The 72,089-nt window shown below is 34.2% G+C and overlaps 3 protein-coding genes across 5 annotated transcripts; 1 reads left to right on the forward strand and 2 right to left on the reverse strand.

The window, feature by feature from the left end:
• Nucleotides 1–3,268: 3,268 nt before the first annotated feature.
• On the forward strand, nt 3,269–12,909 carry LOC141713005 (uncharacterized). The gene is made up of 3 exons (XM_074516192.1): nt 3,269–3,484; nt 3,593–4,243; nt 12,319–12,909. The coding sequence occupies exons 1-3, from the start codon at nt 3,269–3,271 to the stop codon at nt 12,907–12,909; spliced, it is 1,458 nt and encodes a 485-aa protein (XP_074372293.1).
• Nucleotides 12,910–22,182: 9,273 nt separating this feature from the next.
• LOC141672866 (homeobox-leucine zipper protein ATHB-23-like) lies at nt 22,183–24,396 on the reverse strand. Of its 2 annotated transcripts, XM_074479563.1 has the most exons (4): nt 24,164–24,394; nt 23,937–24,055; nt 23,396–23,817; nt 22,183–22,868 (listed from the first exon to the last, which is right to left on the reverse strand). In XM_074479563.1, exons 2-4 carry the CDS (start codon nt 24,049–24,051, stop codon nt 22,518–22,520), a joined length of 888 nt encoding a protein of 295 aa, XP_074335664.1. In that variant the 5' UTR covers nt 24,052–24,055; nt 24,164–24,394; the 3' UTR covers nt 22,183–22,517. The 2 variants fall into 2 exon arrangements, with proteins under 2 accessions (XP_074335664.1, XP_074335659.1); XM_074479558.1 differs by having other exon boundaries at nt 23,937–24,396.
• Nucleotides 24,397–26,826: 2,430 nt separating this feature from the next.
• Nucleotides 26,827–34,953, reverse strand: LOC141672883 (sucrose transport protein SUC3). 2 transcript variants are annotated; one of them, XM_074479572.1, is made up of 14 exons: nt 34,330–34,953; nt 30,834–30,899; nt 30,409–30,507; nt 30,258–30,322; nt 30,092–30,176; nt 29,963–29,996; nt 29,758–29,857; nt 29,444–29,519; nt 28,907–29,266; nt 28,609–28,752; nt 28,191–28,424; nt 27,990–28,053; nt 27,843–27,886; nt 26,827–27,390 (listed from the first exon to the last, which is right to left on the reverse strand). In XM_074479572.1, the coding sequence occupies exons 1-14, from the start codon at nt 34,594–34,596 to the stop codon at nt 27,223–27,225; spliced, it is 1,806 nt and encodes a 601-aa protein (XP_074335673.1). In that variant the 5' UTR covers nt 34,597–34,953; the 3' UTR covers nt 26,827–27,222. The 2 variants fall into 2 exon arrangements, with proteins under 2 accessions (XP_074335673.1, XP_074335680.1); XM_074479579.1 differs by lacking the exon at nt 34,330–34,953 and having other exon boundaries at nt 30,805–30,873.
• Nucleotides 34,954–72,089: the final 37,136 nt, after the last annotated feature.

Consider the following 72,089-nt stretch of genomic DNA (forward strand, 5'->3'; position numbering starts at 1 on the left):
CCCGTGCAAAGCACGAGTCGAGATCAAAATATCAATATTAAATAATGATTATAAAAATTTATTTTAATTTTTTATTAAAATAAATAATAAATAAAATTGTACGATTATTGCAATTTTTCTTTTTAAATTACATGTAATTTTCATTAACTCAAATCTTATTAGAAAAACAAACTCAACTCTGTTCAAAAAAACATAACTAATATTTTACATCGAAATTTCAGTCGCAACACGATTGATGGATAAAATTTATGATTATACCCCCTGAGTCAGAGCCTGTCATACGTGAACCAAGGTAAACCGCATTTAAGCGACATGCTCTGACTCAGTCAAGAGCCATAATCATAAATTCTCCTCCCGTGTGATTCGTACCTGTGACCAAGAGGATAATTATCCTCTCTTTAACCAACTGAGCCAACCCTTGCGGGTTACGGTTTCGTTTATATAAAAACAATATAAGTATGTGGTTGTAAAATCCGTAATTTTTATTTTTAATTTATTTATTAGATATTAGATATTAATTCGTTTAGATAAATATATTAAATCAGAATATTTCGAAAACTTTTTGTGCAAGTTATTTGAGTTGGAAAAATATTTGTTATTCGTGGAAAAAAGTGTTAGAATAAATTAGAAAATCGGAATCAATTTAATTTAGGTAATTGTGTGTGTTAGATATTTTATTTATGGAATTTACTTGGAGAGGTAGTAAATTATTTGAAGGAAATTTTATTATTTCCTAGTTGAAATTAGATTTTTATGGGTATATATAAAGACCCTTTTGTGAATAATAAAAAGTCGCGCAGGGTTAATCGTTTCGCTCAGAGGTACGTTTTATTCCACTACTTTGATATTTATGTATTCGAGTCTGTACGCATGCTTTCTTCTAGGAATTCGTTTTTTTATATAAATTGTTATGTATGTGCCAGAATGTGATGTTAATATATATATCGGTATATGCGCGTGATAGGGTATAAGCAACCTGGTTAGGGCCCAACCTGGATCTAAGGGGCATCAGGCTCAAATGATGGACCACGACCCCCCTCACCCAGTGCGATCAAGTGGAGAGACCCAGGCTCAGGGCCAACCACTCAAGTGGCTAGGTACGTTTTATTCCACTACTTTGATATTTATGTATTCGAGTCTGTACGCATGCTTTCTTCTGGGAATTCATTTTTTTATATGAATTGTTATGTATGTGCCAGAATGTGATGTTAATATATATATCGGTATATGTGCGTGACAGGGTATAAGCAACCTGGTTAGGGCCCAACCTGGATCTAAGGGGTATCAGGCTCAAATCATGGACCACGACCCCCCTCACCCAGTGCGATCAAGTGGAGAGACCCAGGCTCAGGGCCAACCACTCAAGTGGCTAGGTACGTTTTATTCCACTACTTTGATATTTATGTATTCGAGTCTGTACGCATGCTTTACTCTGAGAATTCATTTTTTTATATGAATTGTTATGTATGTGCCAGAATGTGATGTTAATATATATATATATCGGTATATGCGCGTGATAGGGTATAAGCAACCTGGTTAGGGCCCAACCTGGATTTAAGGGGTATCAGGCTCAAATGATGGACCAAGACCCCCCTCACCCAGTGCGATCAAGTGGAGAGACCCAGGTTCAGGGCCAACCACTCAAGTCGCTAGGATCTGGATCATCTCCCAGCCAGGATCCAACCCACGACCCGGATCACCTTCTAACCAAGGTCCAGCACATGACCCGGATCAACTGTCTACCAGGGTCCAGCCCATGACCTGGATCACCTTCCTACCTGGATCCATCCCAGAACCATGATCACCCTGAGGGGGGTCCCATCAAGCAAATACATGTTTTGCAACCCGCCAAGGGTACGGGGGCACGTGACGATGACATCTATCAACAACCAGCATATCAGACAAACACGGCGTGTGTCAGATGCCGTTAGGACACCCTAAAGGTGGTCCTTCCCTGGACACGTGTATGCAATCCACACAAGCCAGGCGCCCTCTACCTCCAAGAACCAACGGCCCAGATCTAGAGGTACCAACCCCTAAACCCTACCTTGGGGCTATATATACCCCCAAAGGTGAAGGGTTTAGGGGTTAAGAAAACACTTTCATTATACACTCTCATACATTCAGCCTATACACACACACACAACCACCTTAGTCTCTATATCTTCATCTTCACCAACCAGCTTCTTATTCTTACACCGGGGGCACCGCGGGGACAAAACCCCCCTCCGGTGTTGTTTTGCAGGCTCCCAACAGCAGCTACACCTCATTAACACCCAGAAGGTCCAGGAACGGCATCGGACGGAGCCTCCCTGCTCACCGGAGTTATCATTTGGCGCTAGAAGGAGGGGCGCTCTATCCTTGGGTCTCGGTGCCCCTGGATTCACTTTTATCAGCAAACTCTTAAGAGAGTCCACATATTAAAACCTGTAAGAACACAAGCAACCATACCCTCTCTTGAATATGAATGTTGTTCATTTTAGCCACGTTTGTGTGAGCTCATTGCGTTAGGCCACGTTTGTGTGAGCCCGTCCTCGTTTGTTAGTTTTTATTATTTGGGGTTTGATAATCTTGATAGTTTTAAAGCCTGGGGTTTGATAGTTTTGATAGTTTTAAAACCCACATCTGCTTTAGTTTGCATATTGTCTTTGTGTTCTAGAGCCTGCTGTTCTAGTTCAGTAGTATTGTTAGTAAAACCCAGAAAGTTTGTTTAGTATTATACTAGAAATTTTTTGTAATCTTAAAAAAAGCAACCTTAGATCCACATTTTTAGCCTCAAATCTTGGTCAGTTGTTTGTACAATTGTGGTAATGGCAAGAGCAGGAAAAGGTACGGTTGGTAAGCCCTCCGCCAATACCCAGGTCCAGGATCAGGACCACTCTCAGGCTCGTGAACCTGGGGGAGACCGAGAGACCCTCCAGGAGCAACCGTTGACGTAACATACCCCGGTCTTGGAAAGGATAGTAACACCCTGGATGCTAGAAACGTCATAGAGCTCAATCAGTACAAGTATACCAATGTTCCAGTTGCAGAGGAGCATATGGCCAACTTAACAAGCCATGAACTGGCTGAAGCAATCAGGCTCTACAGAGATGAACAAGCCCGAGCTCAGATAGAATATGAGCAAGATGATGAGCAAGAAGAGTTTGGGGATTCTTAGCAATCTAGGAGATCTGTCTTCGACCGAATCGGAACTAAGGCAAAAAAGAATCAAAAAGAGCCTAATAGGAAGGAGACATAAGCTACCAGGAAGAAAAAGTTGGAAGAGATGAGGGAACATATAAGAAGAGAAGAAGAGGCAAAGCTTGAGCTAAAGATTCAGAAGAGGATGCAACTGGAAGAGGAGAGGCTCTTAGTCAAGACAAAAGGCAAAAGGACTCGGAGGGACCCTACCCCCGAGGTCATTTCTGATGACGAAGAGGAGGGGCAGAAGGATCTGAATGACATGATTTATGAGCTCCAACAAAAAATGGAAAAAGATTCCGTATTGGAGATTGGGGAGACCATTACACCCTTCAGTCACTCCCTAGAAGCCATCCCTCGACAGAAAAATCTCAAACATTACAACTTTGACTCTTTTGATGGATTGGAGGATCCGGAAGAGCGCCTCAATTACTTCGAACAGATAGCCCAGATATATTACTACAATGACCTAACAAAGTCCAGATTCTTCGCCTCGACCCTCAAAAGGGGGAGCTCAAAGATGGTTCAGCAGGATCCCGTCACGAAGCATTCACTCCTGAAAAGAATTCAGGGGGCCTTCCTTAGAAGATTCAGAGCCAATAAGACACATGAAATGCACATGTATCACCTGGAAACAATCCGCCAATATGATAACGAAGCACTCTCAACTTATATGCGGAGATTCCAGGAAGCAATCGATAAAGTTTCGAATCTTGATGAGAGGGAGGCTCTAAGCATATTTCGGAGAAACCTGGATCCGGAACACAATGAGAGGTACATTGTAGAGTTGATAAACAAAGAGCCACAAAGCTTAGCCGCTGCCTACTCTATGGAAGCCAGGTTCATAAAAGAAACAGACGTTCTCCAGGCGATGAGAATGACTCAGAATGGAGGATCCAGGAACAAAACTTCTGTTGACCGACCGAAAGGGGGTTACCATCAGGAGAAGAAGTTCAAGCAAAGCCAACAAGCCCAGCAGACCAATGTTGTGCAAAATACTCCAATATTTCAAAGACTGGGTCCTAAGACAGAATCTAAAAGCGATTCCGGTCCACCTAGTGTTGGATTTTTAACGCAGCGGGGGCATGGCAAAAACACTTTTACACATATAAAATCCAAATAAAAGCATATAAATTGTGAATAAAAATTCGAGGGATCGAATCTAACCTTTTAAAATAATTCGGAGACAACGATCAGAGATCCATAGCAGTTGCTCCTCAAGTGTAAAGCACTCCACCGGTATCCACCAAGAAAACGATGTTAAGGAGGAGGAAGGAGGTGGAGAGAATTGGGTTTTCCAAACTTTTTGGATTTTCGGGTTTCGAGGTTGGAATAAAATTAGGGTCTATAATAGTGTATTTATAGGCAAAATTTTCAGCTGAAATTTTCCCATAAATATTATTATTATTATTATCCCATTTATTATTCTCATTAATAATTAAAACACCTTTTAATCATTAATCCTTTTTCTAAACACTTTAGAAATAATTCTCTCTCTTGATTTAATTTCCAAAAATTAAATCCTTTAATTAATAATATTAAGAATTTTCTTAATTAATTTATAATCAATTAAATCTCATTTAATCAATTATTAAATTTGCCAATTAATTATTTATTTCATAAATAAATAATTATTAGCCATTATTAATTAATTCCTCCACCATTAAATCATTCTCTTTTTATGGTGTGACCCTGTAGGTTAAATATTAAGCCGGTAGTAGAAATAAATAATAATAAAACTATTTTATCATTATTTATATAAATTCTCTAATTTATTAAATATGATTAATTAATTAATCACATTTATTCTACATCGTGAGTGATGCTTCTCAACATATCGCGACTATCCGGATAATATGAATTCACTGCTTAGAATACCAAGAACCTGTCAGTGAATAGTTACCGTACAATAAACTCCTTCTACCCTACAATGTTCCGATTAAATACAAGGCATGGATCTCGTGTCAAGCCTATCTAATTCAATCACTTGCTTACCATTTACTATGCGTAGTTCTATGCAAATTAGAAACTCCTTTCTAATTTCATTCACTCTGGCCAGAGATTCCTGAACTAGCATAAGTGGATCAGCCTTGAACATTCGCTTCCTTCACTGGAAGGGGTAGATCCTTTATTGATCATACACTATCTTCGTGTACAAATTCCTATACCCAGAAGAGCCCTAATAATTGTCCCTGGAGACTAAGAACTAAACCAAAGCATAGTTCAGTGTACACAAGATGGCTATGATGACCTCAAGTCTAAGGATACTTGTACAACTATCACTATGCGAACAATTGCTGACACGTGAGTGAACTCCATCAGTTGTTCAGCTGTGCGAGTCATGTTCAGTGAACTTATTCTATAATAAGCACCTACATACTAGCTATAGTGTCACCACACAAATGTCTATGAGAATAGACATCCTTCATAATGAAGCAAGCATAGTATGTACCGATCTTTACGGATTATTAATTACCAGTTAGTAATCCTATGACCAGGAACTATTTAAGTTTAGAGTTATCATCTTTTTAGGTTTCACTATTATGATCTCATCATAATCCATAAAAAGCTTTACTCTAAACTATGGTATATCTTATTTAAACACTTAAATAGATAAAGCCCGTAATAAAAACAAAACAAGTCTTTTATTAATATCAATGAAATCAAAACAGATTACATAAAAGTTATTCCTAAATCCATATACATGATTGGACTTAGGACATATTTCTTTCAATCTCCAACTTGTACTAAAGCCAATCACTCTGGTATCTAATACCCATCTTGTCTTTATGACGATCAAAGTGACTTTCATAAAGTAGCTTTGTGAGTGGGTCTGCTATGTTGTTATGTGTGTCAACTCTAATTCAATACAATACAAGAAATATTACCGCGCTCCCACTAACCCTTCTATAGACGCATGGTTCATCTGCGTTTTTGATAAAATCAAACTCTTTGATTGTCTCATCAAAACAAATGTTCCATCTTCGAGAAGCTTGTTTTAAACCACATATGGTTCGCAGTAGCTTACACACTAGGTTTTCATTTCCCTTGGAAAGAAAACCATCTGGCTATATGCCATATCACATAGTCGTAGTAAGCAGCAATCGCAAGCAAAATCCGAACTGATTTTAACAGGGCTACAGGTAAAAGGTTTCATCAAAGTCAATCCATTGCCTTTGTTTGAATCCTTTTCCCAAAAGCCTGGCCTTAAAGGTCTCCACCTGGCCATCTGCTATAATCTATCTTTTGTATACCATATACATAGATTCCATTCTGGATTTCATGGCACTATGCCATTTCTCTGAGTCAACACTACTCATAGCCTCATTATAGGTCACAGGGTTGTCATCATCAATGATCGACAACTCATTGTCATTCTCAATGACAAGGCCATAATACCTCTCAGGTTGGCGACACACTCTCCCTGACCTATGAATGGGCTGTTCCATAAAAGGTTGTTCAGTCAGAACAGGTGTTTCCACTTGATCCGTAGTAGTTTGTGCTTCTTGAACTTCATCAAGTTCAAATTTTGCTCCCACTGTTTCCTTCAAGGATAAACTCTTTTCCAAGATGGTAGCATGTCTGGATACAAACACCCGATGATCGGTGTAAAAGTAATACCCTAAAGTCTCTTTAGGATATCCCACAAAACTACATTTTACGGATCGATATTCCAGCTTATCTGGGTCAACTTACTTGACATAAGCTGGACATCCCCAAATCTTAACGTGTTTAAGACTCGGTTTCCTTTCTTTCCATATCTCATACGAAGTTTGAGGAACAGATTTTGGAAGGCACCATATTCAGTAAATATGCTGAGGTTTCCAATGCATAACCCCATAGGAATACTGGAAGATTTGCATAGCTCATCATGGACCGAACTATGTCTAACAAAGTTCGATTTCTCCTTTCAGATACCAATCTGGAGGAGTCCACTGAAAGACTATACCATTTACTTTGTAATAATCTAGAAACACTCCATTAAAGTATTCACCACCTCGATCTGATCGAAGAGTTATAATACTATGTTTGGTTGTTTCTCCACTTCATACTTATATTCTTTGAACTTTTCAAAGGCCTCAGACTTGTGTTTCATCAAACACATATCCGAATCCAGATCTATCATCAATGAAAGTAATGAAGTATGAAAATCCACCCATGGCTTGCGTAGACATTGGTCCACATACATCTGTATGTACCATTCCTAGCAAATTTACAGCCCTCTCTCTATGTCTACTAAATGGAGACTGCAGTGCCACAATGAAGTGAGATTTTCATCATCCCTTTTCTTTTATTAGTTTGTTCAATCTGAAGTAAATTATGTCACATATATACAGACCATTATTTAAAGCACCACGTCCATAAAGAATATTATCTCTAAGAATAGAACATTTATTATTCTCAATAATAAATGAAAATCCAGCCAAGTCTAACATGTGAATAATATTCCTCACAATCGAGGGAACAAAATAACAATTATTTCAAACAATAGTCTTGCCCGTAGGCCTATCTAAATGAAATGATTCCACATCTATAGCAACAACTCTTGCTCCATTTCCCATCAGTAGAATCACCTCCTCTTCCTCAAGAGTCCTACTTCTCCTTGGTCCCTGCAACAAATTGCAGATTTGAGAACCACAGGCGGTATCTAATACCCAAGTAGAAATTTGATTTAATGACATATTCACTTCTATCATGAACATACCTGAATCAGAAACGGTAGTCTCACTACCCTTCTTCTTCTTCAATTCTGCAAGGTAAACCTTGCAGTTCCTCTTCCAGTTCCCCACCTTGTTTCAGTGAAAGCAAACAACTTTGTTCTTGGGGTCTTCAGCTTTTGGTGGAACCGGCTTTTTCTCACCTACTTTCTTCTTCTTGGAAGAGTTCCTCTTCCTTTTCTTAGGATTGGAACCTTCACCAATTAGAAGAACAGAACTCTTCTTAGGGGGAAAATTCGATTCCGCAGTCTTCAACATGTTGTGGAGTTCAGGCAGGCTGACATCCAACTTATTCATGTGAAAGTTCACAACAAACTGCGAGAACGAACTCGGAAGCGATTGCAAGACCAAGTCTTGGCTCAGCTCCCCATCCATGGCAAAACCAAGTTGTCCAAGACGTTCAATCAAATTGATCATCTCAAGTACATGGTCATTCACAGATGATCCCTCAGACATCCTACAACCGAACAGCTCATTCGATATCTCATATCGAGCTATCCTCCCTGCTACATCATACAACTCTTGTAGATGCATGAGGATAGTGTGAGCATCCATATGCTCATGTTGCTTCTGTAGCTCAATGTTCATGGAAGCTAGCATGATGCATTGAGCAACATTTGCATCATCTATCCACTTACGATACACAACATGTTTATCATTATGTGCATCACTAGCAGGTTCAGTAGGCTTAGGTGAGTCAATCACATATTCCAGCTTCTCAATCCTGAGAACAATTCTCAAGTTTCGAAGCCAGTCAGCATAATTAGGACCAGTCAATTTGTGAGCATCTAGTATGCTCCTGAGTGATAGTGCAGAAGACATAATGTATATTGTAAATCTGTAAATGATAAACACATAACAACACTTAGCAAATATTCGATTTCATTTTAAAACATTATATGAATCGGGTCTTTATTCATAAGTGGCTCCCACTAGTTTATCTAATTTATTCAACCCCCTACGTGAAAAATTAAGCATTCATAATGCTAGTGGGAATAGGGATCCTACATTCCATTACACGACCCCGGCTGTAGCACGAACCGCCATGTAATGTTCAATAGGCAGACAACTCTTGTCAATTACATCTCATGTTATTCCCTAATCAAACTTTAGCCTCTTGAATAATTGAGTCTCGGCTGTAGCACGACAAACTCAATATTCTAAGTCAAGTCTAACCCAACATTCCGTACAGTTGAATCAGTCCCCAAAGGCCCACGGCTGTAGCACGTACCGACCTTTAGATTCTTATTCAAAGTACACATCTCTATGTAATAGACAAGTATTTCTTATTTCGAAATCAAAGCCCTCGGCTGTAGCACGAACCGACAATGATTCAAAAATAAGAACTACTTTTCTATCATTTTGGAAGGCTACGACCGACACAAGCCCGTTGTATCATTGGCCAATTACTACTTGATATTATTTAATTTTAGAGGGATTTTATTATGTTACAATCATAATCATATTATAAAGAGATTCTTCCTTTTAAATTAAATATTTCAAATCAATAATCAATAATCAGATGATTCCCAGATCGGGTGGAGCATTGTCAAGAGGCGTCACTTAATAATCCTTTCTTACAGATAGAAATCTGTTGTTGACAGAATCATCCTTTCTCTCATATCAAAAATTCATATTCAATTACGTGTTTCATAAACACAAGAATCTCATGATTGTATTCATAATATTATTATTAAGGTTATGAAACAATTTCACTATACTAGGTTGTCTAACAAACGCCTTATGTTTATTTAAGTTCACCTAAATCTATCATCGCATGATAAACTAAGCATATATCACATATATCAACATGAATAAACATCAAGGTAGGCATGTTACATCATCTAGCACATTAGTCTAAGCATTATACATCTCTATGTATCACATGAAGCATTTAAAATCAATTAAAACAATCAAAAACAGCTTTAAAACACTTCATGGAAATATAAATAGTTCAAAACTTTTATATAAACTAAAATTGATCACTCCATTAGATCCGTCTCGAAAAACGAACCCAACGGTATATTGCACGCCTAAAATGGAGTTACGAAACTCCCAGAAAATCAATTTTAAAATCAACAGACGGGCTGTAACGCATTACAGGAACGCGTTACAAGCCCTGTAACGCATTCCGGTGATGCGTTACAGCCTTTTAAGCCATTTAAAAGGTGTAACGCATTCCGTGAATGCGTTACAGGTGTGTAACGCATTCCCGGAATGCGTTACACCCCTATTTTTTTTTCAGCAGCCGACAGAATTCTTTCTCGGAAACCGCGCCGCACCTGACATCTGACCTGTGCTTTTCTTTCTCCGTGCAATTCACAACAGCAGCAGATAACAGAATATACAGCATATACAGATATATACATACATACAATTCATATATATATATATATGTGATTTATTTAATTACGAATTTAATTGATACAACTTCAAAAATTCATAATAAAAAATCTATACATCATAAAATTATGAAAAAATACCCAGACGATCTACAACACTTGTAGAACCCAGATCAACATTCAAAATTATTCTGAGAAACGATTTCTCATCAGGCAAAATTAATCCATGATATAACTTGTAAAAATCATAATTAATTCATACAAGCACATAAAATTCTGAAATTTTTACCAAAGATCTATATGCATACAACCTATGCTCTGATGCCATTGTTGGATTTTTAACACAGCGGGGGCATGGCAAAAACACTTTTACACATATAAAATCCAAATAAAAGCATATAAATCGTGAATAAAAATTCGAGGGATCGAATCTAACCTTTTAAAATAATTCGGAGACAACGATCAGAAATCCATAGCAGTTGCTCCTCAAGTGTGAAGCACTCCACCGGTATCCACCAAGAAAACGATGTTAAGGAGGAGGAAGGAGGTGGAGAGAATTGGGTTTTCCAAACTTTTTGGGTTTTCGGGTTTCGAGGTTGGAATAAAATTAGGGTCTATAATAGTGTATTTATAGGCAAAATTTTCAGCTGAAATTTTCCCATAAATATTATTATTATTATCCCATTTACTATTCTCATTAATAATTAAAACACCTTTTAATCATTAATCCTTTTTCTAAACACTTTAGAAATAATTCTCTCTCTTGATTTAATTTCCAAAAATTAAATCCTTTAATTAATAATATTAAGAACTTTTCTTAATTAATTTATAATCAATTAAATCTCATTTAATCAATTATTAAATTTGCCAATTAATTATTTATTTCATAAATAAATAATTATTAGCCATTATTAATTAATTCCTCCACCATTAAATTATTCTCTTTTTATGGTGTGACCCTGTAGGTTCAATATTAAGCCGGTAGTAGAAATAAATAATAATAAAACTATTTTATCATTATTTATATAAATTCTCTAATTTATTAAATATGATTAATTAATTAATCACATTTATTCTACATCGTGAGTGATGCTTCTCAACATATCGCGACTATCCGGATAATATGAATTCACTGCTTAGAATACCAAGAACCTGTCAGTGAATAGTTACCGTACAATAAACTCCTTCTACCCTACAATGTTCTGATTAAATACAAGGCATGGATCTCGTGTCAAGCCTATCTAATTCAATCACTTGCTTACCATTTACTATGCGTAGTTCTATGCAAATTAGAAACTCCTTTCTAATTTCATTCATTCTGGCCAGAGATTCCTGAACTAGCATAAGTGTATCAGCCTTGAACATTCGCTTCCTTCACTGGAAGGGGTAGATCCTTTATTGATCATACACTATCTTCGTGTACAAATTCCTATACCCAGAAGAGCCCTAATAATTGTCCCTGAAGACTAAGAACTAAACCAAAGCATAGTTCAGTGTACACAAGATGACTATGATGACCTCAAGTCTAAGGATACTTGTACAACTATCACTATGCGAACAACTGCTGACACGTGAGTGAACTCCATCAGTTGTTCAGCTGTGCGAGTCATGTTCAGTGAACTTATTCTATAATAAGCACCTACATACTAGCTATAGTGTCACCACACAAATGTCTATGAGAACAGACATCCTTCATAATGAAGCAATCATAGTATGTACCGATCTTTGCGGATTATTAATTACCAGTTAGTAATCCTATGACCGGGAACTATTTAAGTTTAGAGTTATCATCTTTTTAGGTCTCACTATTATGATCTCATCATAATCCATAAAAAACTTTACTCTAAACTATGGTATATCTTATTTAAACACTTAAATAGATAAAGCCCGTAATAAAAACAAAACAAGTCTTTTATTAATATCAATGAAATCAAAATAGATTACATAAAAGTTATTCCTAAATCCTTATACATGATTGGACTTAGGACATATTCCTTTCACCTAGGCAAGCCAGAGAGCCTAGGCAAGAGCCAGACTAGACACCACTGAACAGGACCTGGGAAGAAATACTGAAGGAGATCAAGGGAAAACCATTCTATTACCCGCCGAAGCCCATGCAGACTCCCCCAGAGAGTAGGCCTTACAACAGGCAATGCGACTATCATAAAACCCATGGGCACAAAACTGAAAATTGTCTCTCCCTCAAATACTTCATTGAAGATCAAGTCAAGAAGGGTAACCTAAATCAGTACATCTGCCGGGAGACAAATCAAAAAGAAGAGAGACAAAGGAAAGGAAAGAATGTAGTGAATGCGGTCCTAGGGGGGTCACACTCTCCCCCCAAGAGCCCAGGCTCAGGAGATGAAGTATTCTCCATCCAATCCTACCCGGAGATGGTGATCTCATTCAGCAGCAAGGATTACGAAGGGGTCAGCCTGAATTACAATGAAACTTTGGTAGTAACACTTGATATCTTTGATAATGAAGTAATGAGAATGCTGATATACAATGGCTCTTCCGTGAACATACTCTTCAAGCATACTGTGGACCGGATGAAGCTAGGGAGCGTGCGCTCCAATGAATGCCGAGAGCACCCTCTCTATGGGTTTGGAAATAACTTGGTCCCGATCCAGGGAACCTTATACTTGCCAGTGATATTTGGATAAGCCCCGAACCAATTCACCCATGTGATAAAATTCTACGTGATCAACACTCCTTCATCCTACAACGGCATAATCGGGTGCTCAGCTCTGACTAAAATCCAAGCAATCACCTCTATATCACACTTGAAAATAAAATTCCCAACCCCAACCGGGGTAGGAGAAGTTAAGGGAGATTATGAGGTCGCTGAAAGATGCTATAGCCAAGCTCTGGTCATGGCTGAAACTCATCAAGACAACAAGAGGAAGGTCGTAGTCCTTTGCAAATAGCAAAGCATTAAGAAACATCGCCCTCACTCAAGGGATGATGCGAGAAAAGAAGTCCAGATCATAGAATCCCTCCCAGATCCAAAAGTAACCAAGCCAAGTTTGAAAGAGCAAAAAAGCAACCAAATCACAGCAGAGATTGAATTGAGCTCAGGCCTCGACCAAGGAAATCCTACTGTGCAAGCAACCAACCCGGAAATTTTGCAAGCAACCAAATCCATAGCAATGCACAGCTTGGACGTCAACCCCGAGAGAAAACCAGTTAAGCAAAAGAGAAGAAATTTTGCCCCAGAAAGGCAGAAAGCAATAGATGAAGAAATTGAGAAACTACTGAAAGCTAAGATCATATGCGAGATCAAGTACCCGGAATGGTTGGAAAATGTTGTTATGGTGAAAAAAGTAAACGGGAAATGGAGAATGTGTGTCGATTACATTGACCTGAATAGTACATGCTCTAAAGATCCTGATCCATTTCCAAATATTGATCAATTGATCGACGCCACATCCGGCCACATAATTCTGAGCTTTATGGACGTCTACTCGGGGTACAACCAGATTAAAATGAATCTGAAAGATATCTTGAAGACAGCCTTCATCACCCACAGGGCGGTTTATGCCTATGTAATGCTGTCTTTCAGATTGACTAATGCGGGAACAACCTACCAGAGAGCAATGAACAAAATCTTCAAAGATCAAATTGGAAGGAACATGGAATCCTATGTTGATGACATGATTGCAAAGTCAACGAGCATCCCCGGTCACATAGGAGACCTAAGAGAATGCTTTGACAACTTGAGAAAGTACTCACTCAGACTCAATCCAGAAAAGTGCACATTCGGAGTAGGGGCAGGAAAATTTCTTGGATTCATGATCAGCAACCTGGGAATTGAAGCCAACCCAGAATGGCAAACAACAACCAGTTTATTATGTGAGACAAATGCTAAAAGATGCGGAGACCCGATACCCAAGGTTAGAAAAGTTTGCTTTTTCCTTGGTCACAGCATCCAGGAAGCTCAGGCACTACTTATAGGGAAGGGAGATACGGGTGGTAACTAACCAACCCTTAAGAAAGATAATACACAAGCCAGATATCTCAGGAAGGTTGGTAAATTGGGCAGTTGAGCTAAGTCAATTCAATTTGAGTTTCATTCCAAGAACAACAATCAAAGTCTAGGCTCTAGCTGATTTCATCATAGAATGCAATTTCCCGGAAGAAGAGCATGTGCCCATGAACATTGACCCTGAGAGAAACACTGATCAAGACATAGGAGCCTGAGCTCTCAAAGTTGATGGTTCTTCAACAAATGAAAGATCAGGAGTCGGGCTCATCCTAAAGAGCCCATAAAGGATTCACAATTCAAACAACAATCTCCTTTGGCTTTTCAGCAACAAACAACCAGGCAGAGTATGAGGCCCTAATAGCAGGATTGAAGCTATCCTAGACACTCAGGATCCAGAACCTCAAAATTTACAGCGACTCCCAGATCGTAGTAAAGCAAATAAACGTCAAGTACATAGCCAAGGATCCAGTTTTAGCCAAGTACCAGGCTCTGGTCCAAAGCTACCTCGCCTTGATACCAAAAACACAAGTCATTCAAATCTGCAGAGAGGATAATTCAGAGGTTGATACGCTATCCAAACTGGTTCAAAACTCGTCAGATCTGGATTGCTCCGTCTACTTCGAAGAGATACAGAGACCAAGCATAGAATCTGAAGAGGTCGTGGAAATAGACAACAGCCCGAATTGGATGACTCCATTTATCAACTACTTGGAGAAGGGTGAGCTCCCGGGAGACAAAAGGAATGCTCAAAGGTTAAAGGCCAAGGTAGAAAAATTCTTCATTGAAGAGGGGATACTCTATCGTCGGACCTTCTCATCTCCAATCCTAAAGTGCATTGGCCCAGGGGAGGCACATGACTGTCTGTTAAGAAAACACTTTCATTACACACTCTCATAAATTCAGCCTATACACACACACATCCACCTTAGTCTATCTAACTTCATCTTCCCCAACCAGCTTCTTATTCTTACACCGAAGGCGCCACGGGGACAAAACCCCCTCCGGTGTTGTTTTGTAGGCTCCCAACAACAGCTACACCTCATTAACACTAGGGGAGAGCGCGGGGTAGATCGGGGCGTGTTTTGGATAAAATCAAAACCGAAACCGCATACCCTCGATTTTTAAAATTTAAAACCGCAACCGAAATCACCGGTTCGGTTTCGGTTTTAAAAATCTCGGTTCGATTTCCATCGGAGCGGGTTCGGTTATAAAACCGTGTCCAATAAAATTAGCAAAATAAATACGAGTAATAAAATTTTTTAACATTCAAAATACAAATACAAAATATATTTATTTCAAAATAAGAATACAAAGTCATAATAAATTACAACAATATATTTGTTCGGAAGGGGACCTTTTGCTCTCAAATGGCTTATCAGCACCACAGTTCTGTGACTTCTGTCTGTTACATTTGGTTCTACATTTAGTTCTAAAAGGATAGTTAATGTTGTTGCATTTTTTACACTTCCAGCTTTCCCCGGTATTTCAAGTCCCGAGGGCAATAATTTCATTAAATTAGTAGTGGACTTCAAAGATAACTCCACCAAACCATTATGTCATTATTTTAATATGAATACACTTATTTTAACTTATGTTAAAAAATTATATGTATTTATTAATTTTTAAAACATATATATTAAATATATTTTATTTATTTATATATTTTTAATTATCGGTTCGGATCGGGTTTTTCGATTCAGTTTTCACCTATAACCGAACCCGGAAAATCAGTTTTGGTTTCGGTTTTTAATTTTGCGGTTTCGAATCGGATTTTTGCGGTTCGAATTTTAACGGTTTTTAGCGGTTTCAGTTTCAGATTCGGATTTTTTCGGTTTCCTGCTCTGCTCTAATTAACACCCAGAAGGTCCAGGAACGGCGTCGGACGGAGTCGCCCCGCTCACCGGAGTTATCAGCGCGCATTAATTATTTGGTTAAAATTATCTTCCTGCCAATTTGATTTTTTTACATATACAATCTGTCATAATTTTGTTACATATGTCTTGATCAAATATGTATTGCAACTTTATTTTTTTGTGTGAATGAATACCCTGATTATATGATACTAGTGTGCCTATTTGCATATGTGAGTATTCTGCCATATTTTTAATTCATAGATTTAGATTTATAAATATTGTTAATTAAAATTTTATTAGTTAATTAAGGTCATGATTTTGCTAATTTTAAGTTAATAAAGTTAATTAGAATTAGTACGCATGTTTAGTGTTTTAACCATTTATTTTATTTTTGACTTTTTTGGTATTCGCATGGTACTTACTTGAAGTTTGTTTATATTATATTAAATATATATTTGGTTAATTGTTTTGAAGTTGATTAAATTTAATATTAACTAATGCATTCATGCTCTATTTGATTAGTTGCAAGTAAAAGTATTATTATTTTTATATTAGATAATGAACCTAGCCATATTCGGGAGATATATGTCACTTGGTCATGTTTTTATATATTGGGCCTTAAGGTCCATTTGGCCATCTTTTATTTGATTTGAATAAGTTATTAATTTGTTTAGTTTCTGTATGAATTAAGTGAAGTACCCGGTTTACTTCTAAAGTTTGAATGTCCCTGCTCCCCTATACATTTGAGGCCATTTGTTTATAGTTTTTGGCAGGATATTATTTGATTTAACGTGGGACCTGTGAGATGAATGAACATAAATTATTTATAAAATTGTTTATTAATTCAGTAATTAATTATGTTCAACTTATAAAATGTTAGGCTTGTTCGTGTTATTAATTTCAGATTTAAAGTGTCGACTTTGAGGTAAGCATTTTTGACTTACTTTTAATTTTCGAAAAAGATATTTTAGTTCTGTTTTTAATTTCGTATAAGATATAAGAATTTTGATTTCGAAATTATAAGAGATAAGTATTTATGAATTTTAGTATCAGTCTCTACATTTTCGAACCGTTCGTAATTTGCGTTATAGTTCCGGAACTAGTTTTGGATACCCTTAGTAGGCGCACGAGCATGCAATTTTAGATACCTATTAAGGGCGCGTAATTATTGAACTTTAGATGGCGGCCACTGGCAAAGTGTTGTATAAAGAATAAGAATAAAAATAAGATGTCGGCTACTAGTAAAGTGTGGCGGTAGATCAAGACTGTGGTATTTATAAGAATTATCATTTTGTTCCGTTTTACTCTGTTCTGCTCTGTTATAAATTATGTTTTGTTCTTTTCTGTTTTAAATTCTGAAATTTAAAAAATATATATATATAAAAACTCTGGGTTGAATTTATTTTAGAAAATATTTTACAAAATTATTATTGTTTAGAGAAAAATCATTTTATTAACACTCATTATTTTTCTGTTTAAGAGTTAGTCAATTTGTACTTGCTGAGTTTTGTAGCTCACCTCTTTTAACATTTCAGGTTCGGAATATTTGGAGCATTTGAGAATAAGGAATGAGAATTGTGTGGAAATTCGTGCTACTTAATTTCGTGCTATTTGAATAAAGACTTTCGTACCTTAAGAATAATTTGATATTTGTTTAGACAATTATTATCGGATTTGTGGAGGTGCGTCTCTATTCTTATGATTTTGATTATTGAGTTTGACCGCTGCTTTGACCTTCGTTATATATTTTGAATTATCGTATTAAAATCTATTTTATTTAAGTTTTGTATTTAGATTTAATAGTCCGAAAAGTCGGGCTGTTTCAATGGTATATAAGAATAAAAAAATGGGTAAAATATTACATATAGAATTATAAGTCATATATGAATAAAAAAAGAATAAAAATGGTATATTTAGAACTATAATAAGATTTAAAAAGGGGTGAAATCAAAAGTTCGTAAAACTGAAATGGGGTGAAACCAAGGTATCCCTTAAAAAATGGTTTCCTTATTAATTAATAATAACACTGTTTAAAGGATTACATTTTATTATTGTAATAATAAAAAAAAAGAATTTCTACAAAAAATAGAAATATGGTAATTATAATATGATTCCAATCTATATTTTGTTAAAAAAACAACATAAAACTCTACATGAAAGAGAAATATAGGGGTACTAAACCAAAATACGGCCTAACTGTACTAAGATGAAATCAAGTACCCTATCAAGATATAATTTAGAGTTCTACGAAAATAGAATTGTAATCATATTACGGTTTGAACAGTTTTATTATTTTCTAGTGGTGAAACCAAAATACAGTTTTAATAATATTCATACCATTTTATTAAAATGGAATTTCACCAACAAATTAAAAAAATTTAAACTAAAAAATTCCAAATTTAAACACATGGCCTATTTACTTGGCCGTGGTTTATATTTCTCGGAACCTATTTAGTTAAGCCAATTTATGAACTTATTTATTTTAAAATATAATAAAAAAACAGGATTTGAACCTATACAAATAATAAAAAATCATGGTTATAAAATTTTTAAAAATGAGTAAAAATAATACATATAAAATTATAAGTCATATAGTAATAATACACTTAGAGTTATAACATGAATCATAAAAGGTGAAACCAAAAGGTGGTGGAACGCCCGCAAGGGTTGACTCAGTTTGTTAAAGAGAGTTTAATTATCATTTTGGTCACATGTTCGAATCCCACGGGAGGAGAATTTATGATTATGCCTCTTGAACCAGAGCATGTCGCTTAAGTGCGGTTTATCTTGGTTCACGTGATTTGCGGACTATTTTTTGAGCTCGTAAGGTTTACCCAGTGCGCACCCGAAGGGTAGCGGCTGCGGGTTCCCTACGATAAAAAAAAGTGGTAGAACTAAAAAATAAGTGAAACCAAAATACCACTTAAAAATAAGTTTCGTTTATTAATAAAGAAAAATGGGTAAAAATAATACATATAGAATCATAAGTCTTATACGAATCAAAAAGGATAATAATAATACACTTAGAGTTATAACATGGATCATAAAAACTGAAAACAAAAGGTGATAGAACCAAAAAATAAGTGAAAGCAAAATATCACTTAAAAAGTTTATTAATAAAGAAAAACGGGTAAAAATAATATATATAGAATTATAAGTCATATAAAATTAAAAAAAGATAAAAAAATAATACACTTACAGTTATAACATTAATCATAAAAAGTGAAATCAAAAGGTGGCGGTACAAAAAAATAAGTGAAATCAGGTACCACTTAAAAATATGTTTCACTTATTAATTAATTTCGCCCTTTGGCTTTAACCTTTGTGTTCAGAATTCCCTTATGTATTGTTAATTCAATATATTATACGTTTTTGGTTTCATCAACTTTTAATTTTACCCTTTTTTGAATTTCATTATACTCTAAATTTGTAATTTTTATTCTTATTTTACTTCTATGTGACCTATAATATTATATATATTATCTTACCCATTTTTAAATTGCATTCCTTATATTGATTTCAACTAAGTAATTATATTTTCCATATAACTCAATAGTATATTTAAAGAGATAATAAATTTTTTAAAATCGTATAATAATTATAATCTTTTTATTAAAATCATAAAACAAATATGGTACTCAACAATTTGGGTTAGGTTTAATAAATAAAAATTAAAAATTTTGACATGATTACTATTATGATTTTTAAAAATTATTTAAATAAATTAACTCGATCCGTGATTTGATAAGTTATAAACCAGTATATATAAAAAACTAAATACTCAGCTTGTAAGAAACCAGAGTTAGTTTTTTTTTATGGTAGAAAATCGGCAGCCACTATCCCACGGCTCATGCAATAGCTGCAAACCACGTCAACCAAGATAAATTGCAACACGCTTTGACTCAGGAACCATAATTATAAATTTTCTTTACTTTGGATTTAAACATGTGATCAAAATGATAGTTATTTTCTCTTTAATCACTTGAGCCAAACATTAATGCTGAAGAGTTTGATAGTACCTCCTTTCCTAGGTGTATCCGTGATGCAGAGAATCAGTTTTTATAAATGTGCATAACTGTACTGTACATATTCTTATTTTGTAAGAAAGGAGCGTTTCTGTTGTAAATAAAAGTCCAAACTATCTGGAATCTGTTATGAATTGATTGTTATATTCAAAGGTTAAATAGTAAAGTTACATGTAGGAGTAGAAAACTTGTAATTCATTTAATGTACTTGTTCCCTACTTTAGCTATAAATAGCCACATTCAGTAAGAAACAAATGACATTCCGAGCATCTTATCTGCTACATCTTATCTGCTATTTCTCCTCCTCGCTCTCTCGATAAAAATATAGTAATTCTTTTAGTAGTTTTTTTATTGTGCTCTTTTATTGTTACTATAACCAGTATTTTATAATAATCCAATTATTAAACAGACAACAACAATATTCCCCAACCTATACTTGCCTATATTACCAATTAATTAGTACTTCCGACATACTAATCACTATTTACATTAACAATAATCTCTGCTCCCCAAGTACTCAACAGAAGCAACCTCGAAAGTAGCTAAAACATAAACATACTAATCATGTGTCACATGTAGTCATGATAATCTCTTTCCTTAACTCTGGATTGAAAGTAATTATAAGTTAGCTTCTGTTACTCTGTAAAATGCTTGCTACACTTCGTTCGAGAGTGCATCACAATTGCTCTCACGTTTAAAAATAGTTCTCGTCGAGATTAAGAGCTGTTCCAAGGCAAAATGATACCAATATATGATGTGGCATGTCTTGAACAATTGGGGGGGGGGGGATATAAACTGAAGAACATGCAAAAATGTTCCAGGAAGTTCCAGCAAATTATATCAAATCCCAAGTTGTATCTGCATGTCATTGCCAGCAGCTATAAGCCATGCACGTGGCCAGCCTTGTTATCATTTCGTATCAAGCACCTTGTTAATTTGTCAACTAGCGTAGTTTAATAGTTGTAGAACACTGTTTGGTTTTGGCATCCAAAGCTAATTTGCACTACATTTAGGTAATGAATTAAGCATCCGTCTTATATATATAACCCTCAACTTGATAAGAATATTCATCACTGTTAATAAGATGCTCTAGATTTTCTTATTAGTCATACACAAATTGTTATTTTTGTCCATGATAGTTACTTATACGTTGAGTAATCAGTTTCCCTCACTTGAAAACAAAGCAAATTAGTCAAAATTTACATCTCGTCGGTAAATTAATGTTACTAAACCAAATTCATACCTTAATATATAGCTAGAATTTGATATTTACAGTCTGATGCACAAACTTGAAGCAGATTAAACTTATGCAACCTCATAAATACCATATAATTTGCTTTTTAGTCAGTGTTGATTATTGATAAGATTCCTCCTAAGTTTAATGTTAGGCTATGAGACAGAACCATTAGTTGTGTTTTACAAGATTAGTAGTGTATATATATATAGATATATAAGTATTAATTTTGAATGAAGAAAATAAAAAGATTAGATGAGTTGCAATGAATTGAAGCAAGTGCCGAAAACAAAAATGGTGGGGGCATTATGTTTAAAATACAATGCCCACCATTTCCCAATTTATTTGTCATTGTTCACCTCAACGTCTACTTCACGAGAATGACTTGCTTCCAACTCTTTTTTGTTTTCTTTCCTTCTATACACACTTTTACCCCCCCTACTTTCCCAATCTAGCTCACTGTCTTCTTTTTCTCTCGGAATGTGTGCTTATTCTCTCCCACTTTTGTGATTTAAAACTTTGAAAATGATTTGTTTTTATGATATTTTCATACTAGCTTAATATTGTGCAACATTAGGTATGAGTTATAATAATAGAAGATAATAAGTAGATATTTAACTATACTATGAGAATTGAGAAGATTGTAAGTTAGTCATAGGTAATTCAGTAATCCTTCTACACATAGTATAAGCAATGTATATACACCTCAGAGTTTGGAAGAGGCGGTATATATACCAAGTAGACACTTGATCATTGTGTTAAATTATGATACCGATTTTTGGACAAAAACCTTGTACACCGTTATTGACTTTCGTTTATTTGATCTATTAAAGCAGATAAAGAAAATTTTGTATCTGATCAAGACCTTTCATATTGATTCCGTTAACTAGTACAAAAAAGATATGATTCCGGATTTCCCGTCAAAAGGAGTAGGGTTTTCTGCAATGCAGACATGAAAAACTCGTTTTAATCCTTTACATTGCGCCACATGCATAAAGATGAAGAAACGGTTACTACAAAAACTGACTCATAATTCGAAAATATTTATCTTGATCACTCTAGTTTGTACACCATTAATTTGCAAGCTAATTAAGTACCAAAACAAGAATTCAAACTCAAGAGGAATGCTAATACATGCAGGTAATGACCATGAGGCATAAATTTCTTCCAGAACTTAATTGAATGGTTGTGGTTCAAGCCAAGGCCAAAACGCAGTTTGATCGTCGAACATGTTGCAGAAATCTTCTTCTTTAACCGGTTGGTGGTGATGATGATCAGATGGTCTTGACATATGAACCGCTGCAGGTTGCTGCAACGTCCTAATAAAATTCGAGTTATTATTAGGAGGGAAGAAGGGTATGCTGGTAATTTTGGGCTGATAGCTGTCAATTTCTGGTGGAGTTCTTCTTGAGAAATCTGATTTAAATTCATAGCTGTTTTCAGTACTCCTATTGCTGGATGATCCTTCTGTTTCTTTGTTCAGGTTTATCGAGTCTGTTGGCTCTCTATTTTTTAATGCTAGTATCTGCACTCAAATTTTTAAATAATCAATTACACATCACAACAACAAATTTAAATATAATTATCTAACATGAGAAAGATATGATGATCAGTGCCTCCAGGTACTTTGACAAAGCCATCATCATTCAAATAATCAACAGTGATTAGAATATAATTAACATCAAATCACCAAAAGTTACCAGCATCAATATCTTCTCCCTTCCCTTGCTTCTCTAATGTTGGCTTCAATATCCATATATATAGTAACTACAAATGAATCTCGTACGGGTAATAAGGTATGCGCATATCTTACCATTCATATGTTGCTCTAATACCACGATAAAACTGCTTAATCCTTAATTTGGTTATAATGAAGGAGTACTACATTCAAATTACCCAAACTACAGAGTAGTATGATTATACTGAAATTATCTTGCACCTGATCAAAAGTTCGAAATGTTTAACCACAATACTATGGCATATTGAATTGAAGATTAAAGCATATATGTACTAACTAATATCAATGACAGAGAGGTATATGATCATATATACCTGAGCATGCAGCTCTTCATTTCGAGACCGAAGAGAATCATTTTCAGCTTTAAGAGCATCAAATTGAGCCTTAAGTAAGTCATAATCCTTCTCCAATTGCTTAGTCTTCCATCTGGCTCTCCGGTTTTGAAACCAAATGGCGATTTGTCTAGGCTGGAGTCCAAGAGTCCTGGACAGCTCCAATTTTCTTTCCGGCTCAAGCTTGTTACCCAACTCAAAGCTCTTCTCAAGAGTCTTCAGCTGCACTATGTTTAGTCTTCTCTTTTTCGAACCTCCCAATCCTACGCCTCCTGATCCATCATCATCATCTGGATCAGACAAATCATCCACATGATCACCATTTACATTGCTTTCATCATGCAGCTGCTGATCAACTCTTGAATATGACATGGAGCTTTTGCCCAAGAACGAGCCAATAGTACCTATACTCAACATTTCAGAAATTTCATCGATATATTTTTATAATTCGATCAAAAGTTTCAATGTAAATGTTTATAATCGAAACTAGTATATGTATTTATATTAAGAAAAGTATATGTACCATGAAAATCTCGAGGAGGTAACAGATGTGTAGGGTTCTGAATATGAGAAAAGTGATCTTGTTCTTCTTGTTGTTGATGATTTTGTAGCATGAAATTGGCTGGGAAAAAATCCATCTCCCTAGTGCAAGCACTCATGAGTGAGTATATAGTACATATATAAATTCTTTTTGAGGGGAACGAAAATGAAATAGAAAAAAGGATAGGTTTTTTTATAAGAACTGCATACTTGGTAGCTGCTGCTGCTGCCGTCTTAGATGTTGGGCGGTGCTCTGACTTTCATATTCACAGGTCACAAAACAAATGAGAGTAAGCTGGAGAGAGACTTATCTATAATGCAGAAAGAACTCTAGATAGTTTTATATATGTTATTTTACTCTACATATCATATTTTATTTTCAGTAAACTTGTACAGCTTGCCAATATAATAAATAATTACAATTCATTTGGTTTGTTAGATATATAACAATGCTGAACAAAGGTGAAAGAGAAAATGACTAAACTAGGTCCAATGTTCTCATCTATAAATTATATATTTATAGAGTCTGTCTGTGAGGTCCTCATTTAGTGGCGTAAAATGTCTTATTAGGATAAAAATTATTTTTTCATTGTGTTTTTCCAACTAGTGATATTAGATGACAAGGGAGTGTAACTAGAGCTCTATTAAGGTCCTGAGTCCTCTTGTACTAATGTTTGTTATACTAAGAAGGCTCTAGTGTTCCATTGAATAATACTTGTCAAATTGTCTAGAAATGAAAACGAGAGTTTTGGTAAATCTTATTTTCATTGTTGAGTGCTAGGCTTTAACTTAAATATGAAACATATATTAGGAATATATTTAATATGAAAAGCTTAAGTATGCTGTCAATATATATATATATATATAATATTAAGATTTTGATCAAATTTAAACTAGCTAGTTGTAACTATAGTAACATAATTTTATTAAACATCAAATATTAAATTTTTGGAGCTTGTCTAGCACATGTTCATAAACTCTCAGAATTAGGTTGAATATGCTCTGTTTATCCGGATTATTTAACGTCAACAATTTTGTTACAATTGACGATAATAATCCATTTTCCTTCAAAATTTGGGAATATAGTACAACTCATAAAATGTACATATGTTCTAAACATGTCCTATATCCATTGCTGATTAAATCCTTATAAATAGGAGTATTTACAAATGTGAATGTGTACGCGATTCGGATCGGATCCGTTTTGGGGTAAAAGTCGAACCAAACCGCAAAGAGCGGTTTTAAAAAATTGTCATCCGCAACCGCAAATGTGCGGTTGCGAATTTGCTGTTATTGCGGATCAGTTTGCGGTTCAACCACTTGTTTTAAAATAATTAATAATTTGCAAAAAAATAAATTCGAAATATTAATAAATTAAAGTTTAAGTTACGTGATAAATTATATTCAAAAATAAAATATAAACTAATGCTCCGTGTGGAGTAAGGATATTAAAAACATACAAAAATGTGGAGGCGAGGGAAAAAAGAAAAAAGAAAAGGATAAAAAAAATTACATGTTGATTATATTTTTCATTTGTTTGGTTATATATCTTATAATGATTGTGAATTTTTTGAACGAAATTTTAATATTAACCTAAGATTAGTTGATAAATGTGTATACTTATTAATTTATATGATATCAACTACATTTTTGGAAATATATTTTATTATAAATATATGTTGCGAGTTGCGGTTGCGATTTTCAAAAATTTAAAAACCGCATCCAAACCGCGAATGAACGGTTTTTAAAATTTAAATTTACAACCAACCCGCGTTTCGCGATTATCCGCAAATGCAGTTCAGTTACAAGCGATTGAGCGATTGGCTATAGTTGAGCGGTTTATCTGTACACCCCTAGAGTGCAAATTGCAGTTATTCTGACGATGGTACCATAGAGAGATCAGAGATGGTCCAAAAGAGTGCCACCTCAGTTCTACACCCCCCACCTACCAACACATCCCGTGCACCACGGCTAATCCATTTTTCATGCATTCTATATACATTTCTAATTTTTTCTACTGCATGCGTTCTTCATTTTTATTAAAGTGTAATATATAATTTAAATGATAATAAAATAGTTGAATAATGAATAATCACATGGGACACGAGTAAATATATTAAAAACAAGCATTACAAATTTACAAGTAGTTAATTAGTAAATATATATTATTCACATAATTTGAACAATATCAACCATCAAATGAGAAACATAAAATAACATCTCAACGTTTTTCTGTGCAATTTTAGTTTAAATTTTTGCTACGGATATTTGCAATCAAACTACATGCATCAGCACTGTATAGATCACAAACAAGAACAATCATTGTTTTTCTACATGAATGTGCTAATATGGAAATTCATCAATTTCAATTTTTTTTAAAAATAAATTTGTTTCTCCGGCACACAGGCCTTAGTTTCTGGCCCCCTCTGATCCAAATCCATGTGCTGTCAGACCGCATCTTCAAATTTTCATTCTTCCTTTTCCATTTGCAAGAAAATAGAGTAGAGGATCTCTATCCTCTCTAGATAGTGATTTCTCAACTACTTGTTCTCCTAATTCCCCATATTTTCAAAAACTTTCAGCTGCTCCCACATGTATACATGAACAATGCTACAATTTTCTACCCTTAGTGGTCCATTTCCCAGAAGTCAGTTTATCAGAAGGCCCAGTAACACAGTTTTGTTCTTCAAGTGGGTCTCTCCCTACTCTCTTCTAAAGTCCCCAGCTAAACTTCCACTCATCAAAGTATAGTTCTTGACGCTTAGCGACGATACCAACTTACCTACCATGCACTAGATGAACTTAGATTACAGACTAAACCATTTTATCATTTCAAAACAAGAGCATTGCCAAGTACAATTAAACACCGCCCAAATAAGAATCAGAGTGTCTAAATATATTTCAGAATAACGAGTATGGTGACTCAATTAGATCTACAGGGCTTAGAAAGTGTTGCTGAGTAAATATGATCAAAAAAGCCGTGGTCTCTAAATGCCAACTGAGAATCATACAAAATAGTAGAAGCCTCAAAAAATCATTTCACTATATTCTTTTTGGTTAGACTAGACTAACTACGATTATACATTGTACTTACAGTACAGATCCAAAAAGGGGAAAAAGAATCAATGAATTAGGATACTATGTGAAACTCTGGGATAGAATACAACTGTACGCAGAGCATCAGAACCATTGCTCGTCAAGTTTGTCTCCTACTCTCTTCTTCTGGTTGCCTGTACAAATTGGTGACAATTTTTTTACTTCCGGAAGCCTCAACCAAAATGAAAACCTGTGGACCTAAAAGAACTTGATAGGTTTGGCAGTTTGAGTATTGCAATAACGCCAGCAGCAAGGGCAGATAAAGAAGCCAGGACAAATGCGGGTACGTTTCCTCCACCAAACAGTTCATCCCAGGGACCAGCACCGAGGGAAACGATCATCTATAACAAGCAAATAAAATAAGAGATATTACACACCGAGAGTAGCCTTCTCCTAATAACAGCAACAAAAGTCATTTAAAAAATATCCTTATTTTCTGGTGTTTGTTTAGGCTAAAAAAAATTATGAACGTCGGATATTTTGGTCTTAATTTGATTTCGGAATATGTTTTCCAGATTTTTTTCAACTGTCCTGTTTCTTTTCGGAAAAATAAAAATACTTATATAAATGAGGAAACTTCCTTTAAAATATATTAAATGACTTTTTCTTATCATATATTAAATGACTTTTTCTTATCAAAAGAGAAACATTTTCTCACTATCATGATGTCAAATGAAGGAAATATTTTCCCAGAAATATTTTTTCAGAATTTATTCCAATAAGTTATTTTCCAGAAAACAAACCGAGCCTTATATATTGAATATATAACACTGATTTGCAATCTCTGAAATACCTGGGGTATAACAATTGCCAGATTTAAAACTCCAATGGCCAATCCTGTGCAGATGCAGACATCATTCAGGATCAGAAAACAATGGTGTTGCTTAAATAAGGAAGAAAAATTGTCAAAGGGATAAAACAAGGAGAATATTTTATAGACCTTGGCCACCCCCTGAATCAGCTGTCAACTCTGCAGTAACTGAGAATGGGACACTGTAGGTAACCTGGAGAATAGATGCAGTTAGAAAGGAAAAAAAGAAGAAGCAAATTCTAACGCATGTTATAGGGAGGTTAACAATGCATCTTGTGATGTTCAACGGGTGTACATAGACATAACAGGCAGAGAGTGAGAAAGACTTACAGAAAGAGGGAAGCCCAGAATAGCGAAAACAACCAGAGAAGCAATTTTGATGCTTTCATTATCTCCAATATTATGCCCAATATGTGTTGATGATTCTTTGACAGAAATGAAGCTAATGACAGCAGTTGCTGCCATGCAGGCAAACACAATGAAATTACTTGTTGCCCAAACTAATCTTGAGCCAATTAACTTGCACATTGGTTCAATCAGGAAAGAGCTAATTCCAAGAACAACCTGCCCCCGCGAGTAAACATAATAACAAAATTAATGGAAAAATTTACAATTTTTAGATGCCTAACACCGACTCATTAGTTGTAAGTTGTAACTGTATGCACAGAATCCTACATAAATATATTTTTAATATCAAGAAGATGTCTTTGGAAACGGCAAGTATTTTGTTTAATATATGAGTTCTTACTGAATTCAACAGCAAACCAAAAGCACCTTCTCTGACACCATGATCATAAGCTTTGACTTCAGATATCTCTCCATTTGGGTCTCCGTGATAAACTTCTCTTCCCATCCAATCGGTGTCAAAGAGGAAAAAGGGAAACCAGGACAACTGCAGTAAGAATAGTTAATGAAAACATCTGCAAAATAATATTAAAAGTTCACTATAATAATTTATCTTCAATATCTTTCTAATAAATCAAGAATCTGCATGAACTGAATCTATAAAAAATCATGTCAGCCATGGATAGAAAGGCAAAACATACCCACGTAAGGGCCATTACTACTAGGACTGAATGCATAGCTGGTGGTAAAAGCCGTAAGCTAGTTAACAGATTAACCAAGACTGCACCGGGGCTATCGCTGAAACTTTCAACTTTATCTTCTTCAACCTCATGGTGTTCACTCTTTTGATTATTTTCTATTTTTAAAGCACTATCAGAATTTATCCCCGAGGAATCATCAACTAGTTGCATATCAGTTCTTGATTTTGAGGGGTTATTTCCAACATGTTGATGATCGTCCAAAAGAGGAGCTGAATCTGATGATCGCCGAGCTTGATTTGGAATCAAGGGAACCTCTTTCGCGAAGTAAAGAGTTACAAGTGTACATAGAATCAAAAATACCTGCACAGCCCAAAGACAATTGTTAAGTGTATATTACTGAATTAATTTAGTAAAATTTAGATACACTCTACACGAGATGTACAAGTAATTCCAGAAACTATCAATGAACAAGTAAATAAGAAAAGGACAGAGAAATAGAGCTATACAGTGAGCGCGTTCACAGAACTAATAACATACCACAGCAACTAGAAATGCTGCTTTCAGATTTCCACAGGCTTCACAGCAAGCTCTGCTCATCAAAAACGGAAACCATCTGCTCAAAAATGAAATGCAAGTTTAATCAACCACCTAGAAATTGGCTGCAGAATAATAAGAAGACAATTTTCGATGCAGATATAGAAGATTTCGAGTTTATTACTTTTTAAAGAGTTTATTACTTTTTAAAATGACCCAACTTAACAGGCATGCTGTATGTTGCACTTTACAAACTGCCTCAAAAAATGCGTTCATATTATGATACTTTCGACGCAGAATTCAGTAAGATGTTTCACCTGTGCCACTTTCCACTTGCACCAGAAGAAAAGCCTAGGACATTGCCAACAGCCATCCATGAGCAGAATATAGCATTTGCGGAATTTCTTTGATGAGGACCTATTTCAAAGTAACAAGATACTTTAACAGTCTGTACAGCGCCAACATCTATTAACAGAATAAGTTTAAAATTTTATTAAATAGACATAAAGGAGTATATTACACCTGCTAAATCAGCCAAAAGAGCTCGAGCTGGGCCCTACGTAGAATCAGAAATCTAAGTTTTGCAAATAATGAGATAATTCAAATTTTGTATTGTGCTAGAGCATATAGTAAGTTTTTGAAGTTGCAAACCTGCACAGTGTTATTGGCAAGATCCAGCATCCAGAACCCTACGATAAAGACAATAGCTGCTCTTGTTCGAGTACCTTTATATGTTCTGCATTTGTTAATTAACAGAAAGTGGTCAAATAATTAAAATGCGATGATAATTAAAAGGAAAATTAGAATAAAGAAAGACCTGCAATGCTCCTTTGAATCACCTAAAAGGTACCCAATGTCTGCAGAAAACCCGATTATTATAACCTACATATAGATTTGTAGTTCAGCTAGATGACGAGCAATGTATAATAAAATATGGGGGAAGATGAATCTGATTCAGTAAATCTCACAGCAATTGATATCATGAGAGATCCGACTAATATAAATGGTCGTCTTCTGCCATACTTTGAAGTGCACTTATCACTCCAAATACCGACACAAGGTTGAACCTGATTTCAAACATGAATATAACTTTAGAAACATCACTGCAGCACGTTTCATAGGTATAACCATTGTCTAGTAAATATATGCAAGTACTTGTAGGACCATTTCCTTGAAAATATTATCTGTGATTAAATTTTGCAATAGACAATAGCGACATGTTTTGCTGCCAAAGCTTTAATAGAATGCAGCAGCATTTTACTATTTTTAAATTTTATGATAGCTTTCTACATAGAACTGCTCAAGGCTATCTACCAGACTCAATTCCAAATGTATATATAACAAAAGTCCATGAATATTATGACCTGTACAGAAAATTGTAAGCAGTGCCTACCACAAGTCCCGTAATAGGCCCACAGAGCCAGATAAATGAAGAGAAGGCATGTCCTATTCCAAGTGTCTGCATCAAGACATCATATATATTAAAATACCATCATAGTTTAACTGAAGCTACAACAATTCTGCATACAAGTTGATGGAAAGAATTAAGATGAAATAGTGGAAGAAAAAAATAAACAAAAATTGTAACATAAAAAATACGATCCTGCATTTGCTTATATTCTAAATCCAAAACATGTCAGACCTTTAAAACACATTCAACATTTTTGTTCCTCCCTAGTGAAATAGTACTCTGTCCCATTTACAAATGACCACATTTCCTAATTTAGTTGTCCCAAGAACTTTGCCCACATCTATTAATTGTGGTAAATTGAGCATTTCAATTCTTTGTAACCCTACTTCCATATTAAAAGAACAAGAATAACTAAAATATTCGATCTCACATACTTAAAAAACACCAACAATGTACTACTTTATCCCTTGTCAGAACTTATAAAAGACCCTGTAAAAGAATGTAGAGTTTAAAGTGTATGTGTTCTTTTCATCAACTTCTGTTGTAGCAGTAGAAACTAGAAACACTAAAATCCATTTTGCATGCCTTACAATCTACGCTAATTTAATTTTCAAAGAGAAATTTCTAGAGAGAGTTAGTTAGGTGTTATCCTTTCTCATTCGCATGAACCGGTAAGTAAATAATATGTTGATACGGTCTTACTCTTACACATAATAGATGACTGTTTTTTCATTAGGAAGTTGCAAAACTTATTGGAGCCGAAGTCGCCTAACTGTACAAATAATGCAGAGAACATCGTTGCAACTTCTTTAACTGAGCCACACCGGACACTTCACTTTTTCCTATTAAATATTTAAAAAAATTCTGTTTTCCTTCTACGTTAAACCTTTTCTTTTCATTCCAGATCTCCAAGAAGAATAGAGTTGGCCCCCATGGGAAAGCTAATGATCAAAATAATTTAGCAAGTCCGAATTTTGTGGTACTCTATACATGAGCCACAATTAGACAAATAATTTTTTTGAATGGTGAAAATCTTGCTAGATGTCACTCCCCACAAATTGATAAAATATATATCAATGGAAAGGTAAAGAAAGCAAGGAAGAGAGATGCAAGCTTTGATAACTGGAATTCCAAGAATGTCATGGATGTGGAGCTTGTGTCCTACATCAGTCATGGTCAATTCATGGTTGTTCAACTATATGGAAATACATATTCACAAATGTCATCTTGCATTGATACGGCTAAAGAAATGTAGATTTGACCATCCACTATTCTCCGAATAGCAAGCATTATGAAGTAAAACAAAAAAATTGGGTTTCTTAAGGTGGTTAAATAGTAGTTAGGTAACATTCAGAACCGAAATCGTTATGGAAAACATTAGATCATTACACTATATAAGTATTAACATGTGGAAGACATGAAGAAATATCAGAAGCTGGTGATAGAAGAAAGGGCAATGAGGTTTATTGATGGACTGTCTATTGAGTACGATTCGCTTCAATCAAGAATCAACTCCTCGAACAAATACCCTTTTCTAATGTAAAATAAGGCTGTCTTCAGTAAGAGGAGATTCGAAATCAAAGAACGACCGGATGGCTTCGTCTAATCGATCTGTGATTCTCATGGTAAGTGTCTAACAACTAAACAAAGCAGAACATACGCCAGTGATCTTGAGGTAAAGTAGTTGTTTGGTGGTGACTATTTTTATAGGTTATACCACTCTATATGCTTTATGTTACAACCTACACACTCACCTAAAATTCATAGAAGAGAAGAACAAATCCAAGGTGGTTTAACCAATCAAGGTACGGACAAAGGCACCCACTCTAGTGATCATCGTGTGGTGTTAGAAGAAGTGAAGAACAGTCTCCTTTAACGAGGGTAAATGACTGCTTCAAAACTCAATGCCCTCCATCATTTAATGTCTCAGCTAAGAAGCACTCATTCAGCACACTCACCAAATCCTGCTCATACATGTACATCTTGTCATTTTATATCATATGGATTTCCTACCTTAAGATCATTGCTCCGGAACTTAGCACATATGATCAAACATTTAATATTCTACAATCATAACACGGTGAAAGTTGAAACATGCAATAAACATGTTTCCAATGGAGCTGTTGTATATGCTCATGAAGAGGAAATTCTCATCAACTTTCTTCATTATCACTATCCAATGATTTACATATTTCCTTTCTACCTGCAATTACTAAAACTTACTATCTATATCCTATCAATAAGAATTACTACTGTTCAGTAACTTCCTTGCATTTCTCACTGTATTCTCCAGGATCATGCAACAGGCAAGGTCATTGCTGCTGCAAGTTTTGATTCTATTAGCCACGTAATTTATAGTAATATATATTTGATTATGTACTTTGTTCGTTTATTTTTTGTTTCTCTTTCGAAGAATACAAGCGTCTTATTGTGTCATTTAATTGAAGGCACAAGGTTAGAAATAATTATCTTGTATTGGTCTCTATGTTTTAAGAAATGAAAGGTAAGTTGTTTGAAAACCAAATGATTATTTATAGTGTATTTCCACATACTAAAGACTAAATGCCGAGTATTGTTAAAATTTAAAGTGTTTAGCCTTCAGGAGTAATGACTTTCTACGTAAGTTGAGATTATAAATGTTGATTCATTGTTTACTGTACCGAATTGTACATTTCCTCACTGGCTCAAGTACTCATTAGGTATTCATTATGAACGACAGCTCATTATCCAATATACAGATGTTGATATTTCTAAAACCGCCCCAAGACAATATACAGCTACACGCATACTCTTTAAATCATTCTTTATAATGAACTTTAAAGAACAGCTAATTGCAGGCTTCTTCTTTAGTTTATCAACTAGAAAGCCATACACAACTTGTGCATACTCATAAAATCATCCTTTACCATTCCAACAAGTTTCATCTCGGCACGAGGAATCTCCTTAAATCTTAAAAGCGTAAGTAAAAGACAATTGACAATGAGCTTCGTCTTTGGTCTGTTCACTACTAAAATCTATAGAAGTAGAGTGCTATTTATGTAAACATGATACAATCACAAAAACAGCTATAGAAATAACACATCAATTCGCAATCGAAATCCACAAATGATTACAGCTTATTTTCAAATAAAAGTAATCAATCAAGTAAACACACATTTATAATAACAATGACACGTCAAAAACACATATCTCGCAATCTACATGCACAATCACATACATCTCAGATCCAAATTACAGCAAAAACGACGGGAGAGACTAAAAATGCACGCAAAGACACTAATACACATACACAAAACGAATTAATACAATTCATATACTCATAAACTCGAAAACTATCTACAATCTATATACTAAAACACACACAAAGATACAATTCATGGACGTCATCCTTCATGTACTCCTAAACTCGCAATCTATATAAGCAAACAAACACATAAATACACAATTAATACAAAGAGCGAAACTAACAAAATGTGACCTGAATGTACGGAGTGAGAAGCGAGAGCTGCAACGCCCAACCGAATTGAACACCAGCAGCCACCGTACAGCTCAAAACTAACGTAATCATACTCATTCCATTACTTCCATTCTGTTGCGCAGGCCGTGAAGACGCATTCGAATCAACTCCATTAGAATTGAAATGATTCGAAGACTCGTCTGATCGATTCATCGAATCGAGTCGATTCATTTCAACTTCAGCTTGTTTGAGATTCTTGTAAGGCACGCGGATCGATGTGGAATCCATCTCCAACGGCCTTGTAACAACCTCAATTTAAATCAGTTACTTCTGCGCATGTATGTATAGTGTGTCTATAGATGCGATACTAAACAGATGGAATCGTGGAGTAATTTAGATGTGCGATTAAATTTCGGAACACAAACTTGATAGGAAAATTTTATTCGATTAACGAGATTCGAGATTATGAGTTCGGAGTGGAGCTGGATCTAGAGATGTTAAATGTTGAATTTGGGGAATGAAAGTCAGGGGAGAGGGGTAAATTAGAATTTAACGCGGTAAAAATTGTAGAAGTGTTAGTTTGGGATTGTAGTTACAAGGGAAGTTACGGTGCACCCGCCGGCGGGTAAAGAGGGGATCTGATTTTTGGTTACCGACAGTCGAAGTTTGTGGTCGGTTTGACTTTTATTAAATTTGTCAATTATAGTTTTAATAAGGACAAATACAAAAATAGCTAATTTTTTAAATATATGATAAATTTGGCCTTCACCCTTTAATGAGCTGCATTTACTTGACAAAAATAAAAATAAAGTGCATTTAATCTATCTTCAAATTTCGTTAGTCTTTGTTAGTTTTGTACGTTTCATAAAGTATATTTAGATTCTGGAATTGTTTAATTTTATCTTTTTTGAAAGGTCACTCAAACACTTGAACTTCAATAAAGTGACAGAATGCATCAAACAATATATTATAACATTTTTTTTACTTGCATAAATGATTCAAAATCACACGTATGCACTGAACACTGTTCTAAAAATTTCCGATAAATCTCCGATTCAATTGATTAATCACGGATTAATTTCTTGCAAAATATCTGACCGATTAGATTTTTGAAATTCGATTAATTTTTACGAACTTTTCTTTATTGGATTATATATAATTATTTATTAAAATTAAAATACTATATTAATTTAAATATGAATAAATACATAAATTAAGATATAATAAATATATTTTTTTATAATAAATAACTAATATAATTATAAAAATATATTAAATATAACTTAATATTATAATAAATTAAATTTTTATTCCGATTTAATTCTTTCGATTAATTTCCAATTTTCAATTAATCCAAAATTCCCCGATTCTCGATTAACACCGCACGTAAGTAATATTAAATTTTAGGATCTTACCTCATAAAGTGTGATAAACTTGAAAGCTACACAAACCTGTTTGAGCCTTCAACCATGGCTGAATGCAGAAGTCCCCAGGACAATTTTTATATTCTTCTTGCCACCGCGGCAATCTTTTGATGCACATTTGAAAATGAAGCTCCCGTCTACAACAGTAGACCAACGAAATTCAAAAAATTTGTTAATCTGTATTGTTTAAAGAATTCTTTACTACGTTTTATTTTGGAATTTGTTAGAAGAATTTAGATGATTTCTTTTTCTTTTTTTTGCTACAGGGAATTTGGATGATTTTTATATACTCATGTACGATAATTTATTTGGCATCCTGAATGGCTTTAAAAAAAATATGGAATGGGCTTTAAATCATTATACAATAGTTAACTGTTCGGCGGTTAAGCCCAGCGTACTTAAGTGTTGCAATCACCTATTTTCTTGGATCAATAGATGGGCCAAATCGATCCGCAATTTGAACGAAATACTGTCCACGCGTTCACTTCATTTCTGATTTTAGATTTCTTGCGTTTTGAAATTGGTTTAGCATTACGATATCCCTGTTCTGCAATGCAGCAAGAAGTACTGTGTGTGAAGAAATTGAGGAAGAAATATGAAGGTGTCTCCAATTTTCACAAATTAAAAAAATGTTGACCTAATTTTAATAATGACATGTTGGTGTTCAAACTAATTTTTCGTCTTTTGCATAGGTGACAGTGACACTATCAAGTTCCGTTAAATATATGCAGTTAACTGAACAATAATACATTAAATTACATATTGGTACCTATGTTTTACCCTACTTTTCAAATTAGCGGTGAGACAAAAAATAACTTTTTCTTTAATCGATAAACTTAGTATGAATCGAAAAACAGAAAAATATGAAGAATTCAAATCTTAAGAGGATATTTGTTTAAAAAAACTTTTGCAGGTAAAATCTTTTTTAATCAAATAATAAAATTGTCGAGATATTATTATGATTACAATACTTCTATTTCGTAGAACCTTATTATATTTATAGTATACTAATAAAATTATTTGAATTATACTATAATTACAATACATCTCTATTTCCACCGATCTCTATATTATTTAACGAAATTTTAAAAATTATTGAAGTAATATTGTGATTGCAATTCTTTTGTAAATTTTAAAAATAAATAGAATACGTTAATTATGATTGAAATAATAAATAAGTAGATTACCCTAATTGTTTCATTTTTAATAAATTTTCACGATCTATTACTTTACACGAGTTATTTTCTAGTAAATCATATTATATTACACACATTCATCTTTATTATTGTATAAAATAAGGTACAATATCAATTTTTTATTTAAAATATTTGAAACTCGGATATGTAATTATTTTGAAAATAGATGCTAAATTTAGCCACCATTCTACAATTTAGACTTCACTTTGTAAAATTTAATGATATATGGTTAACGACACTTGAGGGCTCTGTTTTTTAAGGCGGAATTAAAATTTGGTCATGAACTTGTCATTTTGAATCAGGGCCAGCATTTACTAATTTGTGAAAATTTTAGCCATTTTTACCATCTTAACTCGAAGAAATTCAGTAGAAAAAGCCATAATTACATTATAGTATTTTAAATCAAATCTATATATTATAAATTGTCGGATAGCCCTTTCCTAAGTTTTGGTATCCATATTTTGGTTCGGGTATGATTTTTAACTTTAATTTGAACCAGTGGACTATCCATTTTTAGGTTTGGTATCCATATTAGCTTTATAAAAGATCCATGTACTTATTATAACCCATTTTAATTATGAAAACTTGACAATACAATTTTAAATATGAATTACATTATTTATGGTAAGTTTTTAATACAATTTGAAGTAAACTTTAAATTTTAACATATCTACTTATAGAAATAATCTCATAAAATAAATAACATAAAAATAACATATCTAACGAAATTAATTCTTAAATAAATTTATCATAACATGTAGATCCAATACACTTATTATATAGATAACTTAATCTTTCATAATCATATTATTCAATTTTAATTTTGATTATAATTTTATTTATTTATTTTAGTAAATAATTTTTGACATCCCCGTATGCAAAGCACGGGCTATAAACTAGTATTATTAGAGTAGTGTATTCAATTGGGATTTTGAAAAATTTTGAAGGATTTTGAAAATGTGAGGGAATTTAATTTGGATTTTATAAAGGTATTCATTTTTGAATTTTAAAAAGTCTTTTAGACTATTGGGGTATTCAATCAGGATTTCTCGAAATATTTTAAAATCTTGTGGTATCCAATCAAGATTTAAAACAATCCACTAAAATATTATGGTATTCAACAAGTCATGTATTTTTTTGGATTTAATAAAATGATAGATTTCATTGAATTTGCTGGTGTGTTTAACTTTTTTTTGATATCCAACCAAAGTAGATGAGATTTTAAAAGATTCTTCTAAAATTATCAAAATTCTACGTAGACATGTTTCTTCCCAAATTTAAAGAACACGATTTTTCGTTGCTCCCAAATCCTAATATCATATATTTATATCATTTATTAATTTTATCATATCCTGAAATTTATATATAATTTTTAAAAATCAATTTATCTATGTCATCTTATTGTTTTATTTTTAATAAAAAAAATTATTTGTCTTGGATTCTCTTCAGTTTGAGTAAATCTTCGTACTAACATTTATTTTCTCAATTAAAATACAATCAAAATGAAATATGTTCATATAATTTTAAATATATTAAAAATAAAAAATGTTTAATTATTTAGTTAGCTTCATTATTACCCTCGTAAAATTTTGAAGCGCTAATATTGAATCATGCATCATACAAATTTAGTGTAATACATGATTAGATGACCGATCTTTGAATATGGAGGATGATAAACTTGAATTGAATAATAACAAAGGACTAAAGCAAATAAAAAAAAAGACAATTAAGTATAGTATAATCGGAGTGAGAAAAATGACGACTGATGAGTTAAATTTGTTACTTGAATCTTGCAATTTATTTTGAATTATAATATCGTTATTAGTTGATATATGAAATTGTATAATAAAAGAAATATTAGTAAATCAATTCATTAATTCATGAGATTTTATTCAATCCACCAAAATCAATCCATCAAAATCCATGAAAATCTATTTAGAATTTTAAAAAAATAATATTCAAATATTTGTAAAATTTAAAAAAATTATGAATTTATAAAATTAATTAAAATTCATGAATTATTATATATCCATTAAAATGTGAGACAAATACACCCCTTAGAAACTGATTCTCATTCCAATCATTGTTTGGATATAGAAGTTGGATTTTAGACGAACAATTCATCTCAAAATTTTGAAGTAAAAAGTCTTACCCTTAGCCGCCCTTTCGGCACCCTCAAGCTCTAGTGTCATGGCAATGTAACATGGTTAGATTTTGAATGGGATGGCATTATATGGAAAATAGACAGGGGCATATCGATAGGAATGAACCTTAAATATGGTGCCTGCTTTCAACAATCAAATTGGCCACCATGGTAATAATATACATCACAAACAAAATACGGTCCGGAGACAAGAAAAACACAGACACATATCCATCGCAGACATGGCGGACCCTGCTGCACAGACCATATATTTCTCCATCACGGGTTCGTTTTTCCTTAGCAACCAAAACTAATATTAGTGGACCCTCAGCCACATGTTAGGTGCATTTTTTTTTTATTTCTCCCCTTCGAGGTTGACATTTTAATCCCCCGTCTCTTTCACTTGCATTTTATTATATGGTGACTTGAGCATAACGATTTATTTATTCTTTTTCAACGCTACATTTTTTCATATTTTAGAATCATAACGTATACTGGAGTCATTTTTTTTCTCTCCACGTGACTTTACTTCTTTGGTTAAAATTTATACTCATTTATATGGTTCAGATTTAAGATATTTTTTTATCTTTACGTGTATATGGATAAGTTTAGTAAAACATATTTGAGAAGTTTGGAAATCAACATTTCATCTCTCGGCCACTCAAATTTTACACTTTAACTTGTGCAGGCAATTTATTTTGGGAAATATTACTTTAAATTTATTTTTTTAATTTCCAGAACTGAAAAATATGAAAAGATGAAATTACTTTTTTATTGTTATTCTTTCTTTGTTGTTCTTGTATATGTAAGGAGGCATATTTGTCTTTTCAAACTTATTTATTCTAAAAACAAAAAATTGGCTTTGAAAATAACATTTCCTATTATTTTTCAAGAAAATGTCACATTAAATCCTCTACCTATCATTATATACCTACTAAATTTGTTTCTGTCTAAGTTATTTATCGTCGCAAAAATGCTTTCGTAATTATTTTTCACGAAAATAAAATATTTTAGACACGATTCCACTTAGACTACATTCAGAATATTAAAAATCTGCATTTAATTACCAGGGGTGAATGTTTTTTTGATTAAACTCATAAATTTTTATGATAGTATGTATTTTTTATATTTATTCTATGAGCAAGAATAAAAAATGAGCATACCGAAAACTGAACAAGAATCAAAATCATCATACTGAAAACTGAGTAGTAACCATTAAATTATCCTATCTTGCTTGTAATATATATCTTAACTTATCAATGAGAGGAAATTTAAAAAATTGCTAGTTAAATATATTTGGCCATAGCCTCTAGGTTTATTAAATGGAGTATGAGCGTGTGTACAATCTCTGCTAATTTGGGGGTCTAGTACAATATTATAGTAGTCTTTTTTTTAAAAAAAAATAGATATCTATTTTCGGGAACAATATTCTAATAGAGAATCATTTAAGTGAGGTTGAATAAAATGGAAAAAAATCCCAATAATTTATTTTAAAAAATTTCTACATATTTATGTATTCAATATATTTGGTAATATATATTCCTAATAAATACATTTAATCTGCACTTGTATGTGCTTCCAACTTAAAATACATTGTATGTTACTAGATTGAGATATAAAAATTCCCTCCAAAAAATGACTGAGATATTTTTTGGAAATGTATGGGGTTCTCACTTTGATGGCATCAATTTAAAATGAAGTCAAGTGAAAATACTGGAAAAACGATTGAATGTAATTCTACCAAATTCAAAGTCACATGAAAAAAAACTAATTAAAAATATCTAAAAATATAATTAAAGATTTAATTTATTTCTCTATTCTTTATTGTTGACATTTTCCTTTGGTATACACATTACTACATATTTCTAAACCTTACAAACAATAGTTAACTCAGTTTTTGTGAGGTCTCAAAGTACCTTGAAATGTTTACTATAAAGTTTTATTTTATCACTACAAGAAATTTGCAATCAGACAACAGACAACGGTTAAAAAAACTGTCATCCTAAAAAATCATAAAAAGGTGAATTGATTTTGCTGAAAAAACAGTTGTGTGAGCTCCAGAACAAACAACGGATATCCATCTTTTTAAAACTGTTGTACAAGTTGTATCCGCTCGTCGAGTCAGATAACGGTTTTTTAAATATAGTGTTGTTGTAGATCTTAAACACAACGATTACAAAATGTTGTTATTATGCTAACTTATAGGGATATAAGACAACGATTTTGATATTACATTGTGTAATTCAGACAATGGTTTTTCATAAAGGTTATCCTCTAAACCATCAAATAACGGAATTAAAATAATTGTCTGAGGAATTTCAATGGGTACCACGTATTGAGGTGGCAGCACGTGATATGTACGTGATATGTGGTAATCATTCACAAGGATTGCTGAGGTGGCGAAATGAGAGCCCTTCATTGAAATGAGATTTGATATCGGTCGTTAGATCGAAAAATAGCTGATATTCTTATACAATGATTTTATGTTAAAACAAAAGTGTTGTCTTAGTTGGTCTCATACAAGCTTTTAGATATTACGTTGTGAAATTCACACAATAGTTTTTAGAAGGGTTGTCTTAGAAACCTTCATACAATGGAATAAAACAGTTGTCTGAAATAGTTATTTTAAAATTTAAATGGGCACCACCTGATGAGGTGGCACCCCATGATAAGTTGTAAATATTTTACCCGGATTGCTGAAGTGTCGGAATGACAACCCTTGATTGAAATGAGATTAGATATTAGCCGTTAGATTGAAAAAACCTGATATACTTACACAACGATTTTATAACAAAAAAAATGTTGTCTTAGTTTATCTTTACATAATGGTGTTTCAAGGAAACCATTGTAAAAGTATTACTATATAAAATGAGATTCCCGGTTAATAAGTTAAATTTTTAAATGATTTATTTGACGATCAAACTTTACGGATGTTAAGATATATCAATTTTAGTCATATGGAAACATTATTAAAAAATTTGAAATTCATCTTACATGTTAGGATTTGAAAAATCTAGTAAAAATATCACTTTCGACAACGAGGCTCGTTTCTAATTTACAAGATTAATTTTTAAAATGATTTTTTCGACGATCCAACCGTACAGACGTTAAGATATATCAATTTTAGTCATATGAAAAAATTATTAAAAAATTTAGCAGGATTAGAAAAATCTAGTAAAAGTATCACTCCCAACAACGAGACTCGTTCCTGATTTGCAAGATTGATTTTTAAAATGATTTTTTTGACGATCCAACCGTATAGATGTTAAGATATATCAATTTTAATCATCTGAAAAAATTATTAACAAATTTAAAATACATCTTGCATGTCATGATTAGAAAAATCTAGTAAAAGTACTACTCCCAACAACGAGACTTGTTCGTGATTTACAAGATTAATTTTTAAAATAATTTTTTCGACAATCCAACCGTACAAATGTTAATATATATCAATTTTAGTCCTATGAAAAAATTATTAATAAATTTAAAATTCATCTTACATGTTAGGATTAGAAAAATCTAGTAAAAGTACCACTCTCGACAACAAGACTCGTTCCTGATTTACAAGATTAATTTTAAAAAAAAAAATTCGACGATCCAACCATACGAATGTTAAGATATATAAATTTTAGTCATGTGAAAAAATTATTGACAAATTTAAAATTCTTCTTGCATGTCAAGATTAGAAAAATCTATTAAAAGTACCACTCCCAACAACGAGACTCGTTCATGATTTACCAGATTAATTTTTAAAATTCTTTTTTCGACGATCCAACCGTACGGATGTTAAGATATATCAATTTTATTCATAAAAAATCATTAACAAATTTAAAATTCATCTTACATGTTAGGATTAGAAAATTTAGTAAAAGTACCACTCCCGACAACGAAACGTGTTCTCGATTTACAAGATTAATTTTTAAAATCATTTTTTCGATGATCCAACTGTACAGACGTTAAGATATATCAATTTTAGTCATATGAAAAAATTATTAAAAAAATTTGAAAATCATCTTGCATGTCAGGATTAGAAAAATCTATTAAAAATATCACTCTCGACAACAATACTCGTTCCAGATTTACAAGATTAACTTTTAAAATGATTTTTTCGACGATCCAACCGTATGGATGTTAAGATATATATCAATTTTAGTCATATGATTTTTTTTCAAAAAATTTAAAATTCATCATGCATATCAGGATTAGAAAAATCTAGTAAAAGTACTACTCATGACAACGAGACTCGTTCCAGATTTACAAGATTAATTTTTGTTATTCCTAATGAACTAACAATGAGATTTACAAAAGGGGGGTTGAATGTAAATCTCAAAACTTTTTCAAGTTTTGAGCAGTTTCAAAGGCTATGTGTTTAAGATAAACAAGTGTATGAATTGCTTTAAGCTAATACAGACAGATATATATTCAAACACTAATGTAAAGAATACAACAGACCTTAAAAACTTTTCTGGTGGATTGTTGTTCCACCAGAGATGGTATTTCAGAAAATCTGTGATTCAAGAAGTTGATCACAGCTGCGTCCTAGTACAAACTAGATAATTTTTCTCTCAAGATTTTTCTAAACAGCTCTGGAAAAATTCTTGTCTAATTACTAGCTGCTACTTGGTTTATATATCACCAAGTTTACAAGTGAAGACAAAGATAAAAAGTACAATAATAAAATAAGTTCTCCACTTGTTTCTACTCAATTTTACTCCAGTGCATTGACTATTGCCTCTTTATGCTAGAGTAGAACGGCTGCTTTTTCTGATGTTCCTGAATTAGGCTACCACATCTCAGTTGTCTCTGTCAACCCATGTGCCTCTGTTTGTAGGTACAACTACCACTTGTCAACTGCTATTTAACAGAACATCCGTTGAAGCCTTCATCCGTTGGTGGCTTTATCCGTTGATGTGTTAGCAGTTAAAGCTCTATCCGTTGATGCACTCATCCGTTGAAGGATGTTATCCGTTGAAGCTTTAGAGACATCCGTTGAAGCTTTGTTTCTCATCCGTTGAAGGTCTTTAAGTTATCCGTTGACACCATTTCATTTATACAAGATTACAAGGCATGAAATATTTACAATTGGCCTTCCTATCTGCATATCCTCTAGTAGTCAACATGACTTATAATTTCCCTCAACATTTAAGAATTATATCTCAAATTCAGAGACTGAAATGTGCTACAACACTAGACTTATTTCTAAGTAAAGCTACACCATCAACGGATAGCCAAAATGGTCTTATCCGTTGAGGCTACAAACACTAGATTTCTACTTAAGTGTTTTGTTAAACATATCATCAAACTAATGCACATATATTCCTAACAATTTTTAAAATTCTTTTTTCGACGATCCTACCGTACGGATGTTAAGATATATCAATTTTAGTCATATAAAAAAATTATTAAAAAATTTAAAATTTATCTTGCATGTCAGGATTAGAAAAGTCTAGTAAAAGTACCACTCCCAACAACGAGACTCGTTCCCAGTTTACAAGATTAATTTTTAAAATAATTTTTTCGAAGATCCAACCGTATGGATGTTAAGATATATCAATTATAGTCATATAAATTTTTTTTCAAAAAATTTAAAATTCATCTTGCATGTCAGGATTAGAAAAATATAGTAAAAGTTCCACTGCCAACAACGAGACTCGTTCCTGATTTACAAGATTAATTTTGAAAATTCTTTTTTCGACGATCCAACCATACGGATGTTAAGATATATCAGTTTTAGTTATAAGAAAAAATTATTAACAAATTTAAAATTCATCTTGCATGTCAGAATTAGAAAAATCTAGTAAAAGTACCATTCCCAACAACGAGACTCGTTCTCCATTTACAAGATTAATTTTTAAAATTCTTTCTTTCGAAGATCCAACCGTACTGATGTTAAGATATATCAATTTTAGTCATATGAAAAAATTATTAATAAATTTAAAATTTATCTTGCATGTCAGGATTAGAAATTTTTTAGTAAAAGTATCGCTCCCTATACCGAGACTCGTTCCCGATTTACAGGATTAATTTTTAATATTCTTTTTTCGACGATCCAACCGTACGGATGTTAAAATATATCAATTTTAGTCGTATGAAATTTTTTTTAACAAATGTAAAATTCATCTTACATATCATGATTAGAAAAATTTAATTAAAGTAACACTCCCGATAACGAGACTCGTTCCCGATTTACAAGATTAATTTTTAAAATTATTTTTTCGAGAAATATATTTACATTAGTCATTTATAAAAATAAGTAAAAAATTTGAAATTTATATTTCTTTTGATTTAATCTTAATTAAATGAAAAAATTATTATTTAAAAATTAACTACTTAAAATTTGATTTTTTAATAATATCACACAAATATTTTTTTTCCCTCCATCGGTCAATTATTTCCCCCTTCACAAAATTTGGTTCCCCCCTTTATCTCCCCCTTTTACTTTCAATCTCAGACCTTATCTAAACTTATATCTCCCATTTACCTTTGCTTCACAAATCAGTCTCTGACTTTGTTCTTGATTGATAATTTTTCATTCTCATTGTTTCGCTGTTGGCTAACTTTCTCTATCCCCCTCTCTCTCTCTCTCTCTCTCTCTCTCTCTCTCTCTCTCTCTCTCCAATTGCAAAATAATGATTTAGGGCTTCTGTAGTGCTAATTGGATATGACGGCAAAGCTTAAACTGAAGAATTGAGAAAGAATTCAACTCTAACAGCTCTCGATAGTGAAGATCTAATAGCTCGCATCTCCCCTCACTCTGCTCTCTACACAAGCTTCCAGGTCATATCAAAATTTTAAGTTGAAAATTCGAGGTTGTGAGTTGAAACGTTCAAAGAATTACACGTTGGAGTGTAAAGATTGAATTGGGTAAGTTTTAAAAACCAAGTTCTAATTTGGGGTTTGAATTTTGAACCTTATTTTTTTAATTAGTCGAGACTTTGATTTTTTAATTACTTTTGAGTAGTCAAGGATTGAGTAATTGGTTGTAATTAGTATATCCCCACTCCACTAGGCTTTTAGTTTTTAGCTAGAGAGTGATGTTTGTAGGTCCATTTTGTAGTAATGTTTCAAGTACTTGTTGTATATTTGTACAGATTTCGAATTGACAGAGCGGTACATGAGACGTAAAGCCAGCTATGCACCAAGCAAAATCATGTTAAACTATCTGCTGGCCATTTTTACAATAGTTCTGTCATTCAATTTACTTTGCCTTTCTTTTTTGATTATTCTTTCTCTTAATGATTAATGGACCAAATTTTTTCCCCTTTGTGTAGGCATGACTTTCAGTTCTTTAATATGCAAAGGCTCAGTGAGCTGTATGAAAAAGAAGTTCAATATCAAATGGTGGGTATGCGTTATTGCTTGTAATAAGACGGACTAACTGTATTGTTTTAGCCAACTGAAATCATTGTTTTAATAATGCCGTGTAGCTAGCTCAACATAAAAATCAGACAAAAGACTCTGTAGATGTTGATGAATCTGAAGGTTGTGAGCTTCAACTTTTATATGTTTAGTTATAGTTAATCAATCTTATATTGTGGTAACATTCTAATTATTATGTCAGATGTGGGCTATCCTTTGACGGCTGAAGAGCAAGAAGAGAAGAAGCGGTTGCTGGAAGAGGTCTGTAACCTTTGTATATAATTTTAATTTTTAATCTAAACCTCCCTCTCTTTACCAGAAACTCAAATGCCTGTGATTTTAGGGGTTTTCAACATAGAGCAAGAAAGATTTCAATAGTTTTATTAGGGCTTGTGAGAAGTATGGCCACAATGATGTCAAAGGTAATGCCTCTGAAATGGAAGGTAAAATAGAAGAAGAGGTTGAGAGATATGCAGAAGTTTTCAAAGAAAGATACAAAGATTTGAATGGTAAGTGCGTTGCTTGTTTTCTGCATTGATGATTTTTGTATAAAAAAAAGTGTGTATGATTTTCATCATTTGAGCACATATCAGTAGAATAAAAAAATATCCTGGTGTTGGTAGTAAATATAAATAGGTAATCAAGGTAAGGAATTTTTTCTTACATTCTTTATGCATGCTTTTTTGTAATTTTAGCTGCTATGATCAAGTCCAATGGCGTTGCTAAAATATGTATAATTATTGCAATATTTTGAAATCAAAAAGAGGATTGTGTTGATAAAATAGAACTTGTGCTCTTAGAGTCCTGAATCCTGATATTCCTTGGTTAAGTATAGGTTAGGAACACAATGTTATAAAGACTGTTAATTGTTGAATGTTCTGTCTCCAGATTATGACATAATCATAAAAAATATTAAAAGAGGAGAGGCTAGAATTTCCCGCAAGGATGAGGTTATAAGAATCCTTGGCTGGAATTAAAGATCCAGTATGGTCAGAACAAAGGAAAATTATACAATGAAGAATGTGATCATTTTATGGTGAGTATATGAAGGATGTTTAGTCTCTTAAGAACTTCATTCTTGTTTACTAGTGAGCAATACTTATATTCCTTTTTTTAGTTATGCATGACTCACAAACTTGGGTATGGGAACTGGGATGAGCTTAAAGCAACATTCCGGACATCAACTTTGTTTCGCTTTGATTGGTTTGTCAAATCACGTACTACCATAGAGCTCGCGAGGAGATGTGACACTCTCATTCGGTTTGTGGAAAAAGAAAACCAAGAGATTGATGAGAGGGAGATGCAGGCTCGAAAAGAGAAGAAACTTGCAAAGGTTAAATAACAAAACACCTCTAGTTTACTCCTTTAACGCAATCTAGCATGGGTTGTGTTATTTGATTGTTGATCTATTGTTGGATGTATTACTAATGATTTTTCTTTTTTTGCGATTGCGCCTCTAAAACAGAAGAAACTTGCAAAGATTAAGTAACAAAACACCTTCAGTTTACTCCTTTAACGCAGTGTAGCATGATTTGGGGTATTTAGTAGTTCATATTGTTAGGTCCCAATGTGTTTGTAGAAGGGGGAGAGGAATACAAACAGTACCGAATAATCGAATAAATGCGGAATAAAAAATATGAAACAAAATTCAAGTTAAATAATAATATTATTAAACTTGAAAGGTGTTACAACAACTGTATCGATTACAAGGAATTAATCTCAAATTAATTATCACAAATTTAGAATAAATTCGACATGAACTTTTTCTATTTTTGCAATAATTAGAATCAAATGCTAAACGCGATTTGAGATTAAGTTCTAGGGATTTTGATCCGCTAGATAGTTACACAAGAACAAGATAAAGATTTCTAGTGGTTTGGATTTAACTTTACAAACTAGAAATTTGATCTTGAAATTAGCAGAGAAGATGAAATATTTGTTCTGCTTCTTTTTTTTTGTTCTCGGGTTCTGTTGTGTTGGATAATAGAATGACTTCTGCTGCTTCTCTTCTTTTTAAATCAATCAACAGACTTGAATGAACTGGAGTGACAATCAGTGAGACAATCCAATTGTACTAGCAAGACAATCTGTTGAACTGGAGAGACTTTCGGTATGACTATTGTTTGTACTAGCATGACTCTTTCGGTATGACTATTGATTGTCATACCGATTGTCATATTAGTACAAAAGATTGTCTTGCTGAATTTAAATGAATTTTAATTCAATTTAAATTCTGAAAATCCTTAATATTAATTCTGAATTAATTAATCAATTAATTCAATTAATCAATAAATTAATCTTTGCAGATATAATTTATTTTCTTAATTAAATTATATGACTTAATTAATTAATAGAGAATTAATACTAATCTTGAGCAACAACCATTCTTCTGAAAATCTTCTGAAAATCACTGTCAATTATGAATCAATTCCACCACTTCAATGTTGACACTCGATGTACTGTCTGGTTCATGAGTGACTAACTTCCGTGACGTTTCTTCAAGCCTTGACCTTGATACTCTTGATTTTCTTTTGCACTAAATCCTTGTAATTAATTGATACCCTGACGAGATCTCTGTCACTTGATTAAATCCACAATCTTGATTTATATCACTGAGGCATGATCAATTTCTTGAACTTCTTCCAGTGAATTAATTCCTCAAGTCTGTAGATGAACCTTGTTTCTGAATCCTTTGACAGATGTTACTTTGCGAGATCTCTTTGACGGTAGATCCACTATTTACTTATTACATTCTTATTTAAGTTGAGTTAAATTCTCGAATATACAAATAGGCTATTACATATGCCTTACACATATATTATTGGTTGTATTACAAGTAATTTTTTCTTGGTTTGAGATTGCACCTCTAAAATACCAAATAAACTTTGTATTTGTTAGAATCATGAGCATTTCACTGGCCTTATCATTTAGTTCCCGACAATTTTTTATGAGCTTTGTTTTCTCAATTTCTTTTATGCCAGAATCTGACACCTTCAAAGCGGTCTGTGGCAAGACAGACTGCTGAAAGCCCACCTTCTATTATCAAGAAGAGGAAATAACTTTTTTGACCTTGGTATGTGTTTTTATAGCTTTCTTCTTGAATCTGTGAATTTTTTGTAAGGGCTATTCTAACGGAACCATGGTTGTTGTTCTCAAGAAGAGTTGAACTGGAACAATTTTCCTAGTCTCTGTTGCTGACAAACCAAAACCAATTTCTTAAGATAATGCCTTCAAATATGTGAATCTGTTGATTTATTTGCATTCCATTTCTTTAACTTCATTTATTTATAATGTGTATATGGTTGCAAAAGTGTCTTGATACTGCAAAGCTAAGGAGCAAAATGATTTAAGCAAGCTCTAAGGTCAGATTCAAGAGGGAACTCGATGACACTCGATGGCAAAATGAGCATGTTTAGAAATAGATTTTAAGTTATAGTTGTAATTCTTGTAGAGAACCTTTGTATTGTAAATTTATTTCAAATGTGAAATAATAATTGAATTATTATAATATCATTTTATTTTAAAATTGATTTATTTTAAATAATGAGATTAATTTCATAAACAGTTGTGTGAAACCCACTAAAAAAATGATGAAAACCGTTGTATGTCTCACTGCACATATTTTTTTTAAAAAAACTGTTGTCTTTTGATATTCTTTGCAATGGTTTAAATCTTTTACACAAAAAACATTAATGACAACGGTTTTAACTAGTTAAAAGAAGTTTATAAACTGTTGTTTATGAAAATATCGAATAAGTTAACAACAATGGTTTTTCCACAAAAACAGTGTTGTTAAGTTACATAGACAATAGTTGAATAAAGAAACAGTTATTTAAATAATTTCCTAACAATGGTTAATATAGAGTACCCGTTGTGAATTTTTGATTATAACCAGTATTAAAAAAACGTTGTTGAATCTCGCTTATTACAAGTGTATAAACAACCATTGTCCAACCTTCGATCACACGAGTGTTGGATAGACAACAGAAACTCTACCTGTCACACAACGGCAAAAAAACAGTTGTATGATTGCAAATATGTTGTAGTGTATGTAGAAATTCAAATGAGTAGAGATGTTAGATAAATGAATATATTTACTATAAAATTTTATTTATGTCGGAAATTCAAATGTCCAAAAAAACTAGATACATGAATGTATTACGTTTTAACATTCTTTTTTGATATATGTTCATCATGAATTAACCACATGCACCATTCTCTTGCCAGTTGCTACTGATGCATGGTTCATACAAACATTAGCACCTTATATAGTTAATTAGCAGGGTGTAGCAACTTTTGCAGTGTAGCTGGCTGGCTTATAACTGATCTGCGCAAGTGTTATAAAATTAAATACATTATGAAATTTTGATCTAGCTCACTTAAGTTAAAATTTTGTAATTTTAAGTTATTAGGGCCGCCGATTCTTTTAGCAAAATAAATATTATTTAACACCACCCTCAACTTATAATCTATATTATTAAATTTAAACGTTGCTAACCTAATTAGTTGGTTTTTATTTTGTAATGTAGAATAAGAGGTCAGAGATTTTGAAAAAAAACTTGATATGAAAAGGTATACAAATAGGAAAGGAGGACAGCGGTATGAACATGCTTACGGAATATATGATCATGTCAAGACAGTAAAAATTCAAGATGCCAAGGTAGGACAATGACATGATCATGCTCACAAATTGCATGATCATGCCAATCCAGTCTTAGATTATAGTGCATGAGCAAGCTCGAAATTCTGCATGATCATGCTACTTGTATTTAATATTTTATTCTAATTAGTATTTGATTTTTAATTATATTTTAGGGTTTTATATGTAGGTTGTAAAATAAAATACTTACAAACACCAGGATACTACATCACAAGCTTTTGTTTATTTACTCAAATGGATACATAAATTTGGAAGTTAAAAAAACTACACTACATATATGTAGAATATTTAAACAAACTTATCACCTAAAGTGGTGTCTAAACACCAGGAGCCACTACCTGATTTATCTCCACTTCTATCTTTAATAAAACTAAATCTCTAGACCTATTCTTACTGCAACTGCAACAACTAACAGGTCCGTTACAGCTTATTTATTCAACTCTAAATAAATAAACAAAATACAAATATTATTATTTAAAATAAGTTTTAGATTAAATCCCAACAATCTCCCCCTTAATCTAAAACTATTCTATTTGATCAATGAAACTCCGTTACCTTGTTCATCTAACCAGATTATTTTGCCCATTTGGCTACTTCTTCATCAGCCCGTATGGCTTGTATCTATGCTCGTTTGGCTTTCAACTTCTCTTCCCGTTTGGCACTGGAATTTAGCCCGTATGGCTTTTAATACTTAGCCCGTCTGACACACTGCAATTTAGCCCGCATGGCTTTTAATACTTAGCTCGTCTGGCCGTTTGTTTTCCCGTCTATCACATTGCTTCTTTGCCCATATGACATTTCCTATTTTCCCGTATGGCATGTCGTATTTCCCATCTGGCATAGTTGAGTACGCAACTTTTTCGCCCATTATTTTCTCAGATCTGTATCCTGAGTTACCATAGCTACCTCCGATGTACCCATCAGCACTTGTAGCTCTCCCCTAGCATAATGATAGCTATTTTGACTACTCCCAACCTGAACTTCACCTGCAACATATGCAAATGGATTTACAGAGATCCATCAGCTCCACCGTTCTCCTATTTTCTCATCTGACACCACTTCCAGACTCACATGTGGGTACCGCTGCAAAACCAATAGAGTCATATGCTACACCACTACTAGGGCCACCTGAAGCACGTGGGTTTCCTTGTGAGGTAGAATTACATCTCCATTTTTGTATACTTCATCACAGACATGAACATCCTCTTCTAGGATGGTCATTATTCCAGCACAAACTCATTGTCCAACAATCGGCATCTTTCTTCACACAAACACCACGCATCACAGGACATCAAGATAGTCTAATCCCCTTGACTCAATCACATGACCAGGACCTATGTGCTCTGATACCAAGTGTAGGTTGTAAAATAAAATACTTACAAACACCAGGATACTACATCACAAGCTTTTGTTTATTTACTCAAATGGATACATAAATTTGGAAGTTAAAAAAACTACACTACGTATATGTAGAATATTTAAACAAACTTATCACCTAAAGTGGTGTCTAAAAACCAGGCGTCACTACCTGATTTATCTCCACTTCTATCTTTAATAAAACTAAATCTCTAGACCTATTCTTATTGCAACTACAACAACTAACACGTCTGTTACAACTTATTTATTCAACTCTAAATAAATAAAAAAATACAAATATTATTATCTAAAATAAGTTTTAGATTAAATCCCAACATTATATTCCTACATAAATAATATTATGATGGAACAATTGGCACCTGATTATTTTATCAAAAATTCTTGAGAGTTTTCTCATCTTTCTGGTGAATCCTAGAGTTATCTTTTCGGATCCGTACTTGCAGATTCGTGTTTGTTCTTAAGGATTAACGTTTGTTGATCTTAATCTTCCGTTCTGCGCATCAAAACTAGATTTTCACCTCGTTATACAATGACTAGGAGAGGCACCATCGGAGGTTATAAAGATGGTGATTGTGAGGCGGCTAATACAAGGGCAATTGAGGAGTTGAGCCATTTTATGACAAAATTGAAAACAATATTTCAACAATATACATAGCTCAGGAATAGAGTTTTTCTTATACGGAATTTCGGAAGTTGAGCGTTTCTTTGAGTTCACAGAGGTTGATGAACATAGACGAGTGAAACCGGTGGCTAGTAAACTAAAAAATAGTGATGATAAATGAAATGATAAGCTGCAAACAGATAAGAGACATACAAGCAAAACACCAATTCAGTCTTAGAGGAGGATGAATCGATTGATGTTTGAGAGATTTTTATCAGAAGATTATGAATATAAAATGCATATGAAACTTAGGCAAGATGATGATATAATTCAATATTATGAACCCGATGATGCCGACAATGCATATGATATTTTTCCACAACCAAAACATGGTAGCTTATTGGGTGTGGGAAATATAAAAGAGTTGTTTGTGAAAAGGATGAAAATTATTTGAAAAATGTTTGATGAGATGAGAAAGTAAATTTTGAAAATATTATGTCTACAGATTTTGGGGAATGTGATATGACTAAACAAGATAAGATCGAGAATATTGAAGAACACACCAAAGAAATAATTAATGATGCAGGCAAAAATAAGAATGACGGTGATGAAGAACATCATGTTAAAGGCGTGCAAAAAGTGTTCTTAGATAATCATAACTTTGTGAATAATTTGCAGTATCAGAGCTTGTCTAAATCCTTGTGTAATGTGAGTCCCCAAATTTTGGAGATTATGAGAGATTATGAAAATTACGAGAACTTAAATATGATGTACGTGGTTCCTGAAATTAAATTGGCTCCACAAAGTTATGTAGCACTGTTTATTATTGGAAGGAATAATCTTTTGATTGATATTAGCACAAGTGAAAATTATGTGATCGATATTGCTATTTTGTAGTATAAGGATGTTATCGTTTTTGATAATTTTAATTTGAGTGGATATCAATTAGTATTTGGTAGACCTTATGAGTTCAATCAGAACTTTTGTCACAACAGTCGAGAGGAAATAGTTAGCTTTACAAATAATGTTGAAAATTATATTTTATATCTGTTGAAAGATAAGAATGTCCTGAAGTAACAACGTGAATGTGTGGTGTCCCTTTATATAACACAAGAGTATTATGATGTTGATTGTAAATTTGCGCTTGCCGTGGTTAACCATGATTTGTTTAATTTGATTCTTATCATGCTTTCATGTCTAAAAATTATTTCTGAGGAAAAAGCTAAATACAAGATTTTGATAGGGAGTTTGCCTAAAAAGATACCACCATAGAGAGATAAGAAAGAAAAATACATACGGTCTTCTGATTTCAGATGGGAACTCGGGGTAGAGTCTTTGTTGAAGTGAAGGAGACTGATGCAGGACAAGAGGCTCAAGATTTTACAGAGAAATTTGACATGAAAAGGTATGCATGGAGGACAACAGTATGATCATGCTTACGGGCTAAGCATGATCATGTTTGAACAACAAAAATTTTTAGAGAGGACAATGACATGATCATGCTGAGAAGCTACATAATCATGCCAAAATAAGAAAAAGATAGAGTAATCGAGCGTCTGGGATTATAGTGCACGAGAATACTTGAAATTGAATGATCATACTACTTATATTAAATATTTTCTTTTAATTGTAAATTATTTTTATTTCATTTTAAGGTTTTAATATCCCTATATAAAACACTACAGGAAAAACAGGCTGACACAACGGTTTTTAACCGTTGTCTGATACCCCTCAATACCGTTGAGTATTGAGGCGCCACCTGATACGCATATCAGACAACGATACCCAATCGTTGTTTGTTTTTGTGTAAGACAACAGCAGAGATACAAGAAAGCGTTGTTAGAATGCTGGTATACACAAGTGTTCTGTTGTAACAGAGTGTCGTAAGACAGGGCCACATACATGTGTTTCTTATATGCACACTACATGCTGGATATGCTTAACACAACGGTTCACTTGAGACAAGCGTTGTTCTTCCTTCCTACAGGCAACAGAATCGTAAACAATACTATTGTGTGAAATGAATCCAATCAACGGTGTAGTTATTACAAAGTGTTGTGAGACCACCTCCAGACAAGGGTGCACATGAGACAAAGTGTTGTGCTTCCTCCTTATAGTTGACAGGGGCTAAAATATAAACTATTTTGTGAAGTAACTCAACACAAGTGTTTCTATATAACACTACGTTGGCTATACCCAGTTGTGAGTATTACCACAACGGTTTTCCAAAACAAACATTTGTGTGAAAACTATATTACAACGGATTTATTGGGCAATTCTATTGTCTCTAGTTTATTATTACAATTGTTTTTGGAAATAAAATATTTGTGTGTAATACATTAGACAATGGGTTTCTTGCTAAAAACTGTGGGGTGAAGGAATTGTCCACAACATTTTTTTCCTTTAAAAATCGTTGTCTGATTCCTATGTTACGATACTTTAGTTGTCAATTAAGCATTGTTTAAACTTTTCCAATATGGTATCGACGAGACCTACACGTGTTGGATTTGGAATGGAGAGAATGGTAGAGAACAAAGTCCAATTACCGCTGAACAAACCGATAGTTCATAATCTGTGGAACAGATCCCCATGGAAACAGATGGAGACGATGATGCGTCCCTGGATTCCTCAGATTTGTTGAACCATCTGCAATCTGAAAATGAACCGCTATATACTGGATGTCGAGGATTTACTAAGATGAAGGCTTTAGTGAAATTGTACAACTTAAAAGAAAAATTTGAAATGTCTGATTCGTGTTTCTCTGAACTGCTACTTGTAGTTGGGACAATGCTTCCAGAAGGTAACTGCCTTCCTTCTTCTTACGGTGAAGCTAAGAAAATCTTGTCTTCTTTAGGAATGGAGTATGAATAAATACATGTTTGTCCTAATGACTGTCTTTATACCGTGGTGAGATAAATGAAGACGAGACTAGCTGCCACATTTGTCAAGCCTCTAGACGGAAGAAGAACAAAAATGGAGATGAAATTGAAGGCATTCCAGCCAAGGTTCTTGGTATTTTCCTCTATTACCACGATTGAGAAATTTGTTCAATTCACCTAAAATGACAAAGGACCTGACTTGGCACCACACGGAGAGAGTCAAGGATAATAAAATTCGTCATCCGGCCGATTCAAAAACATGGAAGGAAGTTGATGAGAAGTGGCCTGAATTTGCTTCTGATTCTAGAAACCTGCGGATGGTTTTATCATCTGATGGGTTTAATCATTTCCATGGAAAAGGAACCGATCACTTATGTTTGTAAAGCCTATATAATGGCTAGTTTACCTTGAGTTTTAGAAGAAGAATAAAAGTAAGTAAAAATAGCAGTACAAGTTCTCTTCAAAAATGTAGGTGTCTTTTTTTTCTGAAGTTTTTTTTCCAATAGGCTTTACAAACATATTAAAACTAACTATTACTAAAACTAACCACTACTAATTAATGGGTAAATTACATGTCCATAATTTACTCCATAACTCCACTACCCCACTACTAAACAATTCTAAAATAATATTTTTCTCTAATAATTAATCATTGCTAAATATCTAATAATTAAATAAACAAATAATTAATAACTAAATTTAAGATTATTCCAACATTCACCCCCATAATCTTAAATTTACGAAGCACTTTCTCTTCGCCTGTGATGCACTTCTCACCACCATCAATTTTGATGCACTATCTCATCAAAAACACTTTGGAGCACTTTCTCTCAAAAAACACTTTGGAGCACTTTCTCTCCAAAAACACTTTGGATCTTTCCACAACTCTAAAGGAGTGGTTCTCACTCGATCAATTGTGCTAACCTTTCTTCATCATTCTGAAATCTACAATTCTTTGACAGATGCCCATATTTTTTGCATTTGTAGATGCCATGGAAAATATTAAGGATAATATATATATGTATATGTGTATTTTTATAAGAGTTTTATAAGCCCTGGATCATATGGCTCTGATACCAATGTTGGAAAAACTTAGAGAAAAAAGAAGACACCTACATTTTTGAAGAGAACTTGTACTGCTATATTTCTTGTTTTCTTTTCCTCCTAAAACTCAAGGTAAACTAGCCATTATATAGGCTTTACAAACATATTAAAACTAACTATTACTAAAACTAACCACTACTAATTAATGGGTAAATTACATGTCCATAATTTACTCCATAACTCCACTACCCCACTACTAAACAATTCTAAAATAATATTTTTCTCTAATAATTAATCATTGCTAAATATCTAATAATTAAATAAACAAATAATTAATAACTAAATTTAAGATTTTGCTATCAATTTACAATCTTCCACCATGGCTATGTATGAAAAGGAAGTATATACTGTTATGTTTATTGATATCCGGACCGACACAGCCCGGAAATGATATTGATATGTTTTTTCAACCATTGATAGAAGATCTGCAGAAATTATGGCATGGAAAACAAGTGTATGATGCATATAAGCGCGAGTCCTTTGTATTGAGAGGAATATTATTGTGTACAATCAGCGACTATCCTGCCTTAGGTAGCTTGTCGGGAAACATTGTGAAAGGCTATAACGGTTGTGTAGTATGTGTTGATCAAACAAAAGCTACTAGGCTACCTAATTACCGAAAGACAGTAGTTATGAGGCATCGAAGGTGGTTGACACGTGACCACCCATATCGAAAATAGAAAGCGGCTTTTGATAACACTATTGAGAAGGGTTCTGCACCTATACCTTTAACATGGGAGGAAGTGTTTCAAATAGTACAATATCTACAAGGCCATGTCTATGGTAAGACACAACGAAAACCTGGACGAAAAAAAGGAGATCCTCGACCAGTTTGGAAGAAACTTTCCATATTTTTTCAACTCGAGTACTGGAAGTTCTTGCCGGTGAGGCATATCCTCGATGTCATGCATATTGAGAAAAACATATGTGAAGCTTTGTTAGGTACCTTGCTAAATATACCAAAAAAGACAAAAGACAAGGAATCTGTTCGTCTTGACATGGCTGCAATGGGAATAAAATTGAATCTGTGGCCCGAAATGGCAGGGAAGAAGGAGAAATTACCGCTGGCATATTGGAATTTGACACATTCTGAAAAAAACTATTTACTCATCATTTTTGGGAATGAAGTTGCCTGATGGATTTTGTTCTAATATTAGGAGCTTGGTATCGATGGAAACTCTCCAACTTACCAGAATGAAATCCCATGACTGCCATATGATTTTGCATCACCTACTCTCAATTGCAATTCGATCGTCACTGCATAAAAAGGCCAGGGACACCGTTATTAGATTTTGTCTGTTCTTTAAGGCTATTTGTAGCAAAGTTATTGAAGCCGATAAATTGGAAAAAATACAGTCTCAACTTATTATAACAATATGCCAACTTGAAAAATATTTCCCCCTTCCTTGTTTGACATAATGATTCACCTTTCGATTCATCTTGTGCGAGAGGTTGAGCTATGCGGGCCAATTTTCCTTAGGTGGATGTATCCGTTCGAAAGGTACATGAAAACATTTAAAGGATATGTAAGGAACAGGGCTCGCGCGGAGGGTTGTATTGCTGAGGCATATATTGCTGAGGAGGCAGTTGAGTGTTTGGTTGACTTTGAGGAATCGACTGTCGGAGTTCCAGAAAATGGCAGACGTGCAAAGGATGCAATATGCAGACCACTATCTGGTGCAACAATGATCACCCCGAGCACCAAAGATTTGCACCTTGCGCATTTGTGTGTCTTACAAAATAGTACGGATGTTGTGCCATATTTTGAGTAAGTATTTTTATTATCCTACTTGCGCAGTTTAGTTATAACCAGACCTATATCATAATTCCTTACATCTGCCATTTTAATTGTAGTGAACACTTGTCATTTTTGATGGACCAATTTCCGGAACGTGGAAATGACGAAATTTGGCTAAAGAATAAGCAAAATGAAACTTTCCCAAAATTATTTAAAGAAAAGGTTTTACGTTTGCTTAATTGTTAATATTCAGTCATTTACCTCCATTGTTATTATTGGAAACCTTGCAAATTATGTGTTATTTAATTTTTCACAGATTGCATCAAATTTACTAGATGGAGAGGAGGTACTGTTAGTCCCTTAATAATGTAGCAAGAATTACAGAAGGGGGGTTGAATGGAATTCTTGAACCTTTTTCTTGAAATAAAAATGTTCAACTCGATTATAGATATATTTGTTTTGATTAGCACAATGCGGATTGCAAACTTATATGAATCAAAACATAAGTAATTAAAAAACAAAAGTCTTTAAAAACTTTCTGGTGGATTTAAACAATTCCACCAGAGATATATATAATATATCGGGAGGACTCTGTGTGCAGAAATGCCCACAACTACTTATAAATGGAACTGCTGAAAATACAGGAAATGCTAAAGATTATGCTTACAAAGATTTCTCTGTTTTTGTGTTTCTCAGCTATCTCAGTCATTTTTTTATTTGCTACTCTCTTGGTTTATATAATACCAAGATTACAAAGTCAAAAAGACTGAACAAATATAAAATCTAACAGTCTTAATCTTTGCTGATTTTTGTCCTCTATTACCCAGTTAATAGGCTTCCACAATGTGTTTGTAGGCTGTGTGTCAGCTTTCACTGTTCAACTGATGTTTGAATTCTTGATATGATCATCTGTCGACTTTCAGATCATCCGTCGATGACTTAATTGATCATCCGTCGACTGCTATATTAAGCATCCGTTGATAGTCATTTGATCATCCGTCGAAGGCTTTGTTAATCATCCGTCGGTAGCTATTTTGGCACTTGACTTCATTTCACTTATACAGAATTACAAGACATTACTTATGTACAATTAATCAACCTATTCTGCATATCTAGTTAAAGTCAACATGACTTATCTGCTACTACAGATTCTATACAAAGGTGCATACATCACTGTGCTACAAACTTATTATTACATAAGCTACTCACTCGATGGATAATAAGTTAATCATCCGTCGGGACTATAATGAGTTATCCGTCGGGACTATAATACTTATCCATCGAGTGCTACATTATTTCACTAAGTAAAATCTACTTAGATGTTTTGTTTAGGTAATCATCAAGTACACAACATATTCACAATAATCTCTCCCAATTTATGTCTACTGGAATTGTAGCCATAAATTCAGAGATACTTGATGATAACAAAACATCCTAAACATATATCTTTAAAGATAAGTAGATAAAACTGAAAGTGCTTCAATTAAACAAAATGTACAAGGTTTGGCTCACAGTCAGTTCAAGATGCTCCTCTAGCCTGAGCAGGTTTTTCTAGTTTCTTGAAGGTCTGGATCTTCTTCCAAGCTTTCTGTTGTTTTCTTCAATTTGATTTTGGAGCTGCCTGTGGAATTCTAGTTCATCAGATTCTGAGAGATCTAGCATTTCTTGCATCTCCAAGAGAGTCTCATTGCTAGAGATACTCAATTGGTCTTCTAGTCTGAAGAATCTTCTCACACCCTTGTCATCCATGAATTCCATCAGCCAGTAGGGCCTTAGATGCACTCTTCTCCCTGTGTATGGGATGATTAGAGTCTTTGGGAGTGCATCTTTAGCTCTAACACTCCTCAGCTCTTCAATCTTCTTCAATACTAGTCTTCTTGCAGTTACATTGAACCCAAAGTTTTTCTTGAAGGATGAATAGACTTTGATCAACACAACTTGGATTTCTTGAAGTATCCTGTTAAGAGGCCACTGAATCTCCCTACCTCCTTTATACTTAAACACCAACCTTTCAGGTAGGTTTCTGTATGCATCAATTGCCCTTACTTCATCCAGTTCCTCCAGATAAAGGTTTAGATCTGAGAATTCTTTGATGTCACACAAGTACAAGTAGTCTCCCATGTTGACCTTGGGTTGAGCTTTAACTACTAACTTGGATTTGAGAGGTGACAACTTCACTTTCTTGACTGCCCTTGATTTTGTCCTTTTTGGCTTGGTAAAGATTGGCAAGTTGAAGTCAGGAATTGGTAATTTATCCCACTCTATTGGCTCATTCTTTGGCACAATAGGCTCTCCATGTATGTTCCTGTAGGGGTCCACCACCCTTATGTCTTCAAATACCACAGAGGGCTTTGATGCTTGAGTTTTAGCTGGTGTGGATTCCTTAGGAAATTGATCTTCCAATTCCTTGTCAACAACATCCAGTTTCCTTTTTGTACTTCTAGCCAATTCCTTCTTTCTTGGGGATTTCTTCTATTCTTCAATCTTCTTCTTTGATTCAGCAGCTTCAGATGGTTGAGAGGGAATTTGTTGAGAAGAGTTTATAGCCTGTAGCTTGGCTAAGATGACAATCTGCTCTTTCTTTTGTTTAGATTTCTTAGCATCTAGAGCAGCTTGCCTCTTTTCCTTCTTTAATCTTGCTTTCTCTTCTTTCCTTGCTTGAGCAAACATTGGATGTCCAGCTACCACACAAATTTCCTTTCTATTTCTGAATATCTTAGCAATTCTCCTTTTTGAGGCTGAATCAGCTGGATCTTTATAGAAGACAATGGATCTTGACAGAAGCTTCTTTTCATCAGGATTGGGTGTCTCATACACAGTGTCCAAGGGATTCTTCAAAGATGACTTTGGATAATTTGCCCTTGGTTTGAGAATTATTTCAGCCTTTTGTGATTTGATGCAGGAAGATTGTCCTTTCTCCAGATAGTTCATGCTCATCTCATTCATACTGATTGACTTGACATGAGAGTGATGGATGGCTGACTTAAATGGCTCCTTGACTAGTTCAAACTTTTTCTGTATCTCCTCATCAATCTTATCCCAGTTGATCAAACTCAACTTTCCTTTTTCAGCAACTTTCAAATTTGCTGCTGCTGCTTTAATTAGATCTATACCATCTGCAACTGGTGGCTTGGAGATAGTAATTGAAGGTACAATTACTTTGCTGATTTGTACTTGAAGTTTCCCCCCTCTGTTGGTCCTTTCTCCCCCTTACTTGATTCTCTCTCCCCCTTTTGTTATCATCAAGTTGAGGAGTTAGGCCTTGTGCTTTAGCCAGTTGCATGAGAAGATTTGTCTGAGTCTGTTGATTTTGAAGAAGAATAGCCACTGAATCTTCAATAACTTGAACTCTGTTTTCCAGCTTGGCTAGCTTTTTTTCAGAGTCTGATTCTCTCCTCAATCTTAGTAGTAGATCTTACATGGTACCATATGGCATTACTGAATCCAGCTTCTCAGAGTTATAGGTCTTCAAGTCAGCTATATCTCTTTTCAATTCATCCACACTGAGATTATGTCTTAAGTGCTGGATCTTCATTAGATGTAAAGAGTCTAGGTGAGCTTGAAGAACAGCCTTGGTACCAGCATCTGAAGTTTCCTGAAGGGCCTGTTGAATAGCTATTACTTGTTTGACCAAAGACACCTCAAATTGTCCTGGTGTAGATTCCTTTACCCATGCCCATTCAGGTAAACTTAAAGCAGAACTTGGGCCTTCAGCTCCCCCTAAGTTCATGCTTCCATCCAAAGAACTAGAGTCATCATCATTAGAATTTACTCCAAATTCTTCAGATGGCTCTCCAGCTTGAGAAGGCATCCTGTTAACATCAGCTTTATCTCTTTGAAGAGATTCTGTGGTGTGCACCAAATTCAAAGTCTGCTCTGCCTCCACATTGCCCTGAGCAGCCAACAATTGATAGGCTGACACAGGATGAGTAAAAGTATTAGCATCCAAGGAAATGTTATCAATTTCAGCTTTGTAATGTTGCTGAAATTATCTTCCCTTTTCAGCATCATCCACAATCATTGACTCACTAACAATGGCTAGATCCGGCCTTATTTCTCCTGTACCTGCCTTTCTCTCATAATATCTCTTTTGTTGCATCAGGGTCTCACCCTGGCTCCCCACCCTCACACCCTCACCTTCACCTACTAAGGTGGGACTCCTCTCACTCACTTTTGCCAATCCTGAAGAAATGGATTGCTGAGATTCACTCTTTTCCTCTCCTTTTGCCTGGGAGCAACCCAGCCTCTCACTCAAAGCACTCTCCTCTCTCAGTCCTAAGAGTGATTGTATTACCACTAAATCTTCTGCACTAAAAATAATTGAAGTTTGAAGTTGTGCAGAGACACTCGACAGATAAGTGATATCCATCGGGTGAGTGGTAAAGCTATCTGACGGATAACTGCTGTTAAACTTATCCGTCGGGATACAATCACTACTCGACGGATGAGCAATATCCATCGAGAGAGTAGAAATGAATGAGGTGGGATGAGAAACTATTGTTGACTCTGTGTTGATTGAAGTTATTTGAGGCACAGATGTCACAATAGTATCTGAAAGAATTGGCAAGTGAGCCAACAAATCATCTAAAAGATGATGCTCACTTGCACTAGATTTTGGCTTCCCCAACAGAGTTAAAGAAGGGGAATCAGGAATTGAAGTGTGTAATAACCCCAATTTTTAGAAATTTTTGAAACCCTTATGAATAGTGATTTTGCAGATTATGCTGAATGAGAAAACTTTTCATGCCACACTATGTAGGGGTTCTGTTATTGATCTTCTGGGATATTATTAGTACTCTATGTGGTATATAAGTGTATGTAAAGATCGTCAGAATCAATTCCGAACACTTTGATTTTTCCCGGAAATCCACTAGATACGGAAAGAATTGAGTATAAGGTAACATGATAAAAAGGATTTAAATTAAAGGATTATAAGAGAGGATCATAAAAGGAATATAATGTATTGAGAAAGGTTAAGGAAACCCAAGTAATAAGATCCCAGGTATGATCCCTCAAACGAGAAACGAGAACGAAAGTTAAGCGAACCGTATAACAGATCAGCGGTCATTAGGCAAACAATTAGGAAGTTAATCAAGGAGGTTAGGGATGATGAGGTCATCCAACCAATAAGAAGAGGGCAAGTAAGGGATGATGACATCATAAGCATGACATAAGGGGAAGGAGATGTGGTTGATTTAAAACCACACAAAGTTCAAGGTTAGAAAGGTAATTAACCAAAAACAAAACAAAAACAACCAAGCTAAGCTAAACAAATCAAAAAACACAAGATCATTTCATTCTCTTCATCTTGCTCTCGGCTTTTCTTCTTTTCCAAAGGAAGAAAAATCAAAATCCTAGTTCCAAGCATTGTTAAATCACAAGGTAATTATCTAAGGTTCCTTGTACATAGATGTGGATATCCTATAAGTTTAAGCTTCTAATTCCTTCACAATCTCTTCCAATAAATCAAGGAAGAAGATGGTGAATAGTAACCTTCAAGAAATAACTTTGGTTTTCTTGATTTTTTTATGAAAGTTCAAGGTAGCTTAAGCATAGATCAAGGCTTCCATGGGCATTCCAAGGATCTTTCATTGATTAAAAGCTTCAAGGAAGGTATATCATCTTCAAACCCTAGCTTTACTTTGAATATTAGGATGATTTTGGTTGTTATGGTAAAAGAGTAGCTTAATGCTTGTAGGTTTAGAGTTTGGGTTAGAGTTGTAGTGAATTGAATGTTGAAACTTGTTGATTAGTAAAGGACTTAAGTATAGTTTTAAATTCATGATTGAGAATAACATAAATTGGAGAACTTGAGGTTTTGGGGGCTGTTGTAGTATGATATGGATGGATGTTGGTTGTTTGAATGAATTGGGATTGATTGGTGGTTGAATTGGTTAGGTAAATTTTTGGGAAATCGCGTAAACATAGCCGTCGTAATGCCCGATTTACCGTAGACTGTTTTTGTTCTTAAAATCAGAACCCTTGAACTCACTGCTAGGTTTTGACCATTGCCATGTTTAGATAGTTCATGTTACGAGCTTCGTTTTGATATGTGGTTCGTTTGATTCCGGTGTACGGTTTAGGAGAAACGGCCGTTTTAAGTAACGACGTTTCGCGAACGAACCCTTACCCCTCGCCTTACTTTGAAACATATGTTAAAGACCAAAAAGGCTAATTGGAGTATGAAACATTTATGTAGAGTGTGTTAGGCAGTTGGTAAGACACTCGCGAAAGAATTGCCTTAAAACTCGTAATGGTTAAATTATTAAAAATGGTGGAGCCGAGGGTACTCGAGTGACTTAAGAGAATCAGTAAGCGCAAATCGAGCGTTAGAGTCTAAATTTGGTTAAAGTATAGATTTACAAGTGACTTTGGTTTAATTCCGGCTCACATGTTGTTTATAGGTTACCAGACTCGTCCCGAGCCATTTGTACCCCCCAGTCGCTCAGGCAAGTTTTCTACCCGTATAACTGTTGTTGTGATGTACATGTGTTTATGCATGATCTTGCGATAAATGCATATTTGTTATTTGTTAGGAATGTATGTGCATTAGTTTGATGATATGTTTAACAAAATACTTAAGTAGAAATTTAGTGTCTGTAGCCTCAACGGATAAGACCACTTTGGCTATCCGTTGATGGTGTAGCTTTACTTAGAAATAAGTCTAGTGTTGTAGCATATTTCAGTCTCTGTATTTAAAATGTAATTCTTGGAAGTTGAGAGAAACTATGAGTCATGTTGACTACTAGATGATATGCAGATAGGAAGGCCAATTGTAAATACTTCATGCCTTGTAATTTTGTATAAGTGAAGTGGTATCAACGGATGACTTAAAGACCTTCAACGGATGAGAAGCTAAGCTTCAACGGATGTCTCTAAAGCTTCAACGGATAAAGTCATCAACGGATAACATCCTTCAACGGATGAGTGCATCAACGGATGAAAGCTTCAACGGATAACATCCTTCAACGGATGAGTGCATCAACGGATGAAAGCTTCAACGGATGTTCTGATGATTAGCCGTTGATAAGGGGTAGTTGTACCTACAAACAGAGGCACATGGGTTGATAGAGACAACTGAGATGTGGTAGCCGAATTTCAGGAACAACAGAAAAAGCAGCCGTTCTTCTTTAGTACAAAGATGCAATAGTCAACAAAGTACTGGAGTGAACAGGAAAAGAAGCAAGTGAAGATCTTATTTTATTACTGTATTTTATATTGTTCTTCACTTGTACACTTGGTAATATATAAACCAAGTAGAAGCTAGTAATTAGAAGAGAGATTTTCCAGAGCTGTTTAGAAAAATATTGAGAGAAAATTCATCTAGTTTGTACTAGGATGCAGCTGTGATCAACATTGTTTAATCACAGATTTTCTAAAATACCATCTCTGATGGAACAACAAATCCACCAGAAAAGTTTTTAAGGTCTGTTGTGTTCTTTACATTTGTGCTTGAATATATATCTGTCTGTATTAGCTTAAAGCAATTCACACACTTGTTCTTCTTGAACACACAACTTTCATAAACTGCTCAAAACTTGAAAAAGTTTTGAGATTTACATTCAACCCCCCTTCTGTAAATCTCATTGTTAGTCCACTAGGAATAACAATTGGTATCAGAGCAGGCTCTTGACATACAAAGAGTTTAAAGATCTTGGAATCTAACAAAGATGAGTAAGAAGGATATTGGAGTAAAGATCCCAGTTCTTGACAAAGACAGTTATCACCATTGGAAGGTGAAAATGCACCTTCATCTACTCTCCCAAGATGAAGGTTATGTTAACTGCATTGAGAATGGTCCTCACATTCCCCACAAAGTAGCAACAGTTGCTACAGCCACAGTTGCTGTTGGTCAATCCATTCCAAAACCTAGAGCAGAATGGACAATGGAAGACACAGAAGAAGTCCACAAGGATAAGAAGGCTATGAACATTTTGTTTAATGGTCTTAACATGGATATGTTTGATAATGTGATAAATTGCACAACTGCCAAAGAGGTTTGGGACACAGTTCAACTACTGTGTGAAGGTACAGAACAAGTGAAAGAAAACAAAATGCAGCTTCTCATTCAACAGTATGAATACTTTCATTTTGAAGAAAATGAATCTTTAAATGAAACATTCAATAGGTTCCAAAAGCTGTTGAATGGACTGAAGCTGTATGGAAGAGTGTACCAGGTGAAGGATTCAAATCTTAAATTTTTAAGATCCTTGCCAAAGGAATGGAAACCCATGACTGTCTCCTTAAGAAACTCTCAAGATTATAAGGACTTCACTCTTGAAAGATTGTATGGAATCTTGAAGACTTATGAACTAGAGCTGGAACAGGATGAGGTATTGGAGAAGGGGAGAAAGAAAGGAAGTTCAGTTGCATTGGTAGCTGAAGATGAGAGGAAATGCAGACAAGAAACTGCGAGATCTACATCAAACTCCAAAGATGGTATAAGAAATCAGGAATCAAGCAAGGGGAAAGAGCAAGTTGCTGAAAATGAAGACAACTCCAGCCAAGATGACTCAGATGGTATTGATGAGCATCTTGCATTTCTATCCAGAAGATTTGCAAAGATGAAATTCAAGAAAAACACTAGAGCCACTAAACCTCACAAAAACACTGTGGACAAATCCAAGTTCAAGTGTTTCAATTGTGGTATAAGTGGACACTTTGCAGGTGAGTGCAGAAAGCCAACTTCTGAAAAGAAGAAATTTGAACAAGTAGATTACAAAAAGAAATATTTTGATCTACTCAAGCAAAAGGAGAGGGCTTTCATTACTCAAGAAAGGGACTGGGCAGCTAATGGAGATGAAGAGGATGAAGATGTGGAGTATGTCAACCTTGCTCTCATGGCTGATTCTGAAGAAAATGAAGTTAGTTCATCAAGCAATCAGGTAATCACTACTGACTTAACACAGCTTACTAAAGAAGAGTGCAATGATGCTTTTAATGACATGTCTACCGAATTGTATCATTTGCGTGTGTCTCTTAAATCTCTTGCTAAAGAAAATAGTAGGATTAGAGAGAACAATCTGTTTTTAAGTAATAGAAATGCTTTGTTAGAAGATAAGATGATTGACCTAGAGAAAACAAAGTTGCATTGTATATCTGTTGAAAATGAACTAGCTGAATCTGTTAAGAAAGTAGAAATACTTTCCAATCAATTAGAGAAAGAGCAAGAGGTGATTAAAGCCTGGAAGACATCTAGGGATGTAAGTGCTCAAATTGCTAAGGTCCAAGGAATTGAATCATTCTGTGAAACTGCCTGGGATAAAAATAAAAAGAAACTGGAATTAATTGATGGGCTGTCAACGGATGTGGAATCAACGGATGATGAAAGTTATCCGTTGAAGGAAGAAAAGGAGCATCCGTTGAAGGTTCCTCAATCAAAATAGGCAGATGTTTCTAAAAGAGAGAATCTAAAGAAACTCAACAAAAAGTTTGGTTCAACTTCAAAGAACTTTGTCAAAGAAGAAGCAAGCACATCCAAAGATGTCAGTAAGGTGAATGTAGGGCACATGACCTTAGAACAGTTAAATAATAGGCTCAAGATGGTTGAGGATAAAAAGGAATCTAAAAGAAAATCCAACAAAAATGGGAAGGTAGGAGTTAATAAACACAACAATTACACACCTGATAGGTATGCTCCTAGAAAAAGCTGTGTGCATTGTAGTAGTGTTAATCATCTATCTGCTAATTGTAAATCCATTAAGAAGACTCCCATAACTGTACCCTCTTCTATGCCTAATATGTCTGCATCACCTCTGCATGCTATGCCTGTTATGTCTCAACAAAATCCTTATGCATATTTTGTAAACATGCCATATTTTAACAATCCTTATCTTGCTGCATTTAGTATGCCTCAAATGCCATACAATATGCCCATGTGGAATAACATGTTTGCACAATCAATGCCTAATAATTTTACAAATGTGCTAAATGATTCTGTGACTAACCCTACACCTCAACCAACTACATCTAAGACCAAGGTTGACTCAAACTTACCTAAGTCTAAAGATGCAGGAGGAATGAAGTCTAGGAGAAAGGCTAACAAGAATGGACCCAAGGAAACTTGGGTACCAAAATCAAATTGATTGATTTTATGGTGTGCAGGGAAATGGAAGAAATCTATGGTACTTGGACAGTGGTTGTTCAAGACACATGACAGGAGATTTCTCCCTGCTCACAGAGTTCAAGGAGAGAGCTGGCCCTAACATAACCTTTGGAGATGACAGCAAAGGGTTTACTATGGGATATGGCTTGATTTCAACAAGGAATGTCATCATTAATGAAGTTGCATTAGTTGATGGTCTCAAGCACAATTTACTGAGCATCAGTCAACTATGTGATAGAGGGAATACAGTTTCCTTCAATTCTGAAGCCTGTGTTGTCACTAGTAAGAAAGACAACAAAGTGGTTCTAACTGGAGTTAGAAAAGGAAATGTGTACATAGCTGACTTCAACTCTACAGATGCAGAATCCATTACTTGTCTCTTCAGCAAAGCAAGCACAGTTGAAAGTTGGCTATGGCACAAGAAGCTATCTCACTTAAATTTCAAGACAATGAATGATCTAGTCAAAAAGGACTTAGTTAGAGGAATCCCTCTAGTTGAATTCTCAAGGGATGGTTTGTGTGATGCTTGTCAGAAAGGCAAACAAAGGAAAGCATCATTCAAAAAGAAGCTTGAAACAACAATTGATGAACCATTACAGCTGCTACATATGGATTTGTTTGGACCAGTCAATGTATTGTCTATTGCAAGAAAAAGATATTGCTTAGTGATTGTAGATGATTTCTCAAAGTTCTCATGGGTCTATTTTCTTGGATCAAAGGATGAAGCAAGTGAAATCATTATCAATCACATCAGGCAAGTCAACAATCATCCTGACTTGAAGGTTAGAAATATCAGGAGTGACAATGGAACTGAGTTCAAGAATTTGACATTAAGGCTGTTCTGTGAAGAAAATGGAATCATGCATGAGTTCTCAGCTCCAAGAACACCTCAGCAAAATGGGGTTGTTGAAAGAAAGAACAGATCTTTAATTGAAGCTGCCAGAACAATGCTTGAAGAATCAAAGTTACCAACATATTTCTGGGCTGAAGCTGTTAATTGTGCCTGCTTCACTCGGAATATTTCTTTGATCAATCAAGCTAAAGGCATGACTCCTTATCAGTTGTTCAAGAGAAGAAAACCAACTCTAAACTTTCTTCATGTCTTTGGATGTAAATGCTTTATACTGAGGAATCAATCTGACCATAAAGGGAAGTTTGATGCAAAGGCTGATGAAGGGATATTTGTTGGTTACTCAGCTGGAAAATCTTATAGGGTCTACAATCTAAGAACCAACATTGTTATGGAATCTGTGCATGTTGTGTTTGATGATAAAAAGATTGATGGACTAACAGATGAGGGACATAATGAGAGACTCAAATTTGACAACATTGAGATATATTGTGATGATAGTGAAGAGGAGACTGATGGAGATGACACTTCAAAAGGGATTCAAAACATGCCCTTGGATAATGCACAAAATACTGCATCCGTTGATAGAGGCAATGCAGTATCCGTTGAAAGACATAGTGCATCATCCGTTGAAGTACAAAATGAAGCATCCGTTGATCATAGTTCATCAACGGATAATCGATTTACATCATCAGTTGATAGAACTCCAAGTTCCCTGCAAAGGACCAACAACTCAGGGGGAGTTTCAACTAGTCAACACTCTGTCTCACATCATGACAATACTGAGGCCACCTCATCTAGAGCACATCTTCCACCACAAAGGAAATGGACCAAGAATCATCCCTTTGAACTGATCATTGGTGATGCATCATCTAAAGTGCAAACAAGAAAAGCCACTCAAGATGAATGTCTGTATAGTAGTTTTCTGTCTCAGGAGGAACCTAAGAAAGTGGAAGAAGCTCTATTGGATCCAGATTGGATATTAGCTATGCAGGAAGAGCTGAACCAATTTGAGAGAAACCAAGTATGGAAGCTGGTACCCAAACCAAAGAACAAGAGTCCTATTGACACAAAGTGGGTATTCAGAAACAAGATGGATGAAAATGGCATTATCATAAGGAATAAAGCCAGACTGGTTGCTAAAGGCTATTCTCAGCAAGAGGGAATAGATTTTGATGAAACATATGCTCCTGTTGCAAGACTTGAAGCCATCAGAATATTTCTAGCCCATGCAGCCCATGCCAATTTCAAAGTCTATCAAATGGATGTCAAGAGTGCATTTCTAAATGGGAAATTAGAGGAAGAAGTCTATGTAAGTCAACCTCCAGGATTTGAAGATCCAAATTTTCCAAACTATGTGTATTATCTGTTGAAAGCACTCTATGGACTGAAGCAAGCACCTAGAGCCTGGTATGAAACCTTATCAAAATTTCTTTTGGAGAATCACTTCACTAGAGGTACTGTTGATAAAACTCTCTTCTTTAGGGATGTTAATGGCTCTAGTATACTTGTTCAAATTTATGTAGATGACATAATATTTGGCTCTATAGATGATAAACTTTGCAAAAAGTTTGCTAAGCTAATGCAAAGTAATTATGAAATGAGCCTAATGGGAGAACTAACCTATTTTCTTGGTTTACAAGTTAAACAAGTTAGTGATGGAATTTTCATTAGTCAAACTAAATATATTTATGATCTTTTAAAGAAGTTTGACTTAATGGAATGTTCATCTGCAAAAACTCCCATGGCCACTGCCACCAAACTTGAATTAAATAAGACTGAAAGGTCTGTGGATATTACAAGTTATAGAGGCATGGTTGGTTCACTTTTATATTTAACTGCTAGCAGACCAGATATAATGTTTGCTACATGTCTATGTGCTAGATTCCAAGCTGATCCTAGGGAGTCTCACTTAATTGCTATCAAAAGGATTTTCAGATATCTCAAGGGTACACCAAATTTAGGTATTTGGTATCCTAGAGAATCTGGCTTTGATCTAATTGGTTATTCAGATGCAGACTATGCAGGTTGCAAAATAGATAGGAAAAGTACAACAGGCTCCTGCCAATTCCTGGGAAACAAGCTTGTATCATGGTTTAGCAAAAAGCAAAATTCAGTCTCTACTTCTACAGCTGAGGCTGAATACATTGCTGCTGGAAGTTGCTGTTCTCAAGTGTTATGGATGAGGAACCAACTCCTTGACTATGGACTTCATGTTGATAGAATTCCTATCTTTTGTGACAACACAAGTGCCATAGCCATAACAGAGAATCCTGTGCAGCACTCAAGGACCAAGCACATTGATATCAAGTACCACTTCATTAGGGAGCATGTCATGAATGGTA

This window comes from Apium graveolens, chromosome 1, assembly GCF_009905375.1.
Source record: "Apium graveolens cultivar Ventura chromosome 1, ASM990537v1, whole genome shotgun sequence".
Classification (NCBI taxonomy): Eukaryota; Viridiplantae; Streptophyta; class Magnoliopsida; order Apiales; family Apiaceae; genus Apium; species Apium graveolens.

Coding starts and splice junctions, on each gene's coding strand:
- LOC141713005 (XM_074516192.1), top strand. CDS start 3,269: ATGAGGGAACATATAAGAAGAGAAGAAGAGGCAAAGCTTGAGCTAAAG. Junction 3,485..3,592: donor AAAAAATGGAAAAAGATTCC/GTATTGGAGATT, acceptor GATGGATTGGAG/GATCCGGAAGAGCGCCTCAA. Junction 4,244..12,318: donor GCGATTCCGGTCCACCTAGT/GTTGGATTTTTA, acceptor GAAATACTGAAG/GAGATCAAGGGAAAACCATT.
- LOC141672883 (XM_074479572.1), bottom strand. CDS start 34,596: ATGGATTCCACATCGATCCGCGTGCCTTACAAGAATCTCAAACAAGCT. Junction 30,177..30,257: donor GATTCAAAGGAGCATTGCAG/GTCTTTCTTTAT, acceptor TAACAAATGCAG/AACATATAAAGGTACTCGAA. Junction 27,391..27,842: donor TGGCAATTGTTATACCCCAG/GTATTTCAGAGA, acceptor TGCTTGTTATAG/ATGATCGTTTCCCTCGGTGC.
- LOC141672866 (XM_074479558.1), bottom strand. CDS start 24,072: ATGAGTGCTTGCACTAGGGAGATGGATTTTTTCCCAGCCAATTTCATG. Junction 23,818..23,936: donor ACCTCCTCGAGATTTTCATG/GTACATATACTT, acceptor TGTTGAGTATAG/GTACTATTGGCTCGTTCTTG. Junction 22,869..23,395: donor ATGAAGAGCTGCATGCTCAG/GTATATATGATC, acceptor ATTTGAGTGCAG/ATACTAGCATTAAAAAATAG.